We start from the raw sequence: 72,089 nt of genomic DNA, 5'->3' as shown, positions 1-72,089 counted from the left end.
AACTGTGGTATATCTACTTCTAACTGTGGCGTATCTATCTATATCTAACTGTGGTATATCTATCTCTAAGTTTGTTATATCTAACCGTGGTATTTCTACCTCTAACTGTGGTATATCTACTTCTAACTGTGGCGTATCTATCTATCTCTAACTGTGGTATATCTATCTATATATGATTTAATACAACTGTGGTATATCTACCTCTAACTGTGGAATATCTACCTCTAACTGTGGTATATCTATATCTAACTGTGGTGTATTGATTTCTTTACGACATTATGATAAAATACCATTGACCTTTCATAATAAAATTTCAATAGGTTTTACATTTCTGTTATACTTCAAAGATTGAACATTTTTAGTATCATGTCGACATGGAACCCCGAGGAAATAAAAACAAAAAAAACATCGTGAATTACAATACATCTAAGAACTCATTATACTAGGTCACGCGATAAAACTCTAATCTAGTCTTGTACATATACTAGCCTAGAGTTTGAATCGCTTGGACTGGATGCAAGAGTGACCACTCGGTCTCGTGCACGATTCACACCACCGCTGTCTTTGAGTTTGAATCTGTAAGACTGACCAGTCTATGTTGTGTACATTGTTTTTAAATAACATCCACCTCTATACATTATTTCTTACAATAATATAAAATATGATATCCTCGAGTGACAAATAGTTTCAGGTTTGTCGGAAAGCATAATCAACCATCAATCGTGCACGAACCCACGCCGGAAAACCCCGATGAACTGTCTCGGCCACGCGAACACGCGACCTCCAGGCTAGCGAGCCAGCGTCTTACTCACCTAGCCACCTTGGTTCCATATAACGAAATACCTTATTTGGTTTTATAAAAAGACAATTTGTCACCTACTGTTTATTTGCATGGAATGACGGTATCGTGTTTGCTTTTATAAATACAGTGGACTCTGTCACATCCAATCTCTGATCACTCCGGATTGCTGTGACATCCGTTATGATTTTCATGTCCCGATTTATTTCCTTATTACTTCAGCCAGAAAATCGCTGGTAAATCCGAATTCTGTATGTTCCGGATTCCGAAATCAATCAGCCGCCCCGTCAAATAATTTCCATTGAATCGACACCGTATAATCCGTACTTCAAACGGTGGGTGTGAAGCATCCAATTATCGGTGAGATTAAAACTCAATGGGTGTGAAGCCAGAAAAGATTAACAAGTAATCACCAATCAATTATCGGTGAGATTAAAACTGTGTTGATTACTTTGATCGGTAAAGCAGTGAACTTGAGTTGTTTTAAGGGAGTGGACAAAATCTACCTGCCAGTCAATTGGTCGGCCAATCGCAAAGCTTGAATGACAGGTGCCGTTTACTTTGATTGGCTTGAAAAACTGGACATACAACAACAGATTATAAATGACAATTGACTGAAGACGGGGACGATGAAGAATATACATTAACGACAGACTTGACCCATTCAAAATTCCTACGCATGCCCAACGACAACGACAATAAACACTTCGCACAGATTAAGGACGAAAAGATGATCGCAACAATTCATTTGTTAGAAGATGTTGCCCAGGACTCCGCCTTACGATATGCTTCCGGTAATCTTAACTAAGCAAACTACTTTAAACGATTACATGCATTGATATTTATAAATATATTGTACGCATGCATTGATATTACATGTAAACGATTTTATGAATATATTGTACGCATGCATTGTTATTGTTAATTATTTAATATAATAAGATTTTGAAAGTACAGAAAAGTTTATCATTTATAAAGGGAATAGCATTCTGGTGATTCGAAGCTACAATATAAAAATACTTCCGGTTTTCGAAGTTACAGTATTTCCGGTTTTGGAGAAAGCTCGGTATTCCGAAACGCTGTGTGATCCGAATTATTGTAACGATGTCGGATGTGACAGAGTCCACTGTAGAGAAATAGAAAATTATATAAGATTAGAATTAGATGTCACGAAACAGACTGTAAAGACTCAACGAGCCTGTTTGACAATGAGCATTTTCTGTATCTAAATTTAACCAAAAAAAACCGGAATTTAAACATGTTCTGTTGACAGTGATCTGGACGATGAAAACAAGCCAGATATTCTATGGGGGTTATATACAGTCTTGGCTCGATGTTCAAAGAGACAACAAGAGAGAGAGAGAGTGGGAGGAAACCGGAGGACCCGGAGAAAAGCCACGAGGATGGACGGGCGACCCTACTCCTTGTCACGTACAACCGGGGAATCGAAACCACGCCAGTTAACGCAATGACAGACTTTATGAACAATTAAAGAAAAAAACAAAATGGGGGTATAAAATGAATAGAAAGTATATTGGGTTAACATATAGACCTACAGAGAAAACAAGCTGGCGGTATGAAATAAAATGAAATGGAGTTTAACGTCCTACTGTTCTGTTCCAACTAGGATAACTGGGATAATGAAGACGGGCATGCGCCATACAGTGTTCGACACTACGACCTACTCTTACATCGAAGTCCAACTGCCAAGGTATCTTTTACGTGCACGCCAATGTGTACACGAGACCTCGGGTTTTAGGCCCTCCGTCGTGCACCACTGACAAGGGGAAAACACGCCGGAAAATCCCGATGTACTTTCTCGGCTAACACTGGGATCGGACCCGCGACCTTTAGACTAGCGAGACAGCGCCGTACTCACTTAGCCTCCGTAGCCCCCTAAGATGGCGGTATAAAATGAGAAGAGTGTATATTGGGCTGACTTATAGGCTTACGGAAATATTCCATATATTACTATATTCTAACGAAACATATCCCAACAATAGAGGGGGGTTGGATGGCCGAATGGTTAACACGTGCGTGCTGCCATTGAGTCAACTGGCGTGGTTTCGAATCCCCGGTTTTACGTGACAAGGAATAGGGTCGCCTGTCCAACCTCGTGGGTTTTCTCCGGGTCCTCGGGTTTCCTCCCACTGTTTAAGACCCCGGCCCTAGGCGCAAGCGAATTATTGAAATAAAATTAAACCATATGTTAGTCCCGAAATGACCTAGTTTGTGTCGAGTGGACGTTAAACCCATTTCTCTCTCTTTCCACAACAATAGAGGGAGTCACGGTGACTCAGTGAGTAAGATGTTCGCTCGCTGACCTGGAGGTCGTGTGTTCGATCCCTTCGTTGGCCGAGAAAGTTCTTCGAGATTTTTCCGGGGCGTGGTTCTCCTTTTTTCAGTGGTGTAGGAGGAGGGTCTGGCAAGGGACAACGTATAATCGTTCGAATAGGACGAAAAACAGTGGCGTGCACGTAAAAGAACCCCTGGCAGTTGGAATTCGATAATATGAGTAGGCCGTATCGCCGCTGCCCCTCATAGCACACTGTATATCCGTCTGATCATGATCAGTCGGGACAGAACAGTAGGACGTTAAACCCCATTTCATTTCATTTCTATATTCTAAGCAATAGATAACGATTGTGCAGGAGGGCGGGTGACACGAAACAGTCTCTATTCGCTTAGATGGGACAAAAAACCGAGGTCCGCCGTTGGAATTCAGATCCCTCATAGAACATTGCATGACGTATATCCGTCTTCGTTAGCCCGGTTGGGGCAAACAAGGCGGACGTTAAGCCCGACTTGATTTCATATTGGAATTAATTTCCTTGAAATATTTCTAGGACATCGTCTTTAAGTTAAATAGTTATAACGGATGTCTAAAGCTGGCAGAAGTTTTCTATTTTGTCTAAGATTCTATGTAAAATTGAACCATATGTTAGTCCTGAAATGACATAGTTTGTGTCGAGTGGACGTTAAACGCCACCCCTCTCTCTCTCTCTCTCTCTCTCTCTCTTTAAGTTAAATAGTTATAACGGAAGTCTAAAGTTGGCAGACGTTTTTTATTTTGTCTAAGATTCTATGTAAAATGACGGGTATGATATTTATCTAAAAGATTTTATCGGGATTTCCTCACGTGGTTCCATATGTAGATATTGATTTAGAATTGATCTCGTTCTTTCCGTGCTAGGTCGACAAATTGTCTGAAACGATGGACTCAGAATCTAAGTAGTTTTTCATATATGGCCCTTTAGGCATGAAATTTACAGGTGTTAGGTTGTCGAATTGTCTGGAACGATGGACTTCGTATCCTAGAGGTATTTAAAAAAAATAATTATAATATTAATAATAATTGATTTATATAGCGCTAGCAATTCAACTCAGCGAGCTGCTCTCGGGCGCTTTACATAAGTACAACTAATATAAAATTACAACAATCACAACACATTAATCTATACAAAAGACATAAACAAAATACAGAGAACATTATTTAATACACATGGTAAAAGTCTGACACAAACACAGCTAAAACCGTATTCAATCAGTTGTATATTTGATTAAAAAGTTCGGATTTGAGATACTTTTTAAAAGCTTTAATAGAATTTGCGCTTCTAGTTTCGTTTGATATTGAATCCATAACTTCGGAGCCCCGACTGCTAAAGATCTATCACCGGAGTTGGTTTGTGAAAATGGCTTAATTAACAGGTTGTCTGATTGTGATCGGAGGGTTCTGCGAGGTTTATTGGTGTTGATAAGGTCTCTAAGGTATCGTCATTTATAGTAGAATACGTAATAGACAGTATTTTAGAATTGATACGATGACGGACTGGAAGGCAATGGAGATCTTTCATATGATTCATTATAGTGAACCGGAGTTGGTATTTCATAGATAATCCTTCATACCTGCACTGTACGAGAGTTCGGTGGTCGAATCCATACTGATCAAGAGTGAATATACGCTAGGCCGCTACAATCACTGATAAGGATGACATCGATGCGAATTAATGAGTCCCAAATATTAACTTTTTTCCTCCGCCAAATTAAATTCTAAAACATTTTTTTTAATCTATATATATATTTGTGACTGTCGTTTGTCTGTCTGTCTGTCTGTCTGTTCGGGGTTGGCGGCTACACTAGGTCTGCCCCGAGTCTGAAATTTGGGGTATAGGGTTAGCTCGGACCGGGGAGTAACATAGGCCAGGTGGCGTTAGTCTTCCACTTCCGGTTTCGGAGTTATGACCCCCGAGCGAAGCCGGTCTGTTCGGGGTTGGCGGCTACACTAGGTCTGCCCCGAGTCTGAAATTTGAGGTATAGGGGTAGCTCGGACCGGGTAGTAGCATAGGCCAGGTGGCGTTAGTCTACCACTTCCGGTTTCGGAGTTATGACCCCCGAGCGAAATCTGTCTGTTCGGGGTTTGCGGCTACATCTGCCCCGAGTCTGAAATTTGGGGTATAGGGGTAGTTCGGACCGGGGAGTAACATAGGCTAGGTGGCGTTACTCTTACCACTTCCGGTTTCGGAGTTATGACCCCCGAGCGAAGCCGGTCTGTTCGGGGTTGGCGGCTACACTAGGTCTGCCCCGAGTCTGAAATTTGGGGTGTAGGGTTAGCTCGGACCGGGGAGTAACATAGGCCAGGTGGCGTTAGTCTACCACTTCCGGTTTCGGAGTTATGACCCCCGAGCGAAGTCTGTCTGTTCGGGGTTGGCGGCTACACTAGGTCTGCCCCGAGTCTGAAATTTGGGGTATAGAGGTAGCTCGGACCGGGGAGTAACATAGGCCAGGTGGCGTTAGTCTACCACTTCCGGTTTCGGAGTTATGACCCCCGAGCGAAGCCGGTCTGTTCGGGGTTGGCGGCTACACTAGGTCTGCCCCGAGTCTGAAATTTGGGGTATAGGGGTAGCTCGGACCGGGGAGTAACATAGACCAGGTGGCGTTAGTCTACCACTTCAGGTTTCGGAGTTATGACCCCCGAGCGAAGCAGGGTATCCTGCTAGTGTATTATAAAAATAAAGACGTTTGAAGTATTTGTAGGTAAAAATTATTTCCTATTGTAGTGTAAATGGGTATAAAAATGAGTAAAATGCACCATTCTGCCCGAACCATTAACGTCTTATGTAAACAATTCACACGCCTCGTGATGTGACGTCACTTGTTGAAGGCGATTCTCTGTGAAACAGATTAGGTCGAATCGTCTAATAATGGATTCCGTATCCCCTCTCATCCATGCACGGAGAGAGAGAGAGAGAGAGAGAGAGAGATGGGGTTTAACTATCGATTATTGTGAGTAAATTCTCTCATGACGATTAGAATGGTGAAACCAACACTGTCTGAACAGAATCCTGAATCCTATCCCTCGCCTCGGGCATGTAAATATAGAGATATAAAACATAATAGAAGTAGCCATTGTTTAGGGTTAGCGAGGCGATAAATGAATTGGTTTCTTTATTTATATCACCTCCATGATAAAACATTTCCAAAAACCACAGATGAAATTGATGGTTGGGATGTATTGTAATATAAATTATTTCTGTGAATATATTTATCCCTGGAATGGCGACAACATTTGACTCAACGAAACATTATATTATCCATAATTCACAATTGTTACCGGTAGTAACTGACACAAGACCCACGGCTAGATAGGTTGAATAGATTGGGTGGTGCAGACACGTGACACCCTAAACATAAACACAAGAGCAATGAAATAAAATGAAATGGAGTTTAACTTTTACTGTTCTGCTCCGGACTGGGCTATAATGAAGACGTGCATACGCCATACAGTGTGCTATGAGGGAAATTTTGCCCGGACAGCGGCACTACGGCCTACTCTTATATCGAATTGCAACTGTCAAGGGATCTTTTACGTGCACGCCAATGTGTACACGGGACCTCGGTTTTTCGTCCCATCCGAACGACTAGACAGCTGTCCTTGGCCTCCGCATACAAAAGCAATGGGGTTTAAAGGGCGTATGGCTTAATGATTTGGAACCTTCAAACAGACGAGTCTAAACTGGAGAACGGTTGCATTATTTGATATTAAAGGGCCCACGACTCTGTTTAAATAAAAACACCCGAATTTTGGAATGTATATATAAACTTTATATTATAAAGTGATGTATATTCAGTTTTTAAAAAGGGGGGTTGGATGCCCGAATGGTTAGCACGTGCGTGGTTTCGAATCCCCGAAATGACCTAGCTTGTGCCGAGTGGACGTTAAACCCCATTTTTTCTCTCTCTCTCTCTCTCTCTCTCTCTCTCTCTCTCTCTCTCTCTCGTTTTTAAAAAAATTCTTATCAATTATGTTTGGTGAAATACGTCCAAATTTATCGGCAGCCGTTTACGCCTATCTAGTTCATTTTACGTGTCCTCTATTTATTATTATTCCTTCGTTTGTGAATCGGCCATTAATGATTACTTCCGCATTGTCTTGAAGGATATGATTTCTTTGTTCATTACACACCATGGAATACTCGACTCGTGTACTGATTTTATAATGTTCATTGTGTGTTAATTATTGGATATTAGGAACCCATATTTCCACACATCAATATTGATTGAAATGGATCAATATTGAATTCTAATTTGTGTTTTTGATTAGGCTAATGAAGACGGCAAAAATCCTAGAGCAACTCGGGGAACTCCATGAAAAAAAGAGACATCTTGGTAAATGAAGCGAAATGAAAATTTCAACCCTGACCCTAACCCTAGAAACCATTTAACCTCTGTGAACGAAACATCGGGTGTCAGCAGGAACGACATGGTTTCCATACCAAGCTTGTATATGTGATAATGGTCGTGGTGTTTCTCCAGTTTCCAACATCAGCTAATGATCCCTTCTGGCAAGCGAAGTTTTGAAATATAAATATACCAAATGTTAGTCCCGAAATGACGTAGTTTATATCGAGAGACGTTAACCCCCCCCCCTCTCTCTCTCTATTAACAAGAACGAGTTAGTATCTCTATAACCGATGTCTTGTTTCAGCTCTTCATACATTCCCTGTCCGGAATGACGTAGTTTGTGTCTTGTGGACGTTAAACCCTATTTCTTTCTCTAACAAGAACCAGTTAATATCTGTATAACCGATGTCTTGTTTCAACTCTTCATACATTCTCTGCCCAGAATGATTAGCTCTATAATGATGAGATCTGTATCTGAAAATAGCCTGTAATATGAAACAAGATGTGTTTTTAATATAGCATGATGTGATCAGTAGATTTAGAACTTTCAATAGCTTCACAATATAATTATTATCTAGAAGTAAAAATAGATTTAAAGTAGCAAACTGTTCCACCCTTCGATTGTATATCAAATTATCCGATCCGTCGATTCTATGTAAATTCCATTTGAAGAGCGATCTAAGTCGCTTTTTTAACATATTCCTGAAGCAATGGCCCGAGAAATCCCTCTCTGGCCATTGCTGGATTAGCTTCTGATACTTGCGCTTTTGAGGGAGTGTGTCTATTCTTCCCGTTCAATCACAGCAACATGTTAGTTGTTGTACTGGTAATTATAATTCGTATTAAACATCATTTTGAAGTTGTAATTAAACCCACTCGTTGTTCTGTTCGCGTCAAGCATTCTCGTCCAAAATTCTGTTTTGCCATTTATGCGAAAAGACAAATGTGACGTAGATCGTTCTTCCCCTGGAGTCTTCATTTGTATATCAAATTGTCCATCCTATCGATGGCATATCAATTTACCCATCCCGCCCAGTTATAAAGAGTTAATTGAACTTGTGGATATATGCTTACAGCCGTATATTATCTTATATCATAGTTCCATTGTCTTACCTGAAATCAACTGAAATGGGGTTTAGCGTCCTACTTGTATGTGCAATATTCTGGTCCCATCCCCTCATGGATTTTTATCCGTCAATCTTCATTTTTGACAGTCTTGAATAAAAGTCCTTTTGGAGGAAAATATGTTAGAATCTACTACAAGTATTCTTACATGCCTGTGTGCAGAGAGGTTTTGTCATCTATGTACCTGTATTCACGTTGCTATGTTAACGTTGAGACAATTCTTAACGAAACGTCGCTTTAATTGAAATAGTCTTTGTGTTCCATATTATGTTTATGTTTTTATTAGAAAACATGCTGTTACTTCATCTCGTCCGCTGTCAACATATTAACTAAACATTGTTCTTCCCTTTATTCCGCTTGTACTTCCGTCATCGAAACGACTGATCTGCGTTACTTCCGGTGTATACTTAAATATCAACTAAACAGATATTTTAATCTAAACCAACACGTCCACTACCACGGCACCAATACTTTATACTTTTAAACCAACACAATCGCCCCACCCACCCCTCCATCTGGGCGTGGTGACCCACGATTTTGCATCATTAACAAGATTCCGTACGCCCCCACTCCCCAAAACAATATGTGTGTTTGTGGTGGTGGTGGTAGGGGGGCTCCCAGTTCCGCCGTGTAATATTGGGCTGAGTGGAACATGCTGGAGTCGATTTATAGCCTATCTGACCCACCTTATATGTTTGATGCTGATTATAATGTTGATTCTGATTATTATGTTGAAAACCGCACTGAAAGCGCGTGATTTTTTGCCATTTTCCGAGGGGGAACAAAAACTCAAGGAGGCGTAAACAACTCAAAACCATTGAAAAAACACAAACACAACACAACTCTATGGATAACAATCACTAGCAACTTTAATAGTACAACGTTTCAACAAGTGTCCTCTTGTCGTTATCAAGCACAGGGTAAAACGATAATAAAATACAAAAACCTGGGAGTAAGTATTTAAGTATAAAAATGTAGACGAAGCCACGGCGACAAGAATTAAAACTATGACGCAAAGATCGTCATTGCGTCCCCCACGCCTACTCCATACTTTATACAAGTCCATGTGGTAAAAATCAATTGTTAAAATAATTGTTAACTTTGAAAGTAAAAAGTAGTCCGTGTCACGTGATTCGACCAGTAATTACTGTCAGAGAGTCGTGAAGCGAACATGGATATATTGTAGTAATGGGATCATGACAAAACATGACGTATGGTTGACTTGACACCGGAAATACTACAGTAAGTCAACATTAAATCATCTCAGTTAGTTTCCTCTAATAATGATCTTTTCTTGCTCTTCTTTCTCTTTGTGTTGACTATTCACCGTAGAATCGAAGATTAGGGTTTGAATTTATATTTTCTCTTCTCTCATGTCTGGGTGAATGTTGAGACTGGAGGATAATCGAGTTTGTTTTGCATTGAAATGTAGCGTGCACATTCACCTATGCTATAGATTTGCCTTCACACACACATATTATTAGAAAGCCTTACCTTCACATGGGCGTGTCATGTTAATAAATGTTTAAATAATAGTTTATATAACACTTAAAGCCAAAATAAAGACCTACAGTAGACAGATTTAGCTCTTATATAATGCATCTTTAATAAAAAGTAACAAGTAAAGAGTTTAAAGGGACAATAACACTCTTGCTGGCTTGACAGCTCCAGAAAATAAAAAAATAGCCTTATTCTAAGTACTAGATGTGTTAGTGTCCTACCTGTTGTGTAAATTATCCATTAAATTCTATTTTACTTGTCCAGAGGGTTCAAAAATATTTTTAAATCCAAGTTACATTTGAAAAGCTTTACGTCAGGCTTTTCAAATCATTTAGTTGAATTTTTCTAATTTTTTAAATTAGGTGTGTTAAGATGAAATTTGTATTAATATTGTAAAATAGTGCAATTTGTTGACCAGAATAAAGATTGGGACATATTATTCAGTTACAACAAGAGTGGTATTGAGCCTTTAAGATATAAAGACAAGTATTAAGTAAATAGTTTGAGATATAATGACATGTAGGGTTTATTTCTGTCTAGATTGATTTGTTAGATGATATTCTATCTAAGTTTATATCTGTAACATTGAAGTTATATTTGTAACATCTCAGGCCATTTTAAGACTACTAATGTCATACTTGTTTTCGCATGAGTTGGTTATTCAGGCCCCAAGTTCTCAAAGCATTCTCAGACTTAAGAATTTACTCATCTTTCAATCACTGTTTTGGAAAAATATTTTTGATCCAGAAAACAAAAAATGGCACATGATTTTTTATTGATATACTTGATACCTTAAAACAACAAAAGTTTTATAAAGGCCTATGTTTTTAGTTAAAATAAGGCGAACAATTGTGAGAACATAAGTCTGAATGCTTTGTGAACTCGAGGATTGGCTGTCATGATACATGGACATTATAGTTTCCAGAATATATTGTTGTTGAAGTTTGGCTCACCGAATAGTCTAACGCGTGGGCTTTAGATCATAAGGTCTGTCATTAAGTCAAATGGTGTGGTTTCGATTCCCGTTTGCACTTGACAAGGAGTGGGTCGCCTGTCACACCTCGTGGGTTTTTTCAGGGTCCTACGGTTTCCTCTCCAAAAAGCGATTTGTTGAAATAAAATTCAACCATATGTTAGTCCCGAAATGGCATAGTTTGTGTCGAATGGACGTTAAACTTCATTTTGTTCTATAAAGAGCGAAGATATTCTGCCAAATATTCTGATGGGACGAAAACTAAAACCCATTTCATCTCATTTCCCATTTGAGTCGACTGGCGTGGTTTCGAATCCCCGGTTGTACGTGGCAAGGAGTAGGGTCGCCTGTCCAACCTCGTGGGTTTTCTCCGGGTCCTCCGGTTTCCTCCCACTGCTAAAGACCCCTACGCGCAAGCGAATTAAGTAAATAAAATTAAACCATATGTTAGTCCCGAAATGACCTAGTTTGTGTCGAGTGGACGTTAAACCCCATTTCTCTCTATCTCTCTCATTTCCCATGAGTGAAGTTGAAGTGCAGAGGTTTACTGATGATCGGGGAGCCCCCCCCCCCCGGACTTAAGTATGGCAGAAAATTAAGAAGGGGTCGCCCCCATCATTACATGCTCCCAAAACTCAAGTGTTTGACCTAGTACGCGGAAAAGTAAGAAAGATAGACATTTGGATAATCCATGAAATGGTCAACTGTGACCGTCGATCCCTCCCCTCCCCCCCTCCTCTGTATCTCAGACTTATATAGTTAAACTGAACGTAACTCAGTGTAAAGCTTTTTTGAGACTAACAAATTATTTTCTCGGCTGCAAAGGAGTTGAGTGACGAAATATCCCCGGAACGCCTGCGACACATTGGACAATTGGCGACCGAGTTCTTCGCGACCGACTTCGATTAATAAAGATGAATATTTAGGGATGCGATAAACGTGAATTACTATAAATCATATTGTTAAACTATAGAAAATGGCGCCCTTTCAATTCAGATCAATATCTGACTCCATGGAATCTTATCGTCTGCTTGTAAAATAACACCGTCTGTTTTTAGACTCAAACTACCTTGGTATCCATGGTGTAACGCGCTAAAGGTTCGTGCAGGAGTTTAATTGGCTCTCCACTGATGTTACTTGAAGTCATCTAAAAACTTATTAAATCTCTTCCCCCTCTCTCTCCCTCTCTCTCTCTCGTGTAGCGTATTACTGTCGACAAGAATTTGTTTTAACATGTGTAAAAATGAATAGTTGGGGCTTACTGCCAGAAGGTTACTTGGAGAAGCAATGAAATGGAGATTTACGTCCGACATTTCTAGTCGGTTCTCCTGACGAACCAATTGTCGGCCCTTATTCTAATTGTAGACATGGAACCAAATAGGTCAATCCGGGAACCGAGTGCAACCATTGACTTAAAAATAGAACGGTATATTAAATATTATCTGTTGTTTTATTGATAATAAGTACAAGCGAACTATGGACCAGGAAGCGAGTATGACGTCCTTACAGCCATCTTGGAATTATTGTGACGTAACATAAAACATCGATGCACAACCGTTCTGCCTAAGGTATGATCTTGCCAATCGTACATGAATTGGCCGAATTCTCTGTGTGAAAACTCACGTAAACTCCTATCCCAGTCACGTCCATCTATATGAATCGCTGTGTGAAAACTCACGTAAACTCCTATCCCAGTCACGTCCACCTATATGAATCACTGTGACACTTTCATTTATCATGTAGGATTGGGAATAAATACCTATAAGTCTGGGTTAGGTGGCCGAATGGTTTAACGTGTGCGAGTTAGACCGTGAGGTCGGTCATTGCCTCAAGTGGCGTGATTTCGATTCCTTGCCTGGGTCGCCTGTCCAGCCTCGTGGGTTTTCTTCGGATCTACCGGATTCCTCCCCTGTGCACACGCGAATTATTGAACCATATGTTAGTCGCGGAATGACCAAGTGTATGTCGAGTGGACGTTTCCCCGTCCCTCTCTCAGGTGTGCGTAGTTAATTATTAAAACAGATTAATTACAGGTTATATAATATAGCAGTGACTGAACTTTACCTGGTCGCCATGACAACCAGGTTTACCATACTAATAGTAGAGTGGAACTGATAATACACGCGGCAATCCCTCTCTCCTGTATTTTGAAATCAAATGAGGTTTATCGTGAACATGTCGGTGGTGCTGAACGGGGGTGGGACAAACAAAAAACGAAATCCCGTGTATACATTGGCGTGCGAGTAAAAGATCCCTTGACTGTTGGAATTCGATATAAATTCGACAAATTACCCATATAGCACACTGTATGGCATATTCCCGTCTTAATTAGCACAGTCGGACCAGAATAGCTGGACGTTAAACCCCATTTCATTTCATTTCATTTCATTTCATAAACCATCCAGTGTACTATGAAGGAAATTGTGCCCGGACAGCTACACTGCGGCCCACTCTTTATTTCGTATTCCAAATATCTAGGTTTCGTTTTTATGCGCACCAATGTCTACACGGGAACTCGGGATATCCAGTCGTTTATATGAACGCCAATGTCTACACGGGACCTCGGGATATCATCCCAACCAGTCGTTTATATGCACGCCAATGTCTACACGGGACCTCAACATATCGTCCCATCCTGTCGTTTATATGCACACCAATGTCTACACGGGACCTCGGGATATCGTCCCATCCAGTCGTTTATATGCACGCCAATGTCTACACGTGATCTCGGGATATCGTACCATCCGAACAACTAGACGCCGTTCCTTGACATGTCATTTATCCTGCACTACTGACAAGGGGAATCCATTCCGGAAAATCCCGAGGAACTTTCTCAGCCAACACCGGGGTTAAAGCCAGGAGGTACTCTCTCTTTGACTTCACGTTTTGATATGATCAATTAAGTCTGAAAGACTGTTAATGTTGTTACTATGTTTATATATCAAAAACGGCAAACTACAAGGGTTAAATACAGGAAACTACAATATCTATGATAGTATAATCCTTTAGTGGCATTTAGCAATTGGAAACATAACAAAACATTGTGCTTGATAAAGATAAGAGAATACTTATCGAAACGTTGTGCTTGTGAATAATAAACCAGTGATTGTTGTCCCATATAACGGTGTCAGTTTTCTATGATAGTACTTTTGGAGTTATTAAAATATCCACGGTATAGTTTATCCTTTACAACTCAGACCTAACGACTTAAACTTGGCAAGAGCCACATACTTCTAGATATATAGTTCTACATGATGTTCGCGCTAGGATGATATCTTCACCCTAGCCTCTAAGTCTAAGCCGAGGAGGCTATGGATATGATGTTCCCCTGAACTCCGAATGATGTCTGAGGGTAAATCAAGCCAGCTCTCCCCTATATAAAAAGTATAATGCGTCATCTATTATGGCGGGACAATTACCATTTTTTGGGTAAGTGTTTCGTATAAAGTATAGGCACCGTTTTACGTCAACACTATTCTAATTAATTGTACTAATCCGTGCACGAGGTGACTGGGCTATAGTACCCTACTTCCAGCAATGGACACTAACATAACTGTCGGTGAGTTAGTCTAAGAAAGTAGTAGAATAATGCAAGCTACTTCATTACCCTAGTTTTCGTCACACATCGTGTAGGTAAAGAATTTCTATATTAAACAGAACACCTTTCTTAGAACTAAAATAACCCCCATATAGTATTACACTTTTACTTTAGAACGTCCAAAAAGGTATTGCATAACAGAGGCAAAACACTTTGAAACCGGTTTCAAAAATACGTAAAAACTGTCAAATCAAAATCTCTCCGAATTAGTTTTACAACGAATGCTATTCACAATGATATTAGTTGTCTGAAAAACAATTGAATAGTTTCATGACTGAACTCCAGCCAGCAGGCCGCGTCACAAAGCCTGCCAAAGTTCCCCCGCTAACACTTACCAATAGCACATTTATATCCCGTGAGCTATTATGTACAATACATGCGTCGGTGTTATCTGCGTCCATGTCCCGGCGAAATTCATGAAAACTTTAATCTCGTCGTCAGATACATGTTTTCCGGTCACAGATTAACGTCGATTTTCCCAGATTGGGATTCCCAGAAATCTACGCGGCTTGCAGACTGGAGTTCAACCACGGAACTATTCAGTTGTTTTTCGGACAACTAGTTTCATTGTGCATAACAATCGTTGTTAAACTAAATCGGGGAGATTTCGATTTGACAGTTTTTACGTATTTTTGAAACAGGGTTCGTAGTGTGTTGGTTCTGTTATGCAAGATCTTTTTCGACGTTCCAAAGTAAAAGTTCGGTGCTAAGACCACCTAAAGATAAATTTTAAATGTTCTTACTATAAATTAGAACAGGCTTCGCTTTAGTTTTTATATTTTACGCTAATATTTTATTGCTTTAAATCTCCCTAGTGCAAAAACGGAAATTTCACCTTTTGACCTCCGGGGTCACTAAGACTAAAGGTGAATTTAGCCACTTGACATTTTTATTGAAAGAGTGATTACTTTCGACCATTTTCAGCATATTTGCATGATACAAGAATGGATGCGCACTCACTTTCAGTGCAAATGACCTCATGTGACCTTTGACCACGAATATCTCGAAAACGCCCCAACGGTGGACTGATTATCACTCGGCATCGTATTCTACGCAAAATTTTACTATGGAAAAGGTGGGTGTGGTTTTGTGCCCATTTGATGGACATCCCGCACACTGAACCTCCGGTATTCCACTATGATTTATGTGAAAAGTAAATATTAAAAAGTTTTATTGATGGGACAAAGATGAGTTGGTCCGAACTGTCGACAGTTGAACATAAACTCAGTTACATACACCTGATCTATATTTCGTTTCGTTTACTTATATTTTCGATGGTCTACATTACATGAAGATCTGACCAGTGGTAGTGGAAGGTCGCGTCAGGGATCATAAGAGCGGCTTTTGGCCCTATGACGTCAGCCATTCGATTAACTAATCAGCGTTAATGTTCCGTGGACCTCACGCCAAAAACTCGCCGTAACAGACCGTTTCATTAGCTAATCCCTCACATCATCCAGGACGCGGATTATATAACAACAACTCTTCCAGATCCTATAGTGTATTAAAGACAAGTAAAACAAAAAATTTAAACTATAAAAAAACGAAACGAAATAGGATCTGTGTTTTAATCAGATTGCCCGCGCAGTGGCCAACACTTTCTATCGTAAAATAAGTGAACATAAAATTTAATTAAAGATACATGTTATGGGAGATTAAATAAAGAGTTGACAATTCTCCTATGATAGCTACAATAAAGATTACATAAAAGGAATATGCTAAAAATTTCAGTTAAATTGCTCTACTCTGAACCGAGATATTAACGATTGAGTTTTAGGCCTAGCCTCGATCATCATAACTAAAGTATAAAGTCGGTACGATAAAAAAAAACAACCCAAAGTCTCGATTGTCCATTTTGACGTTAAATCACAAAATGTATTCAAATCCAGTAAATATAGCAGGCTGGCAATGGCATCGATAAGTTGATTATGGTCTGGATTAGTTAATTAATGTCTAATTAATAATTTAGATAACATTTCAGGCCTAAAGAAAGACCTGTCAGTAATAGGCAGATTTAGCTCTGTTTAATTTAGTATGTTTAATTCGGAATATCACCCCCCCCCCCCCCCCAGTCATATCAGGGCGTCTGATCAATATGTTGTGTATTACCTCAAAATGACATAACTATATGTTCTTTAAATGGCATTTAGTAACTGGATAGAGTAACAACAAAACACATACTTATGGAAAACAGCTACTAGTGTATTTAAGGCGACGTTTCGTAGAGTATTAGCTTGATAACGTTATCAAGCTAATACTCTACGAAACGTCGCCTTAAATACACTAGTAGCTGTTTTCCTTAAGTATGTGTTTTGTTGTGACATAACTATAGTGCATAATATATATTCTGTTCCATTAGACGAATATAATATCTGACAATGGCGACTTATTAGGCTTAATTACCAGTTCATAGACAGACGTCTGGGAGATTATCTGGATAATGTTACTAGAATCAAGATGGTAGACGAAACGCATTACTCATGGAGATGTTGATAAATTTATAGTAAAGTGATCGTGTCAAGTTGAACTGAAACCATATATATATATATAATTCATTTTACCGACGTAGGATTTGTATGCGTCAATTTTATGTGAGTAATGGCGTGTGCATTATAGTGGTTGAGTAACTAAATTCGCAACAAATTTCTTTTCATGTAGTTTATTCGCGGTGTCTGGTACGACGGACACCTGATGGGTTGTGTTAGAACTTGTAATTACTTGGCTAAAACCTTAACTCGCTTAATGAACTCGCTGTGTTATCTCACCTCTGGCTAACACTTTAACTCGCTTTGTTAACTCACTTGGCTAACACTTAAACTCGCTTGGCTAACTCACCTGGCTAACACTTTAACTTGCTTGAAGGACAGGTGGGAACCGAGATTAAATCAAAACAAGATTTTTGGGGGGCTCACGTCTGGTTTCTAACCCGATACATTTTATGCTCGACAGCTCGACAACCGCTCGGATAGGATGCACAATGCAGGTCATGCGTACCCTTTCCAGAACTTAACATCGCCGTTTTGGCGCGGAGGAATCGCCGTGTATTCATGACGGATCTTGTACACGGACAACAATTGAATTTCATCTGTCTCTGGTTCTTTTACGTGCACGGTCTAGATGTAATAAAATATAGCATTGTTTACAGAACAATGGTAACAGCTTCCATTTTCTTTTTTTAACGAAACATAATGTTGTTGAACGTGGTCAACTTTCATGACATTTTATTTCTACTCGGTGACCTTGGTACTGATCGATTTCCATATAAGTCAGTTTGACATTTGACACGCAATGTTTGTTCATTAAACACTCTTGTTTCTTTGGGTAAAAAACACAACCAGATAATTACAATGATACAAAGAACATTCTGGTATATCAACCACAATCTTATTAAAACACAGATCCTATTTCGTTTCGTTTTTTATAGTTCAAAATTTTGGAGGGGGGGGGGACACACAACCAGATACATTGGTACAATGATACAAAGATCATTCTGGTGTATCAAAAACAATCTGATTAAAATATAGATCCTATTTCGTTTCGTTTTTTATAGTTCAAAATTTTGTTTTATTTGTCTTTACTACACTAGGGCCTGGAAGAGTTGTTATATAACCCGCGTTCTGTTACGGCGAGTTTTTGGCGTGAGGTGGACGGGACTGTGGGTAAACCACAAGAAACATCAACGCTGATTGGTTAATCAAATGTCTGATGCCATAGTTCAAAAGCCGCTCGTGTATCCCCCCTGACGCGACCTCCTATTTACAACTGGTCAGATTTTCATGTAGTAGAGGCCATCGAAAGTATAAGTAAATGAAACAAAATATAGATCTGTATATTAATCAGACTGTATCAACAACTGGGCCCTGTTTCTCGAAATTTTAACTAAAGATAAAATCCAATTTTAGTAGATACTTCAATTTTGATCGGCTAAGCACTAAATCAAATCAAATTACTAAAATTTGAATTTTATCTTAGTTAAAATTTCGTAAAACAGGTAATAAGAGTTATACACAGACCATTGTGATCTATTTAAAACATATCACCAATACCAGATAAATAGAGTTATACACAGATCACTGTGATCTATTTAAAACATATCACCAATACCAGATAGAGCTGTACACAGATCATTGTGATCTATTTAAAACACATCACCAATACCAGATAATTATACACAGACCATTGTGATCTATTTAAAACACATCACCAATACCAGATAATTATACACAGATCATTGTGATCTATTTAAAACACATCACCAATACCAGATAATTATACACAGATCATTGTGGTCTATTTAAAACATATCGCTCGCAACAGATAAATAGAGAATCTCCTACCAGTCTTTTTTGATATCAAAATATATCAACACAAGTTGATAAAGTAACAAAAACGAGGCTCTGCCGAGTTTTTTTTTACTTTATCAACGAGTGTTGATATTTTCTGATATCAAAAAAGACGAGTAGGAGATTTTATTTATCACCCAATTCCTTCTTACATGCACAAATAGATAAATATAATTCTTTGCTGTAGATTTCACTTTTACTGAACATTACGGCGTAGTGATACATCATTTTTTGACAGCAATTCAACCATTGCAAAGTCCTTTATATTGACCCAGTGTTTCCATCAAGGTCAATTGAATAACAATAGTTCATTTTTAATAAAAAAAAACGTTACTTTTAATAAGAAATGAACTGTTCTTTGAAAATAATAAAGAGTTGTTCCTTTTCAACTGACCAATCAAATTCATGTAAAACGATATCTCCTAAGGAGTAGATTATGAAATATATCACACAAGCGATATCTACTGTAGAATGTATTATTGGGTGATGAATAGAGTTATACACAGATCATTGTGATCTATTTAAAATATCACAAATAGAGTGGTACACAGAACATTAAGACCATAGAGTAGATCAAATTGATAAGGCCAACTTCAAGTTTGGTAAAAGGCAACGAGATGTAAATAGGGCTAGCGCAAATCCCAACCCTAACCTTAACCCTAGCCCTAGTCCTAACGCTTACCCTATCCCTAATCTACAATCTCGCCAACGATCACGTGCCCTAACCTTATTTACATCTCAGGGATCTTGACGAAAATTGAGTTGGCCTTAACAAATAGATTTAGCCCAAGACCATATGATTACAGCAGTAGAATGCAAAGAACATTCTGACAGAAACAGCGGATGCATCAAGAACAGATGACTCAATGGTATAACATGATATGGGTATAACAGTTGATCGTTTCTTTTAGGTGGAAATCCCGAGACAAGATGATTACAAAGTAATAAATGATATAGTTTCAATAACTAATATTCCGTTAATCTGACCCATTCTAAGTAGCGCCGGACGGCTGACCTACCGCGCAACCGTATCTAGTCGTTCGGATAGGACAAAAAAACAGGTCCCCTGTACACGGGGGTGTGTAACTGAAAGAATATTCGCCATTCGTCAGTTGGAATTCGACGAAAAATCGGTGGAAACGACGCTGTCCGGATAGGTTGGACGTCCACCCCCATGTCCTCGTCACGGGAAAGTCCAACCCTAAATCCTCGGCACAGGAGTTGGGAACTCCATCCCGTGTCCTTGTCGCTACCCAGGGAGTAGTTTACACCACACCACAGTAGGCAGTTTTAGCTCTTGCATAATCTATGTTTAAATAACCAATGTAAGCAATGGTTACCACAGCCTAAATTAAGTTCTCGTAGCAATGATTCTGTGGCTGCGGGGTGTTCGGGTGAGGGAGGTGAAAAATCAGAGCTGAAAATGTCATCTGTGAACTATTCTGACGCAGTTTATTTGACTATGCGCAGCTTTCTTTCGCATAAAAACTCATCACTAGAACGATAATACGGCACTTTTACTACGATAATATTTTAATTATAATTCTATCATCAAAACAACATCAAAACTTAAATGCTATCAGTAACAAGTGTACAAAATAAAAATAAAATCTGATTATTGTCTCTTAAAGTGTCTTTAGGCAGAGAATCTGGAGTTTGCGACCTCCGGAACAGCGCAACTGACCACCACAAGAGGAAACACTCATTATGTGTCAGGAGGCATCGCTACACTTTTTCAGAGCACTAGACCATTTTTGTTTCAGAACATGGTCTTCTTATTTTCAAAGCACAGAGAGAGAGATAGAGAGAGAGAGGGGGGAGAGAGAGAGAGTGAGAGAGAGAGAGGGGGTCCGCTCGACACAAACTAGGTCATTTCAGGACTAACATATGGTTTAATTCTATTTCAATAATACGCTAGCGCGTATGAGTTTTCAGCAGTAGGAGGAAACCAGAAGACCCGGAGAAAACCCACGAGGTTGGACAGGCGACCCTACTCCTTGTCACGTACAAAACACGGGATTTGAAACCACGCCAGTTGACTCAATGAGAGACCTTATGATAAATCGCGCACTTGCTAACCATTCGGTCATCCAACCCCCCTTTAGCAGTAGGAGGAAACCGGAGGACCTGGAGAAGACCTACAAGGTTGGACAAGCGACCCTACAAGAGATGATTACAATGTTAGAATACAGAACGAGAAGGACTATTCTTGACGTATTCTTCCAGTAACGAACGTAAGAAATAATTACAACGTAATATAACAAAGCTTTGATGGATTTTATAATTATATTTGACAGCCATGTTTTTTACGGGTTGATTTATAAGCAAAGAGAATTACAAAAACAGCAATCCGCTCTTTGTACGTGAAACCGTATAACCAGCAGATAATCAAGTAATGTGCAACTAACGGTTATAAGGGATATATATTTAAAGTCGCGGTCTGTGTTTTCAATTCTGAAATTAAATGGGATTTAACGTCCTACTGTACTGCTCCGACTGGCTAATAAAGACGGGCATACGCCATGCTATAAGGAATATTGTGCCCGGACAACGGCACTACGACCTACTCTTATATCGAATTCCAACTGTCAAGTGATCTTTTACGTACACTCCAATGTGCACATGGGACCTTGGTTTACCCTCCCATCCCAACCACTTTTCCATTCTAAGCGAAATAAGGGTATTTAATTTATCTGAAGCCGCGGTGGCCCACGGAGTCCCGGATTCGATTTCCAAGTTGGCGTAGTGAATAACCTGATCTGAAGCCAAGGGAGTCCCGGATTCGATTTCCAAGTTGGCGTAGTGTATAACCTGATCTGAAGCCAAGGGAGTCCCGGATTCGATTTCCACGTTGGCGTAGTGTATGATTGAGTGTATAACCTGAAACAAATTACTACACGAGATTTCTTTTTTCTCAGAAATCATATCAATAACCTAGCTAGCTAAAAACGTTGAGATATACTGATGTGCTTGATTGTAGCTACGATTGGATGCCTTTAGTTTCACCTGCCAAACTTAATTTCTTTATTAATGCATGTAAAGATCTTAAAAATAAGTTATTTTTTTACTATTAGTTCTTATTACACATATTCAGCCTAATCTTCTGAAACAACTTTGATTTATCAGCAAATATTGACAATAAAGTAAATAAAGCGTTGTTTTTATCAAAATTGATACGGACATTCATAATGACACCAGCGCAACTTGGATCAGGTTTGATCGGCTATTGCACACGAGGCCTCGCATTTTATGTGTTAAAGACGTAATTTAAAGTGTCGGAGAAAGCAATCGATTATCGCTTCGATTTGTACCCGTGTCAGGTAGGATTTTCTGTTTGATTGTAGTTGGATGTGGCAGAAATGTTATAAATAACAATAATCAATCGTTGTTTTGAAGAACAAATTGTCAATTTTGCTTATTTGAAGCCCGATGTGATTAGCGTTCAGGGTTTGCCACTTGAAATTATATAGCACCATCTCTATCTCGAAACACGGAGGGTTGTGAGATGAGGTTTCTTGTCTAGTCAATAAACAACATACTATAAAGTATATAAATAAGGTGCCGGGTTAACCAGGTAGTGTAGGGTTCGATCCCGGTGTTGGCTGAGAAAGTTCCTCGGATTTTCCGGAATGGATTCCTCTTGTCAGTGGTGCAGGATAAGTGACATGACAAGGAACATCGTCTAATTATTCGGATGGGACGATATTCCGAGGTCCCGTGTAGAAATTGGCGTTCATATAAACGACTGGATGGAACGATATCCCGAGGTCCCATAAACAAACCCTTGACATTTGGTATTTAAAATAAAGAGTGGGTCGACGGAGCGTTGAACTATATATCACTGTATGCTGTATGCCCATATTCATTAATTCAGGAAAACTATAAGTTGGCGTTAAACATAATTTACGGTGGAATACCAGATTACTTAATATAGTTTAATTCACTCTATTGAGCATATTTTAAAGCCTCGTTGGATGGCCGAATGGTTAGCACGTGCGTGTTGTAGGCATGTCATTGAGTTTCGATTCCCCGGTTGTACGTGACAAACAGTAGGGTCGCCAGTCCAACCTTGTGGGTTTTCTCCGGGTCCTTCGATTTCCTCCCACTGCTACAGACCCCTACGCGAAATGACCTAGTCTGCGTCGATTAGACTTTAAATCTCTCTCTCTCTCTCTCTCTCTCTCTCTCTCTCATAATATACAACGACTTGATAGAGAATATCATCTAGACTGTGAGGCTTGTATCACTACTTATAGATGAACTGTAGCATTGTTTGTAATGCTTGATATAATATCAATCCCCATGGCTACACCATGCCCGTGTTATATATAATACCTGCTATTTCCTTTCAAATAGTTTAATACACCATAGATTATACGACATTAAATATATTTCAAGCATCTTAAAGCGGAATTAGATTATACGATATTCTATATTTCAAGCATCTTAAAGGGGAATTAGATTATACGATATTCTATATTTCAAGCATCTTAAAGGGGAATTAGATTATACGATATTCTATATTTCAAGCATCTTAAAGGGGCATTAGATTATACGATATTCTATATTTCAAGCATCTTAAAGGGACATTAGATTAGATTAGATTAAGAGCTGACAATTCTTGCTATAATACGACATTAAGCATCTTAAAGGGACATTAGATAATATTAGAAAAAGAGCTGACAGTTCTCGCTATAATAGTTAAAATAAATAGATAATGAAAACAAACTATACTGAAAATTTCAGTCAAATTGCTTAACTCTGAACCGAGATGTTAGCCATTCAATTTTAGGTTAGTCTCGGTTGCCATTACTAACGTTGGTATGATAACAAAGTCGCTATTATTCATTTTTACGTAAAATTATCCACCCAATAAACATCGCAGGCTAACGATGGCATCGAGAGTTGATTATGGTCTGAATAAGTTAATTAATGTCTAATTAATAATTTAGATAACATTTCAGGTCTAAAGAAAGAAAAGAAATGAAATGGGGTTTAACGTCCTACTGTTCTGCTCCGACTGGGCTATTGAAGACGGGTATACGCAATACAGTGTGCTATGAGGGAAATTGTGCCCGAGCAGCGGTACTATGGCCTACTCTTATATCGAATTCCAACTGCCAGGGGATCTTTTACGTGCACGCCAATGTATACACGGATCCTCGGTTTTTCGTCCCATCCGAACGACTAGACAGCTGTCCTTATACCGGAGTCTTGGGGAGAAAAATAAAGGAGTTGTCCCCATGCACCACTGAACCCCTACACGCCACGGCTCACAACACACCTGGCATCGAACCTATGACTGTCTATGTATGACTGTCCGTATATTATGAACGAACTCATTTACCCAGCCTCTACCCCGAACTACTCGTTTTTCAATATTCAGACTTGAACCTCTAAAAATCAGATTTGATCGATGTATATCTACAGAATGTCTCCAAAACACTGGATTAAATAAGTGTTCTAAAACGAACTAAAGATATCATAAATGAGGAAGCCTGAGCAGTGGATTAACATAAAAACTGCACTTTCTCGCACTTATTTACCAATATCGAAAAACAAAAAATTCACACTGCCGCCTACCCCTGCCATCTACAAAAGATAGCTGTAGAACTAAAGTAATGTATAATGGAACGTCACTCTAGTTTCGGGAGCAACAGTGGCACACACGTCGGGCCTCTTGTTGCGCGAGAAAATTCCACCAGCGCAGTTCCTCTTTGTCTGTAATTTGTATTTTAGTATACCATAGAGAAATCTGATTAAAACACAGATCCTATTTCGTTTCGTTTTTTATAGTTTTAAATTTCGTTTTACTTGTCTTCACAACACTAGGATCTGGAAGAGTTGTTATATAACAGGCGTGCTAGTTGATGTGAGGCATTAGCCAATGAAACGGTTTGTTACGGCAAGTTCTTCTCTTACGTCATAAAGTCATAATCCGCTCATATGACCCCTTAAGCGACCTCTCAGTACGAACTGGTCAGCTATTCATGTAGTGTAGGCAACTGAAAGTATATAAAAAACGAAACGAAATATAGATCTGTATTTTAACGAGATTGACCATAGAGTGAATCTGTTGTGTATAAATAATATACGATTATATCCTTCTCAGGGGTAGTATTTATTTCTAGAACGCAAATCAAATAGAAACAGGGTAAATTACGTCTACACCCCACATGTTGGAATTTATTTCACAATACGCTGACTGGTAAATTCTGGGGAGGGAAGCGGTCCTTGTTACAGAACAAGTGGTTTAAGATGAAGATTATCGCGCAAGCGAATTATTGAAATACAAATTGAACTATGTATTAGTTCCGAAAGGACCTAGTTTGTCTCTAGTGGATGTTAGCACCCCCCTCTCTCTTCCCTCGCGCTCTCTCGTTCTCACTCTCGCTTCGTGCTCTCTCGTTCTCACTCTCGCTTCGTGCTCTCTCTCTCTCCCCCTCTCTCTCTCTCACCTGGGTCTTTATTCACAATATCTTCATACACAATATTTTACAGATGTTTAGACTTTTCATTGGTCCACCAAGAGGCTGCTTTCTTAAATAATTTAATTTAAGTTTGCGGCTCAAGTGATTAATTTATCGTTTCAATCCCCAAACCTTACCCCCGGAAATAACCCTACTGATTCACCCCCTATTGAGGACTGTAATTTTATACTTATTCAATGGTTTTATTTGTCTGTTTACAGGTTGACGTGCTGGTAGGTTATACATGAAAGAAGAGATAAGAGTATCTACCGTCACAGTAGATGAGAATGATATTACATTGATCACGACCCCAAATCTACTCCAAGTCCACAGAATCCATAACAACAAAACTATTCTTAATCATTAGATCCGTTACACGTGGCCACTGATTCCGGAAGACGGTGTACAATATCCGGATTTCAATTAATATGATATAATTATTGAGGCTATTGTAGCAGAAAATATTAATCATCGAACATCTACCTTCCTGATAGAGAGAGTTAATGCAATCAATACAGTGACTTAGATTATAATTTTGCCACAGATTGGAAGAGAACTAGGATCTTATTGTGAATGGTGTATATGATAGGCGCAATGTGAAAATAAATTATTATGTACGGGATCATTGCTAGTTACAGTTCAGTGTCATCAATAGGGAATTGTTGAGTCGTATGGTGCGTGGTACTGTCCGTAAATATTTCTTCATACGGTGTTCATTAACATTTGGGAGTGAACTGTTAAGAGGGAATAGTTGGTATGGTCTATAGCTCACGATTTGGTCAATGTAAATTTGTTATTTATTTTTATGGTGCTTCGTTCTGATTACAAAAACCCCCCAGTTAATTATTGGAATCTACCAACTATGTGACATGTTCTAGAAAAAAAACATACACTACTGAGTGTACGACACCCAAGACGATATGTAGCTATATCAAGTTGATTGATATTTATGTTAATAACAATTAACCGACCCGAGAACATGTATCAAGTTATTATTGAACCGCGTTGACAATCGAGTCTATCTCAATGATATATGAACATCACTAGGAGGGAAATGGCCGCTGTGATTTAAATTGATTCAGTAAACCATCCATCAATTTGTTAACGGAGAAACGATCTCACGTTTCTCCTAATTGATAAAGTCACGTGATTGTTGCCATCTGATTTTAATGGCAAACAGGACCCAACGTGATAGAACATACACCGTTGATAAATTATTCGCTTAACCTTTCAAATGAGAATTGCAGTTATCCGCTATTTGCGATTTTAGGCACGTGTTTACGTTCTTCACGAGAACATAATAACAGTATGTGTAACTCTAAAAGATACAATGGAAGTGTCTGTCGATCCTGACAGTGTTACGTCATATTTAAACGCCTTAGTTCTAACTGTAGCTAAAAAACAACCCAATAGACCAAATTAAAAAGTGTTAAATACATTTCTGATGGACAGTTTTAGATTTGTTTACGTTGCATGGAGTAAACAAAATCGTAATTCACTATGAAATTATGTGACATTAATAAGACATTAGTTGCCTCCCTTTACGAAAATAATTATTCAACTAATAGTCGTTCTATTGTGGATATAAACATTTAATAGAGGAGAGTCTTTGTTGAAGTTCTTCTGGATATTTGAAATACAACAATTTGTGGTGTGAAATGTGTTAATATAATTATTGTTAATGTTCATCTAGAAGTGATAATATGTTGATATATTGGACCTGTGACGTATTAATATTAACCTTGTCTTAATAAACTGGATATATTGGACCAGTGACGTATTAATATTTATTCTGTCTTAATAAACTGGATAATCTAGCAGGATGCTTTTCTTTTTTGCGGCGAGATATTTAATTGACTCGCTAGAATACTGATGTAGATATTAAAAGTGATATGTTTGTGACAATCATACTTCAAATCAGAGCGACATATTCATTTATATTCTGAAAAATTAAAAAACAACAACAACACACTAATCACGATGTTGTGTTACTCAACACCAACACAACGTGACGTGGAGATGGCTACCGGAAAGAGACCCGACCGGAAGTCCATTTATAGACAGGATAGTGAAAGCGGATGTGGTACGGGCGGAACCGGAACTGTGTTTTTAAAACAGGCGGACGGGCGATTTCTTGAACATTCGGTTCCGGTTCGTCCGGGGAATTATATTGGATTAGCGGTGGTTGTGTCTATTTGTTTTAATCCACCGTTTGGAATTATTGCTGTGATTCTGTCTGTCAAATCGAACCGCGATTATCTGGCGGGTAATTACAGAGCCTCGAGACTTAAAGGAAAGGCTTCTATGGTTGTTAGTATTATAGGCATTAGCTTAGCTGTCTGTATTTTACTTATATTTCTATTTTTGCCTCTCATTCAAGGTCAAACTTCGACAGTGTAAATAAAGCACAGCAGTTTGCGTGGTTAAAGCCGCCATTTTCTCTAATTTCATGTTCATCACACATTCCGCTGCACAGATACTGTCGTCCAGATTTTAAAACTGTTTTAAATGTCCCTTTTATTTTTGTATAGCGGAAAATAATACCCCACCATGTATATATTACTGTCACACTTATCAACAGTCAAAGCTCTCTACTTTTGAAAATAGGAATGTTGTACCTATTTCCGGTCTACTTCTGGTGTGCGGATGTTGCACCTCGTTGACTTCCAGTCTGCCACCATTGTCTGTTGGAATCCACCCTATAGTCGTGTAAAAGAACCATTGTCTGTTGGAACTCAGTGAACGGTAGGCAGAAACGCCGCTGACCGGAAACTGTACACGTGACCATACGGATAACGGATATCTGTAAAGACGTGACTTTAGTTAACGTTCCTGTCTCCCATTTACTGCGATCCACGGGAGATAACTGTGTTATTGAAGCGGTATACTATTCGAGTTGTTAATGTTTTATCCACAGTCTATTTGTTGAATATTGTAAGAGTTGAATACTTTTCTATTCACTTTTCACCTTATTAATTAATACATGGTTGTATAATACAGGTAGCACTAAATACCTTTATATGTTATATCATCACCTTTTATTACCTGGTCATATAATACAGGTAACACTGAATACGTGTCTATTTTATATTATTACGTATAACACAGGTACCTGGTCATATAATACAGACAGAACTGAATACCTGTCTATGCTATATCATCACCAGGTCGTAAAATATAGGTAATACGGTATACCATTCAATGTTTTATCATTACCTGGATGTATAATACAGGTGCATACCTGTCTAATGTCATTAATTACAGTGACTTGAGATACGCATACAAACGGAGTTCAAATGTCACCTTAGATCTTATATATCTAGTACAGTTCTATGATGTTACATGCTAATTTATGACGTAATGGTGGAGTGGGGATGGGGTCTTATCGCCACTGACCGCGATAGACATACCCATTTTGGTTAGTGTATTACACGTCTGGAATGAAGGATTATCTTATCTCGGCCATGGGAAGATAATCCATCCATGGACTTTTTAAGTGAAGATATATATCTGTCTGGACAATCAAACAACCAAATACAACATTTCCCATTTATTTTTTCATCAAAATCAAATGTTCACTAATAGTGTTATTATTATTATTAATTGTATTTTTATTTTCGTATAAAGAATTTATGTTCATATGTAAATCGGCTTTCAATCTTTGTAAATGTGCCCCTCCCCCTTCACTTCCCAAAGCCCATATACTATATAGACCTTGGAATGGAAACTTTCCTTTTAAAATAATAATTATCCACCAAGTCTTGAACACTCTTCATTAACCCAGCATAGGAGCAGAACAGTAGGACGTTAACCCCATTCCATTCCACCAAGTCTTGATAACACACTTTATCATCTAGAACTCCGGCGATATACCCCATTGAAAACCACAAAAAAAAAACCGCAATAATCAAAAGGTCAGGTGGTATACCACTCCTTACACAACCACATTGATAAGCACAACAACACAATGGCCTATATCGAAATGAAATGAACTGGGGTTAAACGTCCTACTGTTCTGCTCCATAAACTGGGCGAATGAAGACCCGGCATACGCCATACAGTGTGTTATGAGGAAAATTTTGCCCGGGCAGCGGCGCTACGGCCTACTCTTATATCGAATTCCAACTGCCAAGGGATCTTTTACGTGCACGCCAATATGTACACGGGACCTCGGTGTTTCGTCCCATTCTAACGACTAGACAGCTGTCCTTGTCAGGCCCTCCATCCTGCATCACTGACAAGCGGGAAACCACGCTGGAAAACCTGGATGAACTTTCTCGGCCAATGCAAGGATCGAACACCCGACCTCCACGCTAGCGAGCCAGTGTCTTACCCACTTAGTCACGTGATCCCAAATATATAAGATGAGAATGACATCAGATATATATCATACTCCCGGCAATGTTTCGTTTGATCAGACCTGTAACGAAAACAAATGTCGGTTCCAAATTAAAACTGGTCAATATTCCGATTAACAACCAATATCTACCTGCGTAACAACATCATTCGGGTTTAAACAGTTCCAGATATATTTACATAACGTTACGTCATGACTCACGAAATTTATTACGGCCAATTACCAGTGCACAGCAGAATATTGCAGACAAACTACTTGCGTGGCAAACGAGGCAATCAAAACCGCTACAATGTAAACAATACTACATGGAGACAAACAATACTTTCGCCGTTTTTAAGACCTTAAATCATTGTCCAAAGTTTTCGGGAAGACCCCAGATTAAATTATGCTGCTATGTTGATTGAAAAGTACGAATATACACAGTCCATCAAAAGCTCAAGTAACATAAGTTAATCCAGCAATGGCATTAGGGGGATTTCTCGGGCCATTGCTTCAGGAATATGATCCGGGGTATTCGCCCAGCTGACATCTTGAAACTTTACATACCTATGCTTGATACTCTAAGGATGATCCCTACTGTTTTTGATTCATGCCTGACCCCCCAGTGATAGAGACCCGTCCATTTCTTTTATTTGATTGTTTGTCGTCTACAGGTCGCATTTCTTAACGTATCATCGTGAAACTTTGTATACTTATTCCTTATGGCCTAAGGAACACCCCTGTTGTTTGTGGTACATGCCCAATCCCCAGGGGCAGAGTCACGCCCATTTTTATTTGTGTCTCCTACAGGCCGCAATTCTTACTCGATTGTCTTGAAAACTTTTCATAATTATTCGTTGTGCCCTAAAGGTCACCTCTATTAATTTTGGTGCATGCCTGGACCCCTGGAACAGAGCCACGACTATTTTTTTTTGTGTACGTTTGTGTTTCGCCTACCGGCCGCAATTCTTAACAGATCCTTTTGAAACTTTGCATACCTATTCCTTATACCCTACGGATGATCCCTATTGTTCTATGGTGAATCACTAACCCCCAAGGACAGAGCCAAACCCATGGTTTCTTTGTGTGTCTGTGTATTGCCTACAGGCCACAATTCTTAATGGGTCGTCTTGGAACTTGGCGTATATTCCATATAGCCTAAGGACGGCAACTATTGATTTTGGTGCATGTCCCGACCCCCAGAGGCAGAGTCACGCCCAATTTTTATGTTTAACATACACAGGCCACAACCAGGCATATGTGTTCCTTATAGCCTTTGGGTGGCAACTATTGATTTTTGTGCACGCCCCGACACCCAGGGGCAGAACCACACCCAATTTATGTGTTTAGCGCCCGGTAGGGTGACCCGTGCACCCAAAATTTTCCGTACACGCTTCAGTGGCTTTTCTCGAAGTGATCTCTCACGCTTAGTACGCAGTATGATAATACTCAGCCGTGCAATTCTCTACACTTCTATTAACTTATTACAGCCGTAAAAAATCTATTGTTGACGATTCTGAATAGCAGTAATATTTAGCTTATTGGTTATTACAACAGCTTTAGAAATTACATTCGTTTTATTTTATAAATTGCCTTATCATTATCTGTACCGTTAGGAGCGGCGTCTTTTGGTTTAATGCAGATAATATCTCTGAAATACTTCCGTTAGGCAAGAACATGATACTAGCAGTAGTTTCATTTTACTTTTACAAGGTTCTTAAAACAATTGTTGAGTTGCCCAAATTCAATTTCTTGTTCCAGCTTTCTGCTATGGTTCGTAAAAATGTAGTCTTGATTATCCCGGCCTGTCAATCAAACGTAGAATGGTGGGGAGACTGGTCAAGCGAAATTACTTTCAAAACAAGGGCACGTAACCTATTTTTTACTCACATGTGCTCGGATGTTATGGCCGACATTCGTAACCATCTTTCAGTGTAGTATTTATGGATGATTAAATGGTCATAGCTTATTAAGTACAGCATGATCGTTTATTTAGTGACTATAAATTTTTGAAACTGATTTAAGGCTTGGTGTATATATAAATATTGTGGTGTAATTGTCGATATATTTGGAGATATTTATTTATTGTGGGCCACCTTACCGAAGGTCACAATTCTGAATGGATTATCTTTGAACTTAGTATACTAATTCCTTATAACCTAAGGACGGCAACTATTGATTTTGGTACAGCAACTTTTTGTAAATAATTGGTCTGTAAATGTTATATAGGCTGCAATTATTAACAGATTTGGATCCATTTCCACCCCCAGGTGCAACGCCACGCCCAATTCTTGTGTTTTTTGTCTACCGGCTGGAATTCAGAATGAATCATCTTGGAACTTAGCATATTTTTTCCTGTAAGGATAGCAACTATTTATTTTGGTACATGTCCTGGCCCCCAGTGGTGTGGTACCACACCCACTTTTTTGTCTGTAAATACTCTACAGGCTGTTGTATTTAACATATTTTGTTCAAATTCAGCATTTATATTGTTCCAAATCCAATCCCTAGGGGCAGAGCAACGCAATTTTTTTGTATTTCTCATCTACAGGCTACAATTCCGAATGGATCATCTTGGAACTTTGCATATTTATTTCTTTTACCGTAAAAACTGCAACTAATTATTTTGGTGCATGCCCCGACCTCCAGGGGCGTGTCACACACATTTTTTTGGTTAATATTTAGTCTATAAATGTGTGAAAACAAACCCAACGCCTAGCCGTCTTTGCCTTTTGCCATATTACAATCAATGCAGCTATTTCACATTTCTCTACATTTTAAAAAGTAACATATCAATGAAAGAAAGCAGGAATGCAAACGTATACTGCAGCGTTATAGATGCTCTAGTTTTGTGTGGGGGGGGGGGGGAAGTCTCCGTTTGACAATGGCCGCCCCTCGTACTCAAATAGCATAAAAATATGGTATTTCAAGGTTGTAGATTCTCTACAGGTCACAATTTTCTTCTGATTTTGATGAAACTTAATGAATTATGGCCCATGATTGTACGAAAAGTCGCGTTTTTAGCATTTTGTCCCTATAGCGGTCATATTTTTTTTATCCGATTAAAAAAAAAACGTTTGAATATATCACCTTATATCACCTTTACACCCCGAGGGTGGTTGAGTTCGAATTTCGAAAAAATCGGACCAAAACTGACCGACAAAATGGCCGCTCATCGTACTCAACGTAAAAATATGGTATATCAATGACATGTTGTGGACCCTCTAGATGTCACAATTTTCTTCTGATTTTGATATTCGCGCATATCGGATCGTAGCTTCCTGAATTATGGCACTCGATTGTACGAAAAATCGCGTTTTTAGCTACAGGTCCCTCTAGAGGTCACAATTATTATCCGATTTAAAAACAAATGTTCAATTATATCAGCGTTACACCATAATTGTGGCGGAGTTAGAATTTCGTGAAAATCGGACTAAAACTGCCGGACAAAATGGCCGCCTCTCCTTCGCAAATAGTGTATAACATCTGGTATATCAAAGTTGTGAAAGCTCTACTAGGTCATAATTTTGATCCGATTTTGATGAAACTTGAAATGCATGTTTATAATCCAAAGATATTGGTTCCTTTGGATATTCACGCGTATCGGATCATAACTTTCTGAATTATGGTCCCCGATTGTACGAAAAATCGCGTTTTTAGCTTGTGATTATTATTCAATTTAAAAAAAAACGTTCGAATATATCACCGTTACGCCGTAATTTTGATTAAGTTCGGACTTTAAAAACCGTTTAAATATATCACTATTCCACCATAATGAAGGTTGAATTCGAATTTCGGGAAAACCGAAATGAAACTGCCAGACAAAATGACCGCTCTTTGTACGGAAATTGTGTAAAAGTATGCAATATGAAGGTTGTGGGCCCTCTAAATGTCACAATTGTTATCCGATTTTGATGAAACTTAAAACATATCTTTATATCCTAAAGATCTCAGTCCCTTTCAGACCATAACTTTCTGGATTATTGCCCCTAATTGTACAAAAAATCCCGTTTGTTTTTAGCTTGTTCTCTATCCATCTCGTGCAAAATGTGGGCGTATCCTGCCTGACAGCCGCTGGTTGGATATTTCAAAGCCAAATTGACATGGTTCTAAATGAATGATTACATTATCAAGACAATAATGTACATGTAGGTTGTCAGTATAAAAAATATGATCTTAATAACCGAGCGGTACCTCTCACCCGTATTCCAGCACCCGGATTCGAATATTTATCACGATAGTAATTGTTACCTTTATATTAGAAAATAACATTTTAAGACACATTAAAGATACAGTCCACGGTACAAACTGGGTGATCTGATGATATATTTGGACTAAAAGCATAATCAAACTAAATTTTTTTCTCAAATTCTTTCAAAACATCGTATTCGCGAGGAAATACCTCACGCAATAAAAAATGTATTAAAAGAAGTCAGTTTGTGTCACGTGACTTAGCTGACGCGGCACCATCGCGTGCAACCTATAACGTCGCCTATGCGTAGGATGGGAGGGATAGCGTTTTACCCCAAAACGAATTGCAAAAGAAACCAATAAAGTTTGGTTCAATGATACATATATCAGACAACATCATACTCAAATTCGGCCATGGTGAAATGACGTAATTAACATAATTCAATATGGCGGTCTTCAACAAGGTTCAGTATGTTTTAGTGGTGGGAGAATAACTCTTTTCTTTTAAAATCTTCAAACAGGCGATAAGAGGCGAAATGTGCTGAAATAACGAATTGGACCAAAAGAAACCCCCTGAAAAAAATGTATTTTCATGACAGCTTTTTCGTAAGATGACTTTTAGCTATAAGGTTTTCTACGTCTCTGAATTTAAAGATAATTTTGTTCCTATTAGATATGTCATTTATATGGTTTTCGGTCTGAAAAATAAAATTCAAGAATCCATGATGACAGAAATGAAATCCCAACGTCGGAATTTTAATTAATCGTCATTAAATTTTTTACTTCCGTTAGATATGACATGTACAATATGTCTTATAGCCTATAAGCTAAGGGTTTTAAGAGTTCAATTTCTATCCACAAAACTAATTATGAATTTGTCCAGATTAGGTAAATTTAAAACTATGAAAATAGAATCCAATATGGCAATTTTTGTTCATTTGGATCTCCCTTGAAAAATAAAGATGTCAAAGTTATTGAGTTCAATACGGGGTTCAAAAATTAATTTCCGATAAGATTGTCATACATAGAATTTCTGCATAGGCTGAAAACATCACGACATATCATAGAAAGCATCATTTTCAGTCATATCATATCCCATTGGAACCCATGGACCTTGGGCCCCTGGTCTGTGGCGGCAAAGTCCAAGGTTAAGGAGCTAAGGCACGAGCTCCAACTAGGGGTAGGGGTCTCCCCCAGAAAATTTTGAAAAACAGGTTGCCGGAAATGCAGCGTGGCAGTATTTCAGGCACTGATCGATGAGGTAAAGTGTCAAACGAACGGACTTGAGAATCACGACGAAGCCCACTCACGAGCGTCAAAGTAGGGAGTCCTCACCCAGAAAATTTTGAAAAATAGACTGCCGGAAATGCTGTCTTACAGTATTCCCAGGCACCGACCGTCGAGATAAATAGATCTGACCAGATACCGCCCGTCGCCTGATCACTAGTTTATCTGACTAGAGAACAAAATGTCAAACGAACGGACTTGCGAATTCCCCTTGTGAACGCCAAAGTAGCGAGTCCATTGGGGACCTCGCCAAGAAAATTTTGAAAAATAGACTGTCGGAAATGCTCTACAACATGCAAGTTTATGACTGAGTGGGGATGTGGGATTTATTCACTGTAGAAGGTATTGATTACCGAAACGTATCACAAATACTTTTTTTTATTTTCTAACATTATTGGGGGGGGGGGGGCAAACAGAGGGCAGACCAGATTAAGGGGGACAAATGACCCCACTTGCCCCCCCTGGCGCCGCCACTGCCCCTGGTCCCTCCATGGTATCATCTAGAGCGATAGTAACCACAGACAACCAACAGGCAGAAATGATGAACCTGTGGTTCGTTTCGGTCCTAATGTTACCCCCTGGGAGTTGGGTCCGGTGGTGTTCTCTTCGAATAGGCGCAAAATTTCTTTAGAAAAATTTACTGTAAATTGTGCTTTATAGAGTATTTTTTGGTCTTTCTAGCTTAGGCACACCTAACTTGCGGCAATCTTAGCAATTCATCAAAAACGACATAAATTCATTATTAAAAGGGGACACCAAATTACGCAAGAACATTAACTAGTTTTGAGTGTCCTGAAAAAGGGAGGGGAAAGATGGGAAGTTAAAACGTTTTGCATATTTCTGCAGTACTTGATTACTTTAATCATCAGTAGAAATACACTATATAAAATAATATTTCGTATATTATTTTACAGCTACAATAAAGAAAGAAAAGTATGTTTTCGTTTTATCCCAAAAGCAATTTATTGTTATTTCATGCAGAAAGATATGGTGTTAAATGGTGTATGCCTTAAATTATCTTATAAATTAACAATTGGTATATTGATCGAGTATTTTACAGCGACAAGAACGTTTCCGTTTAATAGAAAATTTCAATGAACAATTTATTGTTAGTTTGAACGGAAAGTGCTACAGGTGGTAGATAACATCTAAATGTTGTTTAAATGCACATTTTCATAAACTAATTGTGCCGATAAATGTTTATATGTAAAGTCCACTTGAATATAACATAATATGTTGTGTGAAATAGGCGTCCTGAATACAATACAACATAAGCGGCTTATGAAATTTTGCAGTCTAGTAGTTTATTCATCCCTTGATTCTGTGAAATAAAAAACATTTTGCCACCACAGCTGGTTTGAATACTGTTTGAATTCTGCGTGCCCAGTTTGCGATATTTTAGTATGTTTACGGTAATAACATGTCTTACAATGCTTCTATTATAAAGGTAACAGTTATTATCGTGATACATATAAATATATATATATATATATATATATATATATATATATATATATGTTTGCTAATTTCATTTTGAATTCGTGTGAGAGATTCCGCACGGTGTGTTTCTTCACAGTCAGAAGATACTTCATCTTGTGGTAACTCTGTATTGTGACATCACATCTTGCGGTAACTATGCTTGACATCATTCATTAGTTATACTCTGGTTTGTCATCGGATGATTTTATAGCTAGACAATCTGTTTTAAAATTAGTTTCGGGATATAATGATCCGGAAGCTGGTCGGTATGTAGCAAATTTGAGATTAGTTGAAATGGAGGAAGCGGTCGAACGTTTACAGTGGTTCACACATGTCAAACTATAAACCCCAGAATGCCTCGTGCGATATTTTTGTCCAAACGTGTTAAAATTTTTGCCACGATTTTGCCACGTTGTAAAGAGGTAAAAAAAAATGCCTCGTTGGTCTAAAATTCCAAAATATATTTTTTTTTAAATTGCCTTATTTTTATAGGACGAGGTATTTTGTTCAGAACGAGGCTGGGTAAAAATGCCTCGTTTAGTGAACGTGGTTTTTTTTCAAGATAATTATGAGATAAACACCTCCTGTTTCGCATTTAGAGGGGTGTTATTGTCCAATAGACATGTCCTGAGATCTTTAGGACCCAAGACGCGTTAGCGTCGCGGGTTCTAATTTCAAATCTCCGGACATAGACACACAAAAGACACACAAAAAACCCCTAAAATTCTCACTTTATTTTTTTAAAAGTACTTTTTGAAACAAAATTTATGTTTTTGTAATAGACTTTTGAATATTTTGTTGTCTGTAGCTGTTACCTGACAAGGGGGGTGGCGTTTCAAGTTCATCTTCGGACATCTCCAAATATTTCATCTAATGTACCGAGATCAAAATTGAGTGTCTCCATTGTGGTTATCTCCATTAAAGTAGTACGCATAATATTAATACGCAGTGATTTCGTTAATTTAGAGGGGTGTTATTGTCCAATAGACAGTGTCTAATCGACCAATCAAAACGCAAGATTCACCCTGAAGCATGTTACAATTATTAGTGGTATTTGGTATCAGCGAATAGAGCTACGCAAATAATGTTCCGACCATCACGTGACAAATAGCAGATGTAAAAATAAGATTATTTATTTGGGACATGATTTTGTTCATAGTTATTGCTTAGTATACTATAATGTAAGGATAATTTGTGATTTGAATCCATGAAGTGAAGACAGTTAACAATTCGATTACGGTGCACTATGGTAAACTTGTATAGGGTATTAAGTTACATTGGGGCCATCGGGCGTTCTCCCGAAGGGCCGGTCGGACAAAAAATGAACAAAATAATTTTGTCCAATTCGTCTAAAAATAACTTTTTCTGCTGAACATTATATGGGGGAGGGGGGGGCGGGTATTGGACCGGCCATGGAGCGATGATGATCATGTTGTATGTGGCCGGTGGCTTTAACGGGCCGCCACGCCATCACTGGAGTCTAGAATGGGCTGGTATAATAGACTTTCTGGGCCGGGTGTGCTGGGTATGGGCCGGAATTTGGAATCCTGCAATGGGGATTCTTAATTTCATCCGAAAATTTCATCGGATTCACCCGACAATGTCGCCCGCAAATATACTAATTATTAAGTCTGTGGGGATACGCCTACACCCTGTTTGTGGGGATACGCCAGAAACGTCTGCCGATGGTTCGTAACTCCCCCCAAAAATATTCAATTTTAAGGCCTCAGCAAAATTTAATGATAGCTGGTCTGCTGGCTGAATATGAGTGAGAGACGATTTCCTGGGGCTGGTGTTTAAAAACATTCCTTGACATTTTTATCAATTACAGAATTGGGATGTCGGGAATGGTCTCAAATTGCGGGAAATGGCCTCCCATTTCCAAAAATTCAAAAATGAATTGTGTCCCGTACGCCTATGCATGTCCGCTCCCACTCCGTCAAGGCCACATGTTATTCAATATTCCTAACAGGTTAATCAAATGGTCAAGATTTTCTCAACTAGTCCCATTTTTTAACCAGTTAAATTCTCTTGACGATACAATGATAATACGTTAATTAATAATATGACGATATGATAATTTCTCAGCTTGATGGTTGTAAATTACTTGCAGGTTGGGGTTTTTGCCTGAGATAAATTATTTGACAGAGATTATAATCAGATATGCCACCAAATCGCATTGGGGTTCATTTTTCAAAATTTTCACGGGGTAGAGCCGATCCGACACCGGAGCCCAGGCCGGTTTCCGGCCCCAATCCGCCCCTGCATATGGGCCCTATTTATATTAGCTTCTCGTCACATGTCTGTGTTGTGATACTGCTTGTGAACTATACATATATCAGCCATCGCATTTTCCATATCGTCCGTGGCATATGCAAGTCAAAACTCAAAGTCGGTGTTTTATACATTTTATTATAAAATTGTAATAAATATATTTTACATGAATGAATACCAAAAACAAACAGTCTTAACCTGATGGGACGATGTCAAATCTAACTTTGAATAAGAAAAATACTTTTTTATTTAACCAATATTTTATTCACGGGATAACGAAACAAGCAAGATACATACTATATAATGTATGTAGAGTATTCAAGTAACTAACATCAGAACCAAAAAGGTTCGATACGCGACTGCTTAGTTTATATTCATTACTCTAAAGTCTTGGGCGGGGATCCAATAAAATTGTAAGATCCGTAACGACTTTAGAATAAACTATATCGAAATACTACTTCACGGGGGTGATAAAAATCTTATTTGGAGTTGATAGTTATTTATTGTTAAATGTCAGGCCCGGCGGAGTGGGTGTGTGTGTGTGTGTGTTTGGGGGGGGGGGCTAATATGTCCGCAAGTTCTCTTTTCTCCGGGTTATGCCGTTAGATAAATGTTGGGGGCGGAACCTGAAATGCCCCCAAAAATTAATTTCGGGTTACAGATGGTGGTGCCGGTTGTCTGCGATAGGCCAAGGGGCAGAGCTTACCGTGTAGGACCCCCCCCCCCCCCCTTAAAGATAATTTGTAAAATTTGACGGTCGCAGACACTATTCCAGGCGCGAATGGTGATATTGGATTGAGACGGTTGTATTAACATCTTCTATTTCTATGTAACACCTCGCTGGTTTGCGCAAATAAAATTAATTGTCAGACCGTTTATGCCCCTATGTTTAAAAAGAAAATAGATATTAGAGTAACGCCCTTGTTGAATAAGTATGTCAATACTTATAGATATATTGAAAACGACGATGAGAGAAATTGTATACGTATGAATAAGATCAAGAAGAAATGCGTTTTTTCTGCTATTCTAGCCCGTGATTTAAGCAACTTCAAAGTTTCTAATCGGTTTTCATCCGAAATCCCACTCTATGCCGACCTGAATTCCAACAATCCAATCAGACTGTTGTAGCTGCATTCACAAAATATAATCGATGTCCGAAAAATGTGGCACAAAGTAGAGTGACTCCTGACATAATTCTTTAATTCATAGTCAATTCAGTACAAATTCGTGGTATTCAATTAAAAGAAAAGTAAAATTAGTGTGTTTATTAGATTTCTGGCATCCAAGAACGTTTGATTCGGTCTCAACCATAATTATAGTGTAACGGTGATACATTTGAACTGTTTTGAAAATAAGATAAAAATGGTGACCTCTAGAGGGTTCACAAACTAAAAACGTGATATTTCGTAAATTAGGGGTCATGATCCAGAACGCTACGGTCTAATATGTGCCAATATCGAAAGGAACCCAGGCCTTATCAAAATTTGATGAAAATTCGAACCTCCGGCCCACAATCCCGATATTACATGCTTTTAAAGGTAACACTAACAGCCATTTGTCGGTGATTTTTGGTCCGATTTTCACGAAACGTGAATTCATACACATACATTGTCAGTTTCATCAAAATCGTATAAAAATTGTGACCTCTAGAGTGTCCACACCCTTGGAATTATTATGCATATATTTGTTAAGTTAAGCATCGCAGGAAACCACTATCGAATTTGGAAAAGAAATAAAATTTCACTTCATTGCTGAGTAATATCATTAGCCAGAAAGCGTCCCTAGATCCCCAGGATCCTCGCCTAAAGTCCTAGGATGGTTGCCCCCCCACCCACCCCAATCAAGAACTGCTTCCACCGGCCCTGAATGTCAAAGCGCTTGGTTAGATTAATTAAACCATAAACAGCACATACAATATTTTCATTAGTTTATTTGTCTGATCTGGTGTGCCCATAAAGCAAGACGTGAGTGTCTTGTTTATCAGGTGGGAGAGTTTTGATAATTGTTTGCCGTTCATTAAAGATAATTTGGACAGTGTTATGGCCGCATAAACATGATGTATTGTTTGATTCATGCATTGGGAATTTGTGAAAATTATGATTTCTGTTATTCAATACGAAAATAAAACAAGAATACAAACCATGCCATAAATTATTATAACATTATTGATATCCATATGTCTGCATAATTTACCGTTTTTAATTAAATTTTAATGTATGAATTGTGTGCTTTATTTTCCATTTAATTGACAATTGGTATGATTGAGCCGACAAATTCATCGCTGAACGTATATATAGCTTTGCAACAATAATGACATTATGTGCAATGTCATGGGGTTTCAAAAGAAACATAGTCAATGCTATAGTCAAGTTAATTTTCTGCAGTAAAGATAAAAATATAAACCGGCGTATTGGAAATATGAAATTTTATGCTTTTTTGAATAATAATAATGGATTATTATTTGTTGTGTTTGATGGTTCTTCTTTTGCATATGTTAGAGAGAGAGAGAGAAATGGGGTTTAACGTCCACTCGACACAAACTAGGTCATTTCGGGACTAACATATGGTTTAATTTTATTTACATAAATCGCTTGCGCGTAGGGGTCTTTAGCAGTGGGAGGAAACCGGAAGCCGCGGAGAAAACCCACGAGGTTGGACAGGCGACCCTACTCCTTGTCACGTACGACCGGGGAACCGAAACCACGCCAGTCGACTCAATGAGAGACTTTATGATACAGCGCGCGCACGCTAACCATTCAGCCATCCAACCCCCGCATATGTTAGAAATCATTGTTTATCTAATCTAACATATGCCTATGTATCACATTTTATGTATAGATTTATCTGATATTTCTAGATTTATCTTGATAAAGGCACAGCGGCGAAATGTGAAACACCCTTCACAAAAGGCTTCTAGTATAAAAACCAGCGGCTGCCAGGCAGGATACGCCCACATTTTGCAAGAGATAAGAACAAGCTAAAAACAAACAGGATTTTTTGTACAATCAGGGGTAATAATCCAGAAAGCTATGGACTGAAATGCGCAAATATCAAACGAGACTGAGATCTTTGGGATATAAAGATATGTTTTAAGTTTCATCAAAATCGGATAAACATTGTGACCTCTAGAGGGTCCACAACTTTTACACAATTTACGTACAAAGTGCGGCCATTTTGCCGGGCAGTTTCATTTCGATTTTCCGAAATTCGAATTCAACCTTCATTATGGTGGAGTGGTGATATATTTAAACGGTTTTTAAAATCGGAAACAAATTGTGACCTCTAGAGAATCCGCATGCTAAAAATGCAATTTTTCGAACAATCAGGAGCCATAATCCAGGAAGGTACGTTCGGATATACGCGATTATCAAAAGGAACCAAGATCTTAGTGTGTAATGGTGATATAGTCACATGGTTCTTTTTAAATCAGATTAAATTTGTGACCTCTGCATGGACCGCAAGCTAACAACGTGGTATTTTGTACATTCAAGGACCATAATTCAGGAAGATACGCGCGAATATCGATCGAAAGGAACCAAGATCTTTGGGTTATAAACATGTATTTCAACTTTCATCAAAATTGGATCAAACCTTGATTTACCAGATGTTTACACTATGTGCGTACTAAGGGCGGCCATTTTGTCCAGCACTTCACGAAATTCGAAGGCAACAAACATTACGGTGTAACGGTGATATATTCGAAAGTTTTTTAAATCGAATAATAATTGTGACCTCTAAGAGGGAACACAAGCTAAAAACGCGATTTTTCGTACAACCATAGGTTCTGCCACCACCCCCTTACGTTCATCGAGCCTGTACGCCTTTGCTCGCAACTAGGGGATCAGTATAGAGCATAATATTGGGTTGTTTTTTTTATGAAAGTCTACGTTCTAGAAGTCTTATGTTAAAATTAGACCTCGTTGTATCTAATGGTATAATTACTTGCGTTCAGTAACCCGGAGGGTACTTGTGGCCATATTATGTGTGTGTGTGTGGGGGGGGGGGGTACTCCGTCGGGCCTGCAAAGTATTAAATACAAGTACAGAAATATGGACGGGAACAATAATATGGAGGGACATAAAATTAGAGCACCCATATACATAGACACTATACAACCGGCATACATGATACATATATATGAAAATACGAAGCAAAACGTACGAAGTATCAATTCACATAACGAGACAGTACAAAACCCACATACAGGATACATAATATATGAATATACAAAACAAAACGTGCGTATTTAAAAGATAATAAAATATCATGCATATTTAACAGTTGAGTTGTCTTTCCGCAAAACAAGAGAAATCTAATTAACTGTTACGGTATGTAGGCATTTTAAATTCAAAGAAACGTAGGACGTTAATCCAGAAAAGGCCTAGTTTGTGCCGAGTGGGCGTTAAACCACAGTTACTGGAACATTTTTGTTGATATAGACCGTACCGTCCTAAAACCTGAACTGCCGTACGGTACAATAACAAGTTACTACAAAATGGAAAGCCGGGTATTTTTCTCGTTTTCTGTTTAATGTGTTCCTTGTCATTGTTCAGAAAATGTATTCCAATATGTAAAATTCTATAGATTACGTATTCAGATCAATATGCACATCCACAAGAAACATATAATTACAAAAATAGTATAATTACCGTTCAAAACGTTAAACTTTGTAACTTTGGCTTCCATCTTGTTACGTCATATGTCGTGAACTCGATATATATTTTAGCTACCCCAGTTCTCCAGTAGAAATCACGACTTCCGAGGCAATTTTTGTAGTTACGAACGCTAGTCGTATTTTCTATAAAACCGAGGAGTAACGAATACAGCATATGTAACGGATCGGCAATATTATATACCGGAAAACAACCGAAAAACACACCATGTTATACTGAATACCGGAAAAACACTAAATACCGAAAACACACTAAATACCGGAAAACGCCCTAAATAGGTAATCCGGAGCCTGGTCCTCTGGGTGCGCGCGGGGAGGGGGGTAGGGTTAGGTTTTCCCGAGGGTTTCCAGAGGCTCAGGCTAGGATTAGGGTTAGGGTTAGATTTTCCCGGTGTTTTTATGGTGTTTTCCGGTATTCAGTATAATATTGTGTTTTCCGGTAGTTTTCCGGTAGTTTTCCGATGTTTTCCGGTATATAGTAATGTCCGTAACGGATTCTTATCGGCTTTGGCCAAAAACATAACTGATTTAAAATTAAGAGTAAAAAGTTTATATACATTCATATTACATTATTATACGCGTTGCGCTTTTAGACCCATTTGTATCAATTGCTAGTCTAGGTCCAAATATTGAATGAAATGGGGTTTAACGTCCTACTGTTCTGCTCCGAACTGGGCTAATGAAGACGATCATATGCCATACAATGTGCTACGCCTACTCTTGTATCGAATTCCAACTGCCAAGGGATATTTTACTTGCATGCCAATGTGTACACGTGACCTCGGTTTTTCGTCCCATCCGAGCGACTAGACAGCTGTCCTTGTCAGGCTAGCGAGCCAGCGTCTTACAGTCTTACCCACTTAACCACCGTGGCCCCAGGTCCAAATATTAGCGATTTAGTTCCTTTAAGTTTATCAAGTGATGTAAAAAATGTAAAATATTTTCGTTTTTCCAGATTGATTTTAATCTAAATTGTATAAATTACCGATTAATTTTGTTTTAAAAAAAAGGGTGAGAATTATTTTGGTTAATTTGGTAAAACTCTTGGACGAGATTTGATGAAGCCTTCATTTTGGGCCTTTAAACATACATTTTGAATAAAGAAATGGTAATCTAAATTTGTTATTATGTATCGTTTTTATGTTTTCAGAATGTAAAATGTTGCATGAAGATGACGAATTAAGCGTTTAATATTCAACTAGTACAATTTAATGTGTGTATTTTTGTGAATTTGTACCAGAGACCCTAGAGTGATATTGCAGACAAAGGGTGTTCGATTGATGAGGCGATAATTTTTTTTTTAGAAATGGCATCAAAGATAAAACGTATTAAAATAATTTTGATCTTTGTTTATTTCTTGATTGTTGGATTTTCATTGTTTAATTATCGTAGTCATTGCGTGTTTACCTCCCCTTCCACGTTACTACGGTTACCACATGGCCAATCAGATAGAGGAAGATGTCGAGTAGATCTAGATAAATTAGGTGAGTTATATATATATATATATACGTGACCAAAAAGCCGTAATCAAACCTAAGAAGCATCAAATCCATAGAATCAGATTCTTCCAAAAGTAGACCCAAATAAACAAATATCAAATAAAGTGAATGGATCCGGGGGCCAGCCGTACGCGTCCACTGCTCTGTACAGTACCGGGCCTGTAGTGACACAGGCTTCACTCAAATTTGAAAACAATCAGGAATACAAAAAAGACATAACAGAAATAATGCGACCAATCTTGACAAGTGGTCGTCTCCTCAATGGCGATAATCTGTCAGTTGACGTCATAAGTTAGAACGTCAAACATTATGTGTACACCAATGTGTGGAGACAGGACCTCTGTTTTTTGTTCCATCAGAAAGACTAGACATAAATATAGTAACACATGATATTACTTTCTCTTTTTTTTTCAGAATTGGCAACATTAGACATTTTTACAGTCCCAGAATTTGATTTTATTTTGGAAAAAAATCAGCATGTAAAAAAAGGTGGTGTGTCCAAACCTGTTGGTTGCTCTGTGTGGCAGAAAGTGGCGATTATAGTTCCATATCGTGATCGTCTTCATCATTTAAAGATTTTATTACACCGATTACACGCCATGTTGGTGAAACAGATGATAGAGTATAGAATATTTGTAATTGAACAGGTAAGTAAAACAGATGATAAAGTATAGAATATTTGTAATTGAACAGGTAACCATGGTTTACTTTGTAATGGACTAAGACTTGTAATTGTAATTTCATCATCCAGTAATGTAGTCCGTCTGTTCATAGCAATTCCTTCCCTTTTCCCTTTGTCCATCTTTTTATTGCCATTTTTGTTACCATTTTGGTCTAGAATGGAAGAACTTTGCTCAGATTAAGGTGAATATTGATGAATTTGATCCAGAAAATAAACAGAAATTAGGGAAATCCCCTACTAAAATGACTTCACATCCTGTAGATTTATTTGACCAGGTCGAGCAATACATCGTAGCAGTCAACCCTTCAATATTTTTATCAGATGATTGGCACATATTGGACTCTTTGTGGTTATAAAGATTAAGATAAAAATGTTATAGATTTAAGTGGTCATCGAGTTGGAGATCGAGTGTTCTATTTCTGCATTGATCGAGAAAGTTCATTCAGATTCTCCGGCGTCGTTTCCCCTTGTCAGTGATGCAGGACGGAGGGCCTGACAAGGACAGCTGTCTAGTCATTTGGATGGGGCGAAAAGTGAAGGTCCCGTTATACATTGGCATGCACGTAAAAGATCCCTTTGTTAAACTATTTAACACTGAAAGTGACACGGCGTACACTCAACCATAACTTCATTCTGCCATAACTGATAACTAAAAGTAATCTCTATTCTAGAGAGTATAGGACTAAGACTAGTAATTATTAGTGAGCAGAAATTCGGCCGTGTATCTGTTATCACTCGTCACATCAGTCAGTTATATAGAGAGATGACTCGTGTTTTCCTTTGGTGTTCGCCACTTCCGATTCAGGAAACCTGCATTACTCAGCTATCGTAGCAATGATCTCTGTGTTAAAATTATATTTGGAAAATGTTTAACCAGCTCTATCACATATGTGATAATGACTGGCACCAATATTGTCCTTTAACATTTGAAGACAATGGGGAGATAAGTACTTATCTGACTTTAATTAATTAGAGTTATCTCTCTTTGACCCTTCAAGAATTCTTGACAGTGTCCCAAGGTACATATTCTTGAAGCAATGGCCCGAGAAATCCCTCTCTGGCCATTGCTGGATTAGTTTCTGATACTTGCGCCTTTGAAGGAGTGTGTCTATTCTTCCCGTTCAATCAAATCTATCCCCAAGTACAGGAATATGACAACCCTTCGTTTAATCAGGGGTCTTCCCTATAACTTTGGTCAGTGATTTAAGGTATTAAAAACTGTATTAAGGTATTGAAAAGTGTTGTTCGTCTCAACACAGTATTGTTTACATTATATCTGTGTTGACAGCCTCATTTGTCACACAATTAGTATTTCTGCAGTATTCTGCTATGCACTGGTTAATTGGGCATATGAAAAATCGTGAGTCATGACGTAACGTTATGTAAACATATTTGGTCCAATTTGGGATCTGTTTAAAGCGTGATGATATTGTTACGCAGTTAGCGATTGGTTGTTAATCGGACTATTGACCAGTCATAATTTGGAACAAGAATTTGCTTTCTGTACAGCAGTGAGTAGTGGGATTAGCTCTAATCAAACGAAACACTGCAAGGAGTATGCCAAGGTATGGCATTGACTCAAGTAGCGTGGTTTTAATCCACCACTTGTACATGATAATGTAAATGGTCGCTTGTGCAACATTGTGGGTTTCCTGTGGGTTCCACCCACTGGTTAAGGCTATCTATTAGTCCCGAAATAAACTTTAATATGATAAACACGTTTGTACTTCAGTCTGGTTTGGACACGTTCAACCGTGGCAAACTGAACAATATTGGCTATCTGGAAGCTCTAAAGTTCGGTGATTTTGATTGTTTTGTTTTCCACGATGTTGACTTAATACCGGAGCATGATCAGAATTTATATATGTGTGATCAACATGCCCGTCATCTTTCCTCCGCCATTGATGAAATGAGATATCAGTAAGTTATTAATATTTAATTGTTACGTTTTATTATTACACTCCATGGTTACATAGGGCCTGACAATGACAGCTGTTTAGTCGTTCGGATGGGACGAAAAACCAAGGCCCGTGTACACATTGGCGTGCACGTTAAAGATCCTTGGTCAGTTGGAATTCAATATAAGAGTAGGCCGTAGTGCCGCTGCCCTTGCAAAATATCCCTCATAGCACACTGTATGGTGTATGTGTGTCTTCATTAGCCCTGTTCGAAGCAGAACAGTAGGACGTTAACCCCCATTTCATTTCATTTCCAGGATTACATTTGATGGTTGAGTTGTTATTTTTTATCTGTTTTCTTCCATTTGTGAAGTGCATATCAATTAGTTTCTATAAAGATGTTTTATTATTATTCTCGATAGTTACAAATTATTGTTACATTTTATTGTTACGTTTCATAATAGCTATGTTATTGTATGGGCTTTTTGTAATTCGTATTAGTAAATGGCACAGCCCGCTGTAAGGAGCGGTGCATATTGTTTGTGGACTTGGTTACGTCACTCGTTTCTGTTCACGGGCGGAAATTAGCAGACGACAGTATGTGGCCGGTGTTTTGAAATGTATTTTCGATGTGATGTAAGTAGTAGTTATTAGCACACTTTCCGATGTGTATCGGTGAATATCAGGACAGTTTTGGTCGAGGGGCCCAGCCGAGGCGGCTCCCGACCAAAACTGTCCTGATATTCACCGATACACCGAGGAAAGGTGCTAATAAGTTACTTACATCACATTTCGATCGAGTATTGTGAAGCAAAATGTGAAAAATAGTATTTATTATCGAGTCGTTTCAACCGAAAAGTGACAAATACTTTCTGCTCTTTCATTATTTATCCCTTTCTGAGCCTCACGTTACATTTCATGGTAGAATGATTTCGCAGTGGAAAGACGACCTGAGTAGTATTTACACGTGCGTCTTGCTATGATTACTCCCAGCGTAAAACAATCACGTGTTTGTTTAGACCACATCGTCAAAACAACTTGTCTATGGCGTAGAGGACTGCGATATTATTAAATGTAGTGTAAAGGAAATGCGAAACGTGGGTCATTCCTGGTGAAAGTATGCATCGGCGGATGGTTCTTCCGTTGAAATTTATTTGTAATAAAGTTTATGACTTTCTAGGCGTTTTTTTCATCCTGCTTATTTTCAATGCCTGTGAAGTGTCCAGCAAGAGAACTGCGCCTTCTATCATCATAATTAATTAAAATAATTATTCAATATTCTAATTTATATATTTTGCATATTAATATAAATCAAACCAAATTATGAAATATATGCCAATTGATATGTATAATAATTGATTTTTGTAATATGTTGTTATGTTAATTTAATGTCATTGTATATGTTTTTGAACTGCCATGTAGTTCCCCCCATTTTGTTTTGTTACTATGATTTTGACTAGTTGTTTCATGTACATTCTAAAGAGCCATCGTTATCAATTGCGATCTGGGTCGGACTAAACGTCCGCTACTTATTGCTTGATAGCTATCTAAAACGGTATAAAAGTATCCGTGTATCAGAAATGAACAGTGCTCTTTCTGTACATTTCTGATACACGGATACTTTTACGCATGTATTGCAAATAAACAGGACAGTTTTATCAAAGGTTGCCAGTGGCAACGAGTAGAAGTGGGATGTAATTGTAGGTTGTGCTGTTAATAAGGAGTTTTAATTAACCCGAGCATACTGTACTGCCGTATAGTTATTTTGTTACATTACATTGTTATCACTGTAACGCTGACTAAGCCTGTTATAAATGAAAACATACCTCATCGTCAGTTTTTATACATGTTTATTAGGTAGTTAAAATTGGTAGTAATCACTAATCAGACAGTAGTGTTTTGTCACTATGGTGTTAAAACTGTCACTATTGAATGTTATACACCACTAATTGTCAAGGTTCTGGGGTGTTATAAATAGTAGTGACATCTTTTACAGCAAGCTACACACCTGCTAATTAATTACAACTGTTTGATGTCTAGCCACTTCCTATACATACTAAACATTAGTCTATACAGTTATATGATTTGATGATTAAAAAATTGCCATTACTAAAAGGCCTAGATTCATTAGCCAACGGTATCAGTTTACCAGTGATATAGGGGCTACAATAATTTAGAAAGAATACCCGTTCTTTAAATGGGGGGTGGCCGAATGGTTAGCCCGTGTGTACTCTAGCATAAGGTCTGTCATTGAGTCAACTGGTATGGTTTCGATTCTCCGGTTGTACGTGACAAGGAGTAGGGTCGTCTGTCCAACATCGTGGGATTTCTCTGGGTCCTATGGTTTTCTCCCACTGCTGAAGACCCCCACGCACAAGCGAATTATTGAACAATATTATGTTAGTCCCGAAATGACCTAGTTTCCATCGAATGGACATTAAACCCCATTTCTCTCTCTTGATCTTGAAATGGTGTTTAATGGTGTACGTTTCAGCAGTAACTGGCGTAATATTGATGGGTATATGCCATGACGGAAATGAAATGGGGTTTAACGCCTTACTGTTCTGCTTGGAATCTGGGCTAATGAAGCCATACAGTGTGCTATGAAATTTTGGCTGGACAGCAGCACTAGGCCTACACTGTAAATAATATTTGTGTATTTTTACAGTAAATTGACTTGCAGAAAGTTGCCATTAAATTGACTGTATTTTAACACTGACTTGTAAATGTACCCCTAAGTGATTTACAAACAGCATGTAAATTTACAGTGGGTGTAAAATAACATGTTCTTGTAAATAGAAAGTGAGGTAAATTTACGTTCACTGTAAATTTACACTGTGGTTGTAAATTTACCTCAGAGTTATTTTACACTCACTGTAAATTTACGTGGTGTTTGTAAATCTAAATCTACCATTTAGGGGTACATTTACAAGTCATTGTTAAAATACAGTGATTTTACTGGCAACTTTCTGCCAGTCATTTTACGGTTAAAATACAATTTGAAGTGTATATTTACTTGAAATATACTTTGAACGTGTTTGTCCCCACTCGACTAAGTCGTCCTAGGTTAGATCCTGGCGAACACATAAAGATTTTCAGACCTTTCAGACGAGCATGCTAAACATCATTCGATAATGGAAAGAAATTAAATGAAATGGGGTTTAACGTCCTACTGTTCTGCTTCTTACAATGGAAAGAGTAGGAGGCATGACACGAAGCAAAATGTCCCACACAACCCTATGTATGGCATGTCACTGTCTAGGTGCATTCAGATTTTGAATAACCTATTTTTCTAAAATAGACAAATCTGACTGATATAACAGTAAATATTTTGTACATTATTCGATATGTGGTCGAAGGGGAATAATTTGTTGTAAAGATACTATTTTAAATGGCATTTCTGATAATATACAGCTAACATAATGTAAACTGACATATGGTTGTATTTTTACATTACGTTTGATGTAATCTTACATGTAGCCAAAGAGGGGATAACCGATGTGGCCACTATTTGAAAGTTAATTTACAATTTGCTGTAAAAATAATAATTCAAATAGAATTTCTCACGTTAATATACGCAGCTCACATAACGTAAACTGACATATGGTTGTATTTCTACATTAAATTTGATGTAATCTTACATAAGCTTTGTATTCATGTGATATTACAAATCGGACACTGTATTTTAAGCATACTGTAAATATACATATAATTTTAACAGTTTAATATGGATCGTTTACGTGCACACCAACTTGTACACGGGACCTCAGTGTTTCGTCCCATCCGACCGACTAGACAGCAATCTCTGTCCGGCCCTTCATCCTGCATCACTAACAAGGGGGAACCACGCCGGGAAATCTGGATGAACTTTCTCGGTTAATACAGGGATCGAACACTCGACCTCCAGACTAGCGAGTCTGCGTCTTACCCACTCAGCCACCGTGACCCCCTCATACGTGGACTATAGTATAGACGAAAAGTAATAAAGCCTTAAAAGGTCTATCAATGTTAAAAGTTCTAAAGAGATGTACAATTACACGTTTCCAGTAATTGTACACAAATTCCGTATTTATACATGTTTGAATAGTGAAATACCCATAAAAACAGTTAAAGAACAACATACATGTACTTTTAACCAACATAGTTGTATCAATACAGATTACATGTAATAAAAATACAGTTCTAACTTGTAAAACAACACTTTTTACAATTTTACCAATTTGTATACCCCCATATTTTCATGTGGACGTATATTGCCGTCGCCCTTGTCCGTCCGGACGTCCACAATTGTTTGTGGACACTCTACAGGTCACAATTCTTATCCGATTTGAGGAAACTTGAAATATAGGTTTATCTCCAAAAGATCTCGGTTGCTCTCGATATTGGCATGTATCGGATCGAAACTTCATGGATTATGGCCCCTGATTGTAGGAAAAATCACGTTTTTAGAGGTCACAATTTTTATCCGATTTTGATGAAACTTGAAATGTGAGTTAATAACCCGAAGATCCCGGTTCCTGTCGATATTCACGCATATCGGACCGTATTATGGCCCCTGATTGTACGAAAAATGCGTTTTTAGCTTGTGGACCCTATAAAGGTCATAATTTTTATCCGATTTAAAAGAATGTTTTAGTATATCACGGGTACACCCTAAGGATGGTTGAGTTCGAATTTCGTGAAAATCGGCCCAAAACTGAGAGACAAAATGGCCGCCCCTCGTTCTCAAATAGCGTAAAAATATGGTATATCAAGGTTGTGGACCCTGTAGAGGTCACAATTTTTTTTGATTTTGATGAAACTTGAAATAATGGTTTATAACCCAAAAGATCTTGGTTTCTTTCGATAGTCGTGCATATAGGATATAACTTCCTGAATTATGACCCCTGATTGTACGAAAAATCGCGTTTTTAGCTTGAGGTCCCTCTAGATGTCACAATTATTATCCGATTAAAAAAACGCTCAAATATATCACTGTTACACCGGAATTTTGGTTGATTCAGACTGAAACTGCTGGAAAAAATTGCCGCCCCTCGTACACAATTAGCGTAAAAATATGGTATATCAATGTTGTGGACCCTCCAGAGGTCACAATATTCTTCTGATTTTGATGAAACTTGAAAACGACGTCGATGAACACGTCTCCCGGTCACATTAAACGTAACACGCTAAAGCAAAGATGCGCTAAAGAGTAAATCCTATGCAAGCACCGATAGAAAACCAAACATGGATAGATAAACCAGCACGCGGCAATTTTCATCAACCCTTCCTTGTAGTGTCAAAATTGACAATGAACCCCTCCCACGTGTATGGTGCTATTGCGTGTCGCATGTGTAGCTCAGTGGTTATGTTGGGGCGATAAGTTCTTCATCTGTGAACATACTCTCAAAGCATGTCAAGTGTCCATGATTATTTATCATATCACAACCTGCATAGGTATTTGCATTTCAATATCCCCTACCTTTTTGGAGAGTATATATACTTGTTATATTATAATTATATATAATTGTTATATAATACTTATGATTGTTATATTTGTTATGTATTACAGTGTTATGTATTATAATTATATATAATTGTTATATTATAATCATATATTAAAGTGTTTCATATTATAAGTATATATAATTATTATTTGTTATATGTTACAGTCTTATGTATTATAATTATATATAATTTGTATGTTATATTTATGTATAATTATTATTATATGTGTTATATATTACAGTGCTCTGTATTATAATTATTATATGTGTTATATATTACATTGTTATATGATTATATATAACTGTTATATGTGTTATATATTACAGTGTTATGTATTATAATTATGCTGGAGGTGTTATTGCTATTAATCGTGAAAATTATCAGCGTATCAATGGTTATTCTAATTTTTATTGGGGATGGGGAAATGAGGATGATGATTTGTCTGCCAGGTAAATCAAGTTAGATATATATGGTAAAATCAAGTTCATAATAAACTCTTAACCAACACATAACTGATCACTATGGTTTTCAACTTCCTAGACTATTCTACCAAAATTGGACCTAGTTACCAGCTTGTTCTAATAGTTAGTGCAGGAGAACCTCACCACACACAAGCCGACTCCATGACAGGACCCCCACATAATGGCTGACTGTTGAATCTCCTGTAAAGCAACTAATGAATATTTGTATTTTATTAAAATTGACAATTTGATGTTTTGTCAGAATTCAAGATCTGGTTTAATGATTACCAGAACACCAGAACATATTGGAAGATTTAAAATGGTGCGGCATCCTAAGTTATCTAGAAATAAACATGGGTAAGTACCTAGGGCTGACTATGGGTAAGTTATCTAGAGCTGAACATGGGTAAATGATCTAGAGCTGAACATGGGCAAGTTCCCTTAGGCTGAACATGGGCAAGTTATCTTAAGCTGAACATGGGTAAATTATCTCTGGCTGATCATGGGTGAATTATCTCAGGTTTAGAATGTTATCTGGGGTTGGATATGGGTAAATTATCTCGGGTAGAACATGAGTAAATTGTCTCCATCTGATCATGGGTAAATTGTCTCCGGCTGAACCTGCGTAAATAGTCTCGGGCTGAATCTGGGTAAGTTATCTTGGACTGAACATGGGCAAGTTATCTCAGACTGAACATGGGTCAGTTATCTCCAGATACTTCATACCTCGAGAATACATCACTGCCCTATGTGCTGTCCATTTAAAAACGCTCACATGATCATTCCAGGGCGTGGCTTATCGACTGGTATTGCTTTCTATACCCGAAGCACGTGGTTTATGTAAACAAATATATATGTCAAGTTAGCAAAATGTCTTTATAATTGTAAGCTGCCTTTAGAGTTTCAAAGCAAGGTTAGATACTCCTAAATTTGTCTTTGCATACAAAACCGCTTCTGTGAAATTATCTTTCATGGATGCCGCCATATTGAATAATTAGTGGACTATTTCGTGATTCGGCTCTGATCCGTTTGACATCTTTCATACACACAACGGCTAAATGAACGTAATTAATTTCATTCAATATGAAAATAGAAGAGAAATAAAAACTCAGTGTTTTCAACTAAAATCATTGATGTAGGAATTAAAATGTCGGTCAGTTAGGTTAGGGTCTGTTCTCGGGCGGAGGTAACTGTGGACAGGCAGCCTAAGTTTGGCATATTATCATCCATTTTAGCTGTGCAAGTTTTTAAGTATTTTTACTTGTATTTTAGTAATGAGTTGTTTCTTGGTTGGCGAGGTCGATGGCCTGAAGAGGGTTTAAATGATGGAGTTGGAATGAATTATACTGTATTACACTTCACAGAGGAACCATTGTTTACTAATATCACCGTTAATATCGGATCCAGACCTAAAACAATGCCTAATCATAGTACCACACAAGAATCGTTATTCTGGTGAGTTGATCTAAAACAATGCCTAATCATATCATCACACAGCCTACTCTGCCCAAACAACAATTCTCCAAAATAATTTACAAAATAATACCCAACGATTAGACTCCAATAAATTTATATATTTTTATAACTCACTGTCTATACATATATCCACTATTGTTTACTGTAAACATAATATTTAACTATTTTATATGTTTGGATAGAACTATTATAGGCCTTTGCCTGTTGTTCAATCCAGTTCAGTTTATTGAATAAAATATTGTTTAAACTAAATCACTCAAGAATCGTTGTACTGGTGAGTTGGTCTATATCGAACGTCTCGTCATCACAATGCGTCAACCATTTTGAGACTAACATCTGAAGAACCAGACACACTGCCCATGTGTGTCATGCAGGCCACACGCTGGACAAAAGGGAACCAAGGCTTTTAACCCACTGCTAGTACGGTGTCCTGACTATTCAAACACTGTGGCAGTGATGAGTGATCTTGATGTACCTAAAGATCAGAGATTTATCTCATTGATAGTCCGCCTTTTTTTTGTACAGTACAGCCATCACAGATAGTTAAACAAGTTGGGGATGCTCGATTGCCATTCCCGAATTGACAGAATTGGAATCAAGTGACGCGGAATACAGTCCTGTCATTGTTCCGTCAGTTCCAAACACTGAGATGGTGTGATTAGAATCTTTCAGCTGTCATGGCTGGTTGAGATGATATATTCTTATACTTGCATTGTAGCCGGTAAACCCCCTTTTCACTTGAAAAGTTACATCGAGTATCCCCGTTGGTTTTGTGCGACTATTCCGTGATGTGCGCGATTACAATCTTTAATCATTACGCATGCATTTCGTCCTTACCCTGGGGGTTGGATGGCCGAATGGTTAGCACGCGCGCGCGCTCTATCATACGGTCTGTCATTGAGTCACCTGGCGGGGTTTCGATTCCCCGGTTGTACGTGACAAGGAGTAGGGTCGCCTGTCCAACCTCGTGGGTTTTCTCCGGGTCCTCCGGTTTCCTGCCACTGCTACAGACCCCTACGCGCAAGCGAATGATTGAAATAAAATTGAACCATGTGTTATTCCCGAAATGACCTAGTTTGTGTCGAGTGGACGTTAAACCCCATATCTCTCTCTCTCGTCCTCCCCCCTTGGTAAACCCCATTTCATTTCCTTCGTGATTTAAAACATGCTTGTATAAATCAAGGGCCATGAGTGTCCCAAGATTGTTCAATGATTGCTTGCAGAGTTACTTCCCCTCTCATCAGTAAACTCAAGAGCAGGAACCTTATTGAACCCTATTGTTAATTCAGAATCCCACAACGTTCTATGCACAATTATTTACTGTGGGGCAGGGATCTTAATCGTCTGTTTTTGTCGGCTTTAGTCGCTTGAAGTTCGATCAAGCCGATTGGCAAAACTATGGTATCATAAATCAATCTACTTTCGGCTCAATTACAACTGGTTAATTATTACTTGTTAATTAAGAAGTCAAGTCAATCAACTTGCTTGTCGGCTACAATAACAGTCATACCTTCGTGAGAATCGGCCATTGGTTTATAATCCTAGTAATTAGCACATAATTAACGGTAAATTTGATAATCCGGTAAAAAACCAAAACAATTTGCTGATTATTCATAACTGGTCCAGTGGTTTTCTTATAGGGATACTTTCATATTTTCTAAGAAAGTCAAGACATGATTATTTCTATGTCTGTTGCTTAATAGATTGTCAAACACTTTTATGCAATCATAGGATTCATTCTAGCACTTACAAAAATACTCGCATACAAATATATCCTACTCACTCGCAATACTCATTTCTCACTGGATAACTCAGTCTACATGATGGAAGTGGTTGATTGTCCAGGTCTATGATCTACGATGCCTGGTTCAAAAAGGGAAAATTTACCCTCTTGTTTTGATGGCTAAAATGACACTTTCAAAATAAACATTTTACTTTCAACAAGAAAATGATATTTTTTTCAATCTCTCAACTGACATTAGTGAATTATAGGATTAATAGGATTATTTTTTAACAATGTAGGACCGGGTATATAGAGGTTTTGTTGTAACATGATTTAAACATATGACTCTAAATACGATGGTAAATACGATAATATTACTGAATTAATATATTTACTGAGTTTGAGTAACTATAGTGGTATCAATATGTAAAGTAACTATAGTGATGTTACTGAGTTAGTATAGTAACTATAGTGATGTTACTGAGTTAGTAGAGTAACTATAGTGATGTTACTGAGTTAGTATAGTAACTATAGTGATGTTACATTACTGAGTTAGTAGAGTAACTATAGTGGTATTACTGCGTTAGTATAGTAACTATTGGGATGTTCCTGAGTTAGTAGAGTAACTGTAGTAATATTACCGAGTTAGTAGTGTTTTGTTGTGAAAATGAAGGATCAAACATACATTCTTTTGTTTTGCAGGTTTTTAAAGTTTTACTTTCCCTAAGAAAGAGAAAGAAGAACTCCTAACCCCCACAGCTTCCGACCATCCATTTTTCCACAAAATCCCTCCTTACTTTCATCTCCTCGCCCCTATCTGGTACCCACACTCATCTTAGCCCCCACTCATCTGACCCACGAAATCCCTCCCTGCTCTCATTTTAGTTCCACCCCTCTCAAACCTGTCTGAACTACAAAACCCCTACTTACCCCCATATTACACCCCCCCCCCCGCCCTGAACTAATCTGTACTTCCTACCAAAGGGTAATATTTATATTTTTGTACATCTTACATATACTTGTATATATATTTTTTCTATTCTGTTAAATATAACGGCAAGTTAACGGGGCTTCCAGCAACAAAGGTAACGATCCATTAAGTCCCACTCGGCAAACCTCAGCAGATTCCAGTACCCTACATCTAGCCTCGGCTGTATGACGAAGTCCCCCATTGAAACTATTTCGAGTTCCTGGATTACCAACAGCGTTGCTCATGACGACGCCTTTTAAGAATGTTTTATCATACAAAGATTTCAAAGTCTGAAGCTGTTTTTCTCTCAAGTTTGTCCGATTTTCTTCAGACAATGACAACTCTGCACTGAAAATTCTACACACTCTTCGAACGACGCAATTGTGAAAACTTCTTTCTAAAAGCGGCAAGTTTTCCTAAGAAGTAAACCGGTGCCGCATCGCAATTATATAGGCGTAGGTGCATATCATTTATTGTCATACAGCCGAGGCTAGATGTAGGGTACCGAAATCTGCCGAGGTTTGCCGAGTGATTAACTCCATGTTAACGAGTCATTAAAACATAACTGAACTTTGAACAACCGGCCCCAGATCATTGTTTCTGAAATCCTACTGAAATTATACTAATGCATCTGGTCATTGTTTCTGAAATCTTATTGTATTATTTCTGCATTCTGATCGATAGTCACATAGAATTGATCAGGTATATTTCAACACACGGAGTTAAAATTTAATGGCTACACAATTATAGAATTTATTGATATCCTCCTTGATTGTATCTTATAAAGGGGGTTGGATGGCCGAATGGGTAGCACGTGCGGGCTGTATCATAAGGTCTGTCATTGAGTCAACTGGCGTGGTTTCCATTCCCCGGTTGTACGTGCCAAGGTGTACGGTCGCCTGTCCAACCTCGTGGGTTTTCGCCGGGTCCTCCGGTTTCCTCCCACTGCTAAAGACCCCTATGCGCAAGCAAATGATTAAAATAGAATTGAACCATGTGTTTGTCCCGAAATGACCTAGTTTGTGTCGAGTGGACGTTAAATCCCCCCCCCACCTCTCTCTCTCTTCAATGTTTGAACATAAAAATAAATAGTACAGGTTTCATTTTATAGGTTATAGCACCTGGGCCTTTGGGCATGGTTGAGGACACCGAAGGTCTAATGCATCAGCTGTAGGTTTAATATTTACTGGCCATCAGATGTAGGTTTAATATTTACTGGCCATCAGCTGTAGGTTTAATATTTACTGGCCATCAGCTGTAGGTCACTCTTTAAGATTTAGTATCTTCCGTATAGTTTAATTTAATTACCATATTTTGTACACGGTGAACAGTCCATATGCTGATTACACTATTTTGCCTTATTACACTATTTTGCCTATACCGTTTTTTTAGGACTTCAAATTTTGTCTAATGGTTTGGATTGTTCGTACTTGGTTTTATTTTATTTTAATTATATTTCGTCGTAACTTTTATTCTCCATTTATTAATACTTGAATTATAATAGGGTTGAATGAAATGCACCTAGAGAAAGATGCTGGGGATGGTAACCTATAAGAAACAGAGAAAGTTAAATCATGCCCCTCTCTCTGCTGCGCTCCACCACATAACTTTTAATTTTTTATTAACTCTTTTTATTACTGGCCATATATCACCAATATAATTTTTATTAATATGTTGGGTCTTATAGTTTTTATCATTTTAAATATACCCAAAGCCATTAAAAACGCAATGCCTAATTCGTGAAATATTTCTGGTAAACGTTTTCTTGGTTTTTTTTTATCTTATGGCACATAGGTGCAACTTGTGATGGGTCTCTTTTTGTGGAGTTCCGAGTTTGAACCTAATATCAGTTCTCGGTAATGAACTTTGTTCGTGCAAACGCAACACTTGTCTTTTTTCACGATTTTAAGCAGTCCCATGTCACACGTTTTGCACGTGCATTCCCTGCACCCTGGCCCTGGGGTATGGATGACATTTTGAGCATCTTGCAAACTGTTCTGAAATTTGAAGCGTGTATCTAATTGTGTTATAAAAATTTATTGTGTGTATTATCAATACTTTCAACTTATTATAAATATTTCTTCTTTTTTTTTTGTTTCGTTTGATTTTTTTTAGACTCAAATATTTGTAAAGTCCCTTGTAATTTTATATTGCAGCATATTTTTTTCCCTTTTCTGTTTTATTTAATGGTGTTTTTATGAGTTTACTTGAAGAATATAAGGGACCAATATTATGTTTGTTAACCGTATAGTAAATGATGACCAAATAATGATGTTTATATATTTTAAATGTTTGGGTTTTTTGTTTATATACATGTACATTTATATTGTATTTGTGATTTTACAGTGCTATTATGTCATTGTTTACTCCATGGACAGCTGTCTAGTCATTCGGATGAGACGAAAAACTGAGGTCCCGTGTACACATTGGCGTGCACGTAAATGCACACTGTATGGCGTTTGCCCGTCTTTATTAGCCCAGTTCGGAGCAAAACAGTAGGTCGTTAAACCCCATTCCATTTCATGTCGTCGATTCCGTTATTTAAAGCGGTTATTGTCCATCTTGCCGTATACAGACATTGAGCTAGAAGTTAATTAAAAAAAAAAGATATTTGAATTTAAAACCAAATAAAAATCAAATTTACTCTTACTAAACAAAATTATTGGTCAACTAATTATTCAGTTAGATCAATACTAACTTAAATTATTGACATTTGTGTCAAAATTATTTTTAAAAGCGGCCAACTTGACGCTTCTGTGGGCATAATATATGAAGTATCTATCAGTTACGAGTAAATTAGACAGTTACTGTCGGTTACACGTAAATTCCTGTTATACGCCTGTTAGACAGTATCTAGTAAGTTTGACAGTATCTATCGATTACGAGTAAACTTAGACAATATCCATCAGTAACAAGTAAAAGAGCCAATCCCGATAGTATTTTGGAGAATAAAATGGCTTTATTTTGTGTTAAAATCCCTTAAAATCCTCTACCTCAGGGTCCAGCAACTAACTCAATATATTGAAACGTTTTCAAACAAGTTAAGCCCATCTGTCTTCATTTGGGGCGTCCCAAGCGGTATTATGCAGTGTCTGGATAAAAACAGACTTTAATTTATAAAAATAATGTGTAGGTGAAATTTACCTTTCGTTATTTTTGAGACTGTTCAAATCGGAATAGTCCCTTTAAATTTGTAAATTAGACACTATCGGTTACTGGTAAATTAGGCGGTATCCATCAGTTACGAGTAAATTAGGTGGTATCTATCGGTAATGAGTAAATTAGGCGGTATCCATCAGTTACGAGTAAATTAGGCGGTATCCATCGGTAATCAGTAAATTAGGCGGTATCCATCAGTTACGAGTAAATTAGGTGATATCCTTCGGTAATGAGTAAATTAGGCGGTGTCTATCGGTTATGAGTAAAGAATGATTTTTTTATATACAGTGAACTAGAGTGTTTAAAAAAGAAGTTTTTATGTTCATCTTATTATGTGCCTTATTTCTTGCAATTAAACTTCCATTATTTCTTGTTATTTTGTTATTTGTTTATTATTAGATGTAGATTTATATGATAAACAACTTATTTTTGAATCTTGATATTTTTAAGGAGCCATGATCCCTACTATATTTAAGTGCATAAAACTGGTTATCACCTGGTGCTTATTTGAGGGATTTTAAAGCCTTTATCAGCCTTTCAATATTTACAAAGATATGATAAAATTAAAAGATTTCACAACATTCAGTATCCTGTACAGATATAAACAACCAAGGGTCACATGTGCATGGTAGAACACATCTATTGATTTGTCTCTTTTTAATCTGAATGAAACTAATCCAGCATCTTGAGTTCCAGCTTTTTATCTGTCAGAAGTCTTGGTTGTCGAGTAATCCTAATATCAAACTCTATTGCATGGATAACAACTTGCTGAAGTGACTGTTAAGATTATCGTGTCCCCCGACTATCCATTAGCATGCATGTATAATTAAATAGGGGTTAACGTGCTATTGCACCGACTGGGCTAACGAGGGAAATGTTGACAGGGCAGCGGCATTACCATCTCCTCATATTTCAAATTCCAAAGGGTATTATACATGCACGCCAAAGTGTACACAGGACCTCGAGTTTTCGTCCAACCCAAGCGGCTGCTGATTTTTATACATGTATACGGTAGTTGTATATTGCATGTAATGTCCGTGTATTGCGTGTCATATTGGCAGATTTATCTTTGTTGCTTTTTGTCTTCTCCTGTGCGCGCGCTGTATCATAAAGTCTGTCATTGAGTCGACTGGCGTGGTTTCGAATCCCCGGTTGTACGTGGCAAGGAGTAGGGTCGCCTGTCCAGCCTCGTGGGTTTTCTCCCGGTCCTCCGGTTTCCTCCCACTGCTAAAGACCCCTACGCGCAAGCGAATTGTGTAAATAAAATTAAACCATATGTTAGTCCCGAAATGACCTAGTTTGTGTTGAGTGGACGTTAAACCCCATTTCTCCCTCTCTCTCTCTTGTCTTCTCCTGGACGTATCATTAGAAACCGTTATGGGCTACATGCCAAATTACGTTCTCAGAACGAAGAGGGACCGACTGTACATTTGTGGTTGGTGAAACTTCTTAAAGGATAATCTTGGCGCCAGTCAATATTGCATAATATACCTGGTTAGTCTTTGTTACGGATCAACCGTGTTACAAATATATTTGGAGTGCATCTAACCAGGTCTCTGTCATATATAATATTGGCTGACACCATCATTACCCTTTAACTACACCCTATATTACCAGTCACTGAGTCAACTGGCGTGGTTTCGATTCCCAGATTGTACGTGACAAGAAGTAATGTCGCTTGTCCAACTTTTTGGTTTCATGTAGGGCCTCCGATTTCCTCCCGAGCGCAGGCGACTGAATGAAATGAAATCGAACTACATGTTAGTCCAGAACTGGCCTAGTTTGTGTGGATTGGAAGTTAAACCTCATTTATTTCTCTTTTATGTGTGCAAGGCATAGGTTGTTCATCTAACCAAATGCATTCAAACCTGCAGTCCTGGGAGACAAGGGTGTGTTCAGGAAACTATGAAGATCATTTGATCATTTATGTGCATATCTGTATAGGATTAGAGTGAAGGGTGGCTAAAACACCGACAATGCTTCGCTCACGTTGCCCTTTTTCGACCTAATTGCGATGAGTAAAGGATAAAAGAAAGATGCTCTATGCGAGCAGAGGGGTTGGGGGATGGTGAAACTGATCACTGGACCCCTCTATCTTACCCTCCCTATAGACACGCGCCCGAGGCCGTCGCTGAATTTTATTTGACTAGCGTAACCTTCTTATGGTTATTCAAATGGGACTTTTTTATTCACTGATTTATATCTTATTATTATAATGGTAACTGCAGGGGGCCGCCTCACACAATTACACAAGAGAAACCTACGGACAGAACGCATATAAATAGTAGTGATACAGACTTCACTCAAAATGGAAAACAAACTAACAATAAAGGAAGTAACTGAAGAAAATAGGGGAATATTTCCCAAACGTTGTATGATGAAAACCGTTAAATGAGATTTTAATTTTTTTTTTAGTTTTCCGAATATGAAGTGTGCTAGTATATTGCTTGTTGTCTACTTCTCAGCGATGTTAGTTTATGAATTCGAAGCAGCTTGTGAAGAGGCAGCCATAAACTAGAAAGCTTTTTTTTTCAAGGGGTCGCCGGTTCGAATACCGTTATTTGCCAAGAAGTAACTTCGGGAATTGGGCAGGAAATTGTGTCTAGCATTTCGAAATAAATAATCCAAGGTATTTTGTTGAAGTTAGTACTGTCAGTAAAATGTTCACTTCGATTTATGTCTACTATAGGTAAAATGCTTCCTACACTTTATTTTTATTACAGATCGATGTAAAACACCTGCGGGTCGTTTAAATATTGGAGAGTCTGCAATTGCCGAAAGTAAAATATACACTTGTTGGAACAGTTATATTCGCAGCTGCACGTACGAATGACTTTTTAAGAAACAAACTTAGGATCGAATATATGTTGATGGTGTTAGATAAGAATCCATCTTAGTTCAGTATTTTAGGACGGATCAGTCCACAATTTCAGATAATTTGTCACTGACAGAATGCTAAAGGTCTATAGATCAAACTAATGCTGAGATAATGTCGATTCAACAGTCGGCAGCTTAGGCTGAACTGAAAACGAAACCTAGAATTCAGAATGGATACAGGGGCGTGTTCAGGTGGAGACAGCGTCAGGTTCTGTTCCATAAGGCGCATGCATATATTAGGATTAGAGTTCAGTGAGGCCAAAATGGCGGCTATGCTTTGCACGTTTATTTGTTCGACGTAATTTCAACGAATGTAAGAGACAACAAAATGTTATCTGCGAAGAGCAGGTGTCCGGAGCCCCTCTTGTTTCCTGTCTGCTATGCAGCCTTACGTCTTTTCCAAGCCCCATTTATGTTGCTGTTATTAATTGATGGGTGAGTCACTCACTAAATAATCTAGGCGTAAAATCTGCTGCTTTCTATGGAAAACAATTACTGTATTTTAATCGGGAGCTACCTTTCGACAATAATAATTCTCTTGTCGGTTTCAAGCACCGAAAAAGCCATTACTGTTCGGTTTTGTTAAATAATTAACCAATACCACTGCCACCACCACACCACATTACGCCATATGTTATGAAAATATGGTCTCTAGTTTCAGCGTGGACGGATGCAGCAAATAGAAATTGGAGAAATGTTGTGATCGGTTTGTAAAGAAGGACGACCCTTCCATCATCTGGCAAGAAAAAAACGTGTCCTAGTGAAAACTAGTAACGTTGTCAATAAGATAATTAATTTGACTATCCGTCTTGTTTAATATTTGAAATGCACTGATTTGATTATAGTAGCGTCGTTCTATATCCTTCCGGAAAAAGGAAAATTTAGAATGCAATTCCAACCAGTCTAAAATAATTTATGAAATTGAATTTCTACTTGTGTATATATTAATTCAGTTGCATATTGAGTTGCATTCCTTTACATATTCCGTTTCAAATTGAGTTATATATTCCGTTTCAAATTGAGTTACATATTCCGTTTCAAATTGAGTTACATATTGAGTTGTAGTTCCATACTGAGTTACATATCGTTAAACCCCATTCGTTGCTAACAAGGTTCATATTTAACATTTGGACACACTAGACTTTAAATGAAATTTTGCCCGGACAGTGACGATATGACCTACTCTTATAGGGTCATTCCACGTCAAGAGTTCTTTAAGACTACCAAATTTGAGTCCTATATCTTCACTGGAATGGTAAAAACAAGATAACCGAAACTCGAGTAAATTATTGATACATATTGGGTTTCGAAAGCTTATCGGCACTCATAAAATTGTCAAGCTACAGACCACAAATTGTACACGGTTTTCAGGTTTTTAATGTTCAATAAAATATAATGTTTTCCAGACTTTTTAAGGAGGTAGATTTCCCACTTTTCTGAAAATTGACCCACTTGACATGGAATGACCCTATAACGAATTCCAACTGCCAAGGGATCTTTAACGTGCAGGCCAATGTGTACACAAGACCTCAGTTCGTTCGTTCCTTCCAAAAAAAACTTCACCAGTGACAAGGGGAAACCAAGCCGGGAAATCTCAGTGAATTTTCTCTGCCAACACCGGGAGCGAACTCGCGATCTCCAGGTTAGCGAGCCAGCGTCTTACTGACTTGGCCACCGTCGGGCCCCACTGGTCTCTAAAACATTGGAACAAATCTTCCGGTGTTGATTAAATCTACCAAATGTTGGACACCTTTTCGGTGATGATCTGGTCAGATTTGGCATGCATCCTTTTGTGTACACGAGCCTCAAGTTTTCGTCCCATCCAAACGTCCCACACACTGAGCCATCGTGCGCCACGTTAGGAGTACAACCCCCTCAAAGTGGTGCTTTATATAATATTTGACACATCGAGCAATGTGTGAAGGATAGAAATGGTGGACGGATGGCCGAATAGTTAGCACGTGTGCGTTGTATCATAAAGTCTGTCTCTGAGTCAAGTGGCGTAGTTTCGATTCCCGGTTGTACGTGACAAAGCGGAGGGTGACCGGACCAATCTCGTGGGTTTTCTCCGGGTCTTCCTGTTTCCCCCCACTGCTAAAGACCCCTACGCGAAGGCCAATTATTGAAATAAAATTGAACCATATATTAGTCCCTAAATGACCTAGTTTGTGTCGAGAGGATAAAAATAATTGATAAACACAACAGGCAACTTATCAAGAGGTCTGGTGTTATATCACTCGCTACACAACCAAATGATCTATATCACTCCTTACACAACAACCAAATGATCTATATCACTCGTTACACAACCCCACTGATACACACAACAACCAAATGATCTTATCACTCCTTACACAACCCCATTGATACACACAACCCAATGCCCGGTAACCAATATATAAGGTGCATTCCCAAGAAATTGTAATTTAGTGTATATGTATATGGAGAGAGGAGATAAACAGTCTTACCATAAAATACTGTATTTCCTAAAAAGCATTCATACGCCGGTCACGGGAAATTACTAACTTTAACCCGTCGGCTCTTACGGGTGCAGAAAGAGGTAATTTGCCTGGTGAACGTTTGACCCCCGACTGATGATCAGAGTTGGCCAGTGGCGTACAGAGGTTTATTGATATAATGCCCCGTACTGACAACAAAGACATTTTAAATATGTCAACACAGATGATATAAGTTTTGTATTCAAATTAAGTCAGGCAGATTGTACAACAAAGTTAACAGTGATATTTTAAAATTTAATTTAAATCCATGAAATGGATCCCTGGTGCATTCCCACCCCCAGGCCGCCCTTGCTCCTCCCTGTACACCACTGGAGTGTGCTGTCACTGTCAGGGCGACCTTCAGATGTAACTTATGGTCGATAACAGCAGATGGTGTAGCTCTGGTATGTATCAAAACCGTAAAGGGTCAAATATATCATAGTGTTTATTACATACTTCACCATGTGACATATGACTACAAGATACTTCAACACGTGATATATAACTACAAGATATTACATACTACAACACGTGATATATAACTACAAGATATTACATACTACAACACGTGATATATAACTACAAGATATTACATACTACAACACGTGATATATAACTACAAGATATTACATGTGATATATAACTACAAGATATTACATACTTCAACATGTGATATATAACTACAAGATATTACATACAACAACATGTGACATAGAACTACAAGATATTACATACTACAACACGTGATATATAACTACAAGATATTACATACTACAACATGTGATATTTAACTACAAGATATTACATAATACAACATGTGACATAGAAATACAAGATATTACATTGATATATGACTACAAGATACATCTACGGTTGGCAATTACAGAATTTCAATCACAAGTTAGTTCTACGGAATATTTTTCACAAAGTTCTACAGAAGGCGATTCGGAATTTTAACCACAAAGTTCTACGGAAGGATATTATAGAATTGTAACCACAAAGCTCTACGGAAGGCTTTTACAGAAATGTATTCACAAAGTTCTACGGAAGGCAATTACATAATTTTCTACACCCGTTTAATGCATATTCTGATTAATTTCACCGAGTGCACATATATCAAGAGTATTATTGTACAAATAAAACCCGGATTACATGTCAGCAATTGTCTTCCAGAGAACGGTTGTGATTATTGTAATGTCACTTCAACAGTAGATTTTAATCATATTGAGACATAATACGTCACACCAACTATGTGACTAATACACCATCACATGTCACGTCCGTCATTATCATAACCACCAATGAATGGAGGTGGGAACAAGTCGCGGGATCTTGAGTCCGAGTCGAGTTCCCATCCGTCACGCCTCGTGTCCGAGTTGATTCCAAAAGATTCGATAAGAGAACATCATTAAACCAATACGTTGTTGGATCGTTTCGATGACTGGATCGTTTCGATGACTGGATAAGCGAACATAAATAAATCCACCCTTTGTGGGTCATTCCGTATCAAATCACCCAATACTGTAAACATTAACCCTTCGATTCAGGAAATATCTTTCTAACAAAACCCATTTCAGCAATATTGATCAATCAGCTACTGAACTATAGTCATTTAAATATTACCGACCATATTACTTTGGTCGAAATCACTAAAATGAAATGCGACTTTTCTCAGGTCAGATACAGCTAAATTTATAAAATCAACTCTGTCAAACCAAATTGCATTAAAACACAAACTGATGAATTGACAAGGCCTTACCGTGTTAGACAATATTCAGTCAGATCATAAAATCACCAAAAACCGTTTCACAATACGAGGGTGCAGTCATGTACATGTAAGTTGAATAGAGTTATATAGTAAACGGTTAACGTGTAGCCTACACAAGTCTTATTTTTTTGTGGTTAATCAGAATCAGAATAATTGTTCGCGTCTTACGTCCGTTATTTTATTAAATGTTACTTGGATTTTCAAGCCTCCATCATGAAGAAATCCACTAGTTGGATCAAGGAGTTTTTTCACTGTGATTCCTCTATTCCAGTATGGTAGACAACTATGGATTCTAACAGTTCCAGCAAATTGTTTAACCACAGATTGTCGATCGTCTGTTTTATTTATAACTTTACATATGACGTCAGCTTTACATGACGTAATACTTTTATCTTCTACGCCAATCAGGTCTAATACAACGGAAAATGATGAGCCTGTACGTACAGCGATACGCCATGAAAAACCTGAAACCACATGACATCTACCACGATACCAACCCCTACTCTCATCTTTCATATTAAAAATATCTTCAATTATATTCGGATTACAACTTACAATTTTACCAATTTGATTAGTTAACAAAGTTTTATCTATCTCTGCTACTTGAAATGTTGAATAGCTTACATCAGGTATATCCAATTTTCTACAACGACTTTCATCTTTTTCCTGGCGAACTTTTGGCAATCTTTGTAAAACTTGAACAATGGACGAATCTTCTAAAACATTCACTGAATATTTAACACTAGCTTTTAAATCTTCTGTTAGTCTTTTAATATCCTCCATCAGTTTTTTATATTTGATATGAACATCATCACTGATATCCCCACCCCACGTATTTTTCATTTTATCTTTGAGTTGATCACCAATTCGTCTCACCTCTCTACAAATAGTATTGACTTGTTCATCAACCTTGTCGCACGCCGTCTTCACGGAATCATTCACCCCACTGTACTTTATGTTTAAACTTTCACTAAATTCTTCAAGTTCATCAATGTGGGTTTTTATTTCTACATTTAATGTTTTTAGTTCACCTTTGATTTCTTCTCTTACACTTTCATCTTGTAAATGTAAATATTCGTGTCCATTATGGTCGATAATAAAACATTTAGAACAGACGACCATTGAGCAATCTTGGCAGTAATATTTCACTCGCTTTTGTTCATGATTTGAACAAACATCATGTGGGCTGTATTCAGATTTGACGTTTTCATTCACAGATTTATCTGCCCCTGATTCTGTAATGGCAAGCAATAGGTCATCACATCTAACCACACTATGGTCTTTAAACATCTTAAACTTATCATGAGTGGTTTTACACGAGTCACATAAATATTGTTGACAATCTTTACAACTAAAACCAGATACACTATTTGTACAAACGTCACATTGTGGAATGCTAATTGTAGGCGTGGTCATCTTCAGTTTAAAGCCATTCACGCCATCCTCTGGTATCCGTGTGTAAGAACGACACAATGGACACGGGAACTGGTCATTAGTGGCGATTCTGTTGAGGTAATCTTCTAAACAAATGGAACAGAAAGAATGTTGACAGTCGAGTATTACAGGTTGATGATAATCATTTAAACAAAAACTACAAACTTCCCTGTCTGTATATTCCGCCATGTTTAAGTATATGACTAGTCATCAGTAAATGCTTTTAAATGTAACAACAGCTAACTATTTTGATTGTCCAACACTTTGGTCTCTACACCCATTACAATCACTAGAACAACTCGATAAATGGCATCCTTTCTTATTTAATAAAATAAAACCAAGTACGAACAATCCAAACCATAAGACAAAATTCGAAGTCTCTAAAACAACGGTGATCGTGTCAAAAAATTATCTCTAGTTGTTTACACCAGGTATGTATACCTGTAGTAGTCACGTGGTATAATTTATAAGGTGACAGTGATATTAGCTATATATATATAGACCTCTAGTCGTTTATACCAGATATGCATAACTGCTACAGGTCCATTTATTACCTCTAGTCGATTACAACAGGTATGTATATCTGAAGTAGTCAAGTGGTACAATATATAAGGTCACACTGACATCAGCTATATATATATATATATATATATATATATATATATATATATATAGAAAAAAATAAAGGTTAAAAATGCCTAAAGAAAGTATATACTATTGTTTAATTGTCTACATGTTTTGCCTGAGCTTGTCAAGACATACAATAACAATGACGTGACGTCATGGAAGAATAAACATACAATAATATAATAATAATGAAGTAGATAATATATAATATATAGCATAATATTGTAATTATTTTGAAATGTTTAATTTGGGTTTGAAATTGTCAATAAAATATTGTTCCTTCATGGGATCTGAATACGGCATCTTAAAGTGAGGGTATATTTTGAACTCGCCCTTACCGCAGATATCAAGGTGTTCACTTAAAGGGATCTTCCTTAAATTTGGTTCCCTGATATGTTTTCTATGAACCATTACTCCATGTCAATAAAAGTATGAACTGTAAAGTAACTCATGTATTATATGTCATAATATCTGCGGTAAGGGCGCAGGCGAAACATGTAGACAATTAAACAATAGTATATACTTTCTTTAGGCATTTTTAACCTTTATTTTTTTCTATATTAACACTACTAAGGTTTAACTTCATACATCTATTGATATATATATATATATATATATATATATATATATATATATATATATATACACCCCTAGTCGACTACATCAGAATAACGTATAATATAATTTATTGTTAAGATATCAGCTCTTTAAACTCCACCTGTATTGTAATATATTGTTACGATATCGGCTATAGGTTGACGTATATTATTATACTACATATCACTAAGCAACATATCAACAACATGTATTATATATACTTGTATAGAGTATTTAACGTGTGTAATATTATGCAAACTATATAGACTGGGATACAATATAATATAAACGATAAAAATTGTACGACGAATACGTTAGTATAAAACACGATAGAGAAATATACCAGATATAGTATATAAAACCAATTCTTCTAGTGCTAAATATCATAGTAATGTTATTATTACATTCCAATAAAGGTTCAACTTTCATACTGTTGTCCAATGAGTAAATGGCTGTCTCACTAACCCAGATGTTGCTCGGGATATTTCGGCGTGGTTTGACCTTTGTCAGTTATGCAGGACGGGGACACGTAACAGACCCCTTGACAATTGGAATTCGATATAAGAGTAGTTCCTAACGCCTTTTCCCTGGCACATGTTCCCTTATGACACGCTGTGTATCTTCATTAGACCGGATAGAGTAGCACACACGCCAAACTACAAACCGGGTCTGGATCATGTTGTTATTTTTAAAACTGTTATAGCCGGGTCTAGATTCTTTGGATTTTTTTTAAACTGATCGTGACGCCAAACCAAATGTACAATAGTGGGAACAATTCTCCCGGTGTTGACCGAGAAAATTATTCAGGATTTCCAAGCGTGGTTTCACCTTGTAAGTGTTGCAAGAACTGTGTTTAGTTGTTCGGATGCGGCGAAAATACGAGGTCGCGTGCACGTAAAAGAACCCCTGATTATAGTAAAGGACTGGATATTTGATAACAGGTTAACTGTATGAATAGTATGTTGACAGACGCTTTCTATGTTTTAAAATAATATTGATATGTCAGTACGATTTCAAAATCAAAGAGGCACTTTAATCAAATCATTCTAGAAAACGACTTACTAAATGGATTAATGCAATTTTTTTTATGAACAGTGTTGACAGTGATACATTCATTACAATTCCAAGATATTACGAGTAGGTTTAGAGTTTGTACACAGTCTATACATCAGTATCTGATGTGTCCATCGCGAGTGTCAATAACA

General features: G+C 37.9%; 1 protein-coding gene and 1 pseudogene across 1 annotated transcript; one reads left to right on the top strand and one right to left on the bottom strand.

The window, feature by feature from the left end:
- Window positions 1-45,034: 45,034 nt before the first annotated feature.
- LOC126832495 (beta-1,4-galactosyltransferase 3-like) lies at window positions 45,035-57,681 on the top strand (annotated as a pseudogene).
- Window positions 57,682-66,745: 9,064 nt separating this feature from the next.
- LOC126831569 (E3 ubiquitin-protein ligase TRIM71-like) lies at window positions 66,746-70,041 on the bottom strand. Its single transcript, XM_050562138.2, has one exon. The coding sequence runs from the start codon at window positions 69,847-69,849 to the stop codon at window positions 68,371-68,373; it is 1,479 nt and encodes a 492-aa protein (XP_050418095.1). The 5' UTR covers window positions 69,850-70,041; the 3' UTR covers window positions 66,746-68,370.
- Between the last annotated feature and the right edge of the window lie 2,048 nt (window positions 70,042-72,089).

This window comes from Patella vulgata, chromosome 9, assembly GCF_932274485.2.
Source record: "Patella vulgata chromosome 9, xgPatVulg1.2, whole genome shotgun sequence".
Classification (NCBI taxonomy): domain Eukaryota; kingdom Metazoa; phylum Mollusca; class Gastropoda; family Patellidae; genus Patella; species Patella vulgata.
This window is presented reverse-complemented; position numbering and strand designations above follow the sequence as displayed.

Coding starts and splice junctions, on each gene's coding strand:
- LOC126831569 (XM_050562138.2), bottom strand. CDS start 69,849: ATGGCGGAATATACAGACAGGGAAGTTTGTAGTTTTTGTTTAAATGAT.